The 56,375-nt window shown below is 41.1% G+C and overlaps 4 protein-coding genes across 7 annotated transcripts; all 4 read left to right on the top strand.

Moving 5' to 3' along the window:
• Positions 1–26,364: 26,364 nt before the first annotated feature.
• Positions 26,365–33,398, top strand: notum1a (notum, palmitoleoyl-protein carboxylesterase a). Its single transcript, XM_080300883.1, has 11 exons — positions 26,365–26,958; positions 29,329–29,381; positions 29,505–29,600; positions 29,923–29,983; positions 30,061–30,119; positions 30,211–30,313; positions 30,424–30,615; positions 31,043–31,140; positions 31,241–31,388; positions 31,486–31,533; positions 31,623–33,398. The coding sequence occupies exons 1-11, from the start codon at positions 26,600–26,602 to the stop codon at positions 31,924–31,926; spliced, it is 1,521 nt and encodes a 506-aa protein (XP_080157009.1). The 5' UTR covers positions 26,365–26,599; the 3' UTR covers positions 31,927–33,398.
• Positions 33,399–35,338: 1,940 nt separating this feature from the next.
• myadml2 (myeloid associated differentiation marker like 2) lies at positions 35,339–37,829 on the top strand. The gene has a single exon (XM_026164902.2). It carries the CDS (start codon positions 36,223–36,225, stop codon positions 37,132–37,134), a length of 912 nt encoding a protein of 303 aa, XP_026020687.1. The 5' UTR covers positions 35,339–36,222; the 3' UTR covers positions 37,135–37,829.
• Positions 37,830–38,911: 1,082 nt separating this feature from the next.
• pycr1a (pyrroline-5-carboxylate reductase 1a) lies at positions 38,912–42,163 on the top strand. 2 transcript variants are annotated; one of them, XM_026164898.2, is made up of 8 exons: positions 38,912–39,036; positions 39,311–39,382; positions 39,505–39,575; positions 39,667–39,846; positions 40,316–40,537; positions 40,664–40,756; positions 41,010–41,173; positions 41,483–42,163. In XM_026164898.2, the coding sequence occupies exons 2-8, from the start codon at positions 39,316–39,318 to the stop codon at positions 41,658–41,660; spliced, it is 975 nt and encodes a 324-aa protein (XP_026020683.1). In that variant the 5' UTR covers positions 38,912–39,036; positions 39,311–39,315; the 3' UTR covers positions 41,661–42,163. The 2 variants fall into 2 exon arrangements, with proteins under 2 accessions (XP_026020683.1, XP_026020684.1); XM_026164899.2 differs by lacking the exon at positions 38,912–39,036 and adding an exon at positions 39,052–39,184.
• Positions 42,164–42,348: 185 nt separating this feature from the next.
• On the top strand, positions 42,349–53,955 carry LOC113020710 (transcription factor MafG). Of its 3 annotated transcripts, none has more exons than XM_026164907.2 (3): positions 42,349–42,512; positions 53,224–53,296; positions 53,389–53,955. In XM_026164907.2, the coding sequence occupies exons 2-3, from the start codon at positions 53,261–53,263 to the stop codon at positions 53,839–53,841; spliced, it is 489 nt and encodes a 162-aa protein (XP_026020692.1). In that variant the 5' UTR covers positions 42,349–42,512; positions 53,224–53,260; the 3' UTR covers positions 53,842–53,955. The 3 variants fall into 3 exon arrangements, with proteins under 3 accessions (XP_026020692.1, XP_026020693.1, XP_026020691.1); XM_026164908.2 differs by lacking the exon at positions 42,349–42,512 and adding an exon at positions 43,043–43,318; XM_026164906.2 differs by lacking the exon at positions 42,349–42,512 and adding an exon at positions 52,635–52,708.
• Positions 53,956–56,375: the final 2,420 nt, after the last annotated feature.

Here is a 56,375-nt window from a genome sequence, read left to right on the forward strand (position 1 = left end):
ATGTAAACAAAGCTGGCAGAGCTCAGACGAGCATGCGATGGCTGATCTGTGCTGCCTGATATACAAACCACGAAGGCCGGAATCAGAGACGGGCGGTGGTGAGGGTGGGGGGGATACGTGAGCTGCTGGTTGAGGTTTGCGGTTCATCTTAGAGCTCCGACAGACAGAAAAACCCCACAACAGACCAGCAGTCTTTGCTGTTCAGGATTGCCGGTGATGTTATTTTCATCACAGGCCAACTCTGATTGAGGAGATCTTTTTAAGGATCAGTGTGTCAAATGATGACTTCACTTCACATTTTATGGGGTTAAATAATAGGAAAATGATTGCATATTAGGAGTAACGCTCATTTTCCTCTAAGTCTGGGGTGTTGGGTGGAGGTGCTTGCGGTATGTGCTGGGTAGAGGATAGACAGACCCAACCCAGTTTCCTTAATCCTGACTAATTAAAGGACCACAACTCATCCAATTTTTGATGGGTTCAAAGAAACCTGAGTGTCCTCTGCTGTAATTTCAAATTACTGATTTCTGTTATTAATTATACATCTTAAGCGCCTTTGAAGAATGCTGCAGACTATCCTTCACGAGGAAGACATAATGTCTGGTGCATGTATGAAAGACTTAGAAAAGCAACGAAGCTTCCCTCCATCGGCTCCAGGGAATCTCGGCTTCCAGGAAAATCAGCAGGCCCCGTCTTATTGTATCATTATTATTTTTCTTCCTTGGTTTTTCAAGCAAAACACCCGTGTCTGACGTTAGTGTATCATTGTCATTTCAAGAGTAGTCTGGAAGCAGAGCAGGGGTTGTGATTGAACTCTGAGATCTGCCCCGGAGCTGTACTTTGAGGAAGAAACCACGGAACCACAGATAATGCTTCACAGTCCGCTAGTCTCAACTACTGTCATCAGATTTTCACTTTGTAAGAGACTTGAAAAAGATTGTCATTCTTGGTTCCTCCAGAGCAAAGGACACTGCACTACTGTTAAAGTGAAGACATACATCCCAGAGCATGAGATTTATGCAAAGACAATGAATTATATGTATAAATGCTTGGAAACTGCGCAATATAGGAACATGTAAGACACTTTATTTAACTTGCAACATGAAAGTCGAGTTCTCCATGATATAATATGATCAAATTATATGGACATGAGAGCGAAGAGAAGATATTAAGACCTCTCGACAGTGCTGGGATCTAGGGCAATCTGGCCAGTATTACGGACAGAAAACAAAAGCATCATAGTGTCAAGAACACAATAAAAATGAAACCACCTCTGTTGACTTGTTGAAGACTAGGACGGCACGAGACACAAGTTCAAACACCACAGAGTCTCTTCCTCGTCTACTTTCCACTGGTGTAAAGAGTTTTCAGGAGACAGGGAACGGCATCTCCCTTTCATCCTTCACCACAGACAAACATAGACACATAAAAACATCCATGTTGAAAAGTGGCAATAGTCCTTTTAATTCCAGACAAACCCAGTGTGTAGAACTTAATTACAGAACGGGGGCAACCCAGCCCTTTTGAAAATTACACTTACAGTAAGACCTTTGAAGCAACTACATCCTTTATCCTATTTTCCTTTTGTTCGATGTTTTGTCTCTTGTAAAGCATGCCATTGACTACTGTGGTTTCTAGTGGGTCTCTGTCTTTTCTCGTCTGTCTCCATCTTTGTCAGGCATTCACTCATCAAAGGCACATCTTTTGGACACAAAGCAGAGGGCACGAATATAACAAATTACTATGTGGCTTTTGGGCACATTTTTATGTAATCAATTATTAACACCAGACTTGGAAAGAAGCTAAATTTTAGCAATCAATGAAAAAACAAAACAAAACGAACTGCTTTTGTGGAAAACAATCATATGAATCTGTTTTAGTTTTTTTAGTAGCCTTGGTATTGACTGAGTGAAGAAGTATAGGGAAAAAAAATCTCAAGTGAATGTAATAGATCATCTTTATCTTACAGTTGGCCTTCATGCAGCCCTTCAGTGTGTCCTGCATGTACAACAAATCATTTTAGCTCTTCAATCTCTCTTTAAGCTATATTCTGATTGGCCATTTCCATACAATTTGAAGTCCATCATTCAACAGTGTAAGACATCCAAAGTGTCAAATATTCAAAACAGCTGTCAATCCTCTCAGGAGTGGACGTCCCAGAAAATCCCCCCCCCCCCCCCAAGGTCAGAGCTGCAAGAGCTGCATCTCTACAGGGCTACAGGGCTCAGTTAGCATGTTAGCAATTATTTAATGATTCTACAACCTACTGAAACTCTTAATTTAATGATTTTAAGACCTAGTAAGAACCAGATGATTTTTTTTGTATAATGCTCTCATATGTAAAATCTCCTACTTCCTTTTAGCATGACAGTACATTACTGAAAATATCAAAAAGCATGGCGAGTCCCTTTTAGCTTTTCGCTGGCTTTCTTACAAAGCTATGGTGTTTTCAAATATTACCCTGGTGATTACCCAGGTGCTTCTTTACAAACTGCTCTAAGTTGCCGACTGCCAGTGCAAGTATTGCAATCATCCATCAACTATTTACTCTGCACAAACATGTGGGAAGTCATAAAACCGTGCTTAAATAAGACAACTTCAAAGGTGAAGTGTAATACCATGATGTAATAACCCAAAAATAAAAAACAGACTTTTCCATTTTGTTTGACAAGAAAACTGTTGTATGTGAATGTCTCGCACAAGTTAAAGATTTCCTCTTCATTAGCTCACTAGTTTCTAGCATTAAAGATAAAGCAGAAGGCCCTGTGGTTGGATAGCAACAGCAGATCTGGCATTAAAACTCCACTTAAAGCCATTGTAGTGAACTGCCAGAACGTGAAAGAGACATGCTGGGGGCTGTGTGTGTTTCACTCTCATCTTTCTCTCAGGCAGCTGTAGGTGATGCTCTGCCAGGTACAAGCTGAGGTGTTGGGTTCACCAGTAAATCAGCATGGTCTACGCTGATCAAACGCTTGTTGTATTTCCCACACTTTCATGTAATCTCATAAAAGGCCGAGAGCTCTGATGGACACAACCTGCCTGCGAAGCCAGCTGGGCCTCCCATACTCAGCACCAAAGTGGGTATAGTTCAGATGGTTTGGTGCTCATGTTAGACTCATGTTAAGGAGGAGGTGCCCTAAGTAAAATCGGATAGACCATTGTCCATGATTTTCCATTATAACACCCCCGACTTACTGTTTGGTTTAACCTCCACTAATTGAAGTCACTGTACTTCCGCACCATTTTTAATGGAATTAACTTACAAATAATATAGCCATCCTTGTGGTACAGCCCATCCATAAAGTTTGTGCTAATGTTCTACTTAGTAGAGTTGTAGCACAAAGTAGCAGGTAACTGTGCCTGGGCATGGTATCTATATAATTTGTAGATGCTATCCAGGATAAGCTACCTTAGCACCCCACCCTAATGATTAATTTAGGGCACTGCGACCATGGCAAAATGCTACATAGAGTCTTCCAAAATCCAGTGTGATCACCGTAGGTTTTACTGTTTGTTTGGCGAATGCTGATTGGATAACAGATTAGCTGAAACAGGAAATTAACCAACAGTGGTATTGGGACAGATGCAAAAAAAAAGAGAAGTACAGATAGTATTTAACGCTCGGTTTCACTTTGTAGTCTTTAACTTTGCCGTTCATGGCTAGCTGATGGAGCAACAACAACTGCTAACACACTACCTTTGTGTAACCATAATTTTTCCATAGTATGGTAAGTTATGGCTCTGAAAAACATGGCAGTGGCTAAAACGCTGACACTGAAGCTTCAAAATGTGAAGTCCAGAAACCAACGGGTGACATCACGTGCAGCAATATATGGGTAAAAGTTAGGGAAGACGGTGAGCATTCGTGCCAGTAAAACATGAAATGCGCACCTGAAAAATAGGTGGCAGAGAGAAGATGTGCAGCGTCTTTGTGAAAGACTAATAAAAAGTCTGAAACTACTGCAACTCACAACGAAAGACATGAACATCAAAGTCAAATGACTGACTGTTTGATCTCAAGTTTTTCCTCCCTTTTTAACTTCACTCTGGCCTGTTTACACTCTGGTCTTCATTATCCTCATATGCCCTTAAAAATCATTTAAAATCTATCTGGGTCTGACATATGGTGTGATGGGTAATCACAGCTTTTCAGATATAGAATAAAAGAGAACTGTACAGAGTACAAAGCATTTAGCAGCCATCTCCCACCAAACTGGATATCTTATCTAAGGTACGGTGTCACTTTTAATAGAGCAGTTAGGTAGCTTCTCTGTTCTGTTCTCCGCCTCCAGGGACGTTTATGGCTTGTTTTTTGACAAACGGTCAGGAGGGAGATAAAATGCTTACACACAGACTCCATCCTCAAATAAACTAAATCAATAACTATAAAAAGGCAGCTATTAAAGTGTTGGACAGCATCGCATTGGGAATAAAACTAAGATGTTGGCTGCTGTGCAAAGTCAGAAACGGCCACACACATCACCAATAAATGAATGTTGGGTGCTATTGTGGTCAGAATGTATCAAACATGCTGTTAGGCCAATAAAAAATAAATATACAGCACTGGCAGCTGCGAGACAACTCAATCATAGCTTTCTGAGATTTGGCCAGGTTGGCTTCCTCTCGTGAAACATTTCCCTGCATTCAGTATTACTGAAATTTTATCTGGATATCTGCCTAACTTCATAGCTAGACCGGCTTCATGTTTGTTTATCTGTGTCGTTGTGTGTTTTTAGGCTGTAGGTACTTGTCAGATGTGCGTGTATATGAAGCCTCAAAGAGACAAGGCCACTTGTGCCCATGGCGTGCGGTAGAGCTCGTGACTGTGCCTGTTTAACTCCACTAACAGAGCACCATTCCACAAAGCCCATCACGCAACCCACAGATGTCCCACAGAACAGACAGGACTGTGCCGCAACCAACAAGAAGCAGTAATAACCCCCCCCCCCCCCCCCCCACCTCCAATCGGAGCACACATACACACACAAGCATGCACACAAGCAAACAAACACATACTCCGAAACACGGGGGTCTACTGGGCTTTAAGTTTGGTAAAAAACAAAACAAAAACAAAAGCAGATAAGTAAAAGCATTTCTTTATAAAAATGTTGTGGTATTTATCTATAAGTACAGTTTGGTGTTCATAATAATAAGTCACTTTAATACAATAAAGGTGACTGAAACTTGAGTAGTATATGACACACCCCCATTACATCACGTAATCTGCAGAACAGGTTTTCACAGGGACTACCTCGTCTGCTGAAAGCAATTAAAACTGTCAAATATCAAGGGTGTGAATATCAACAGAAATGGGTAAAAGGAAATTAAGGAATTATTTATTTATTCAATAATAAATAAATATAACTAAATAAATGTTGAAGAGATCACTAAACAGTAATGTTGAAATTTGAAATAAAGGAGAATATCTCAAAGTTAAGCTAAAAACTGTCCTGAAACACCCTTCATTTCTTTACGAACCCGGAAACCTTGGAAGAAGTTTGCTTCCAAGGATGCAGACTTTCTTGTAATTGTTTTTAAAGTGAATTTGACCAACAGTCCTTCAAACCTGAAGGTCTTTCAAAGTTTTTTGCTGGACACTGACTAATTTTCCCCCACCTAACTCAAGGGATGTGTTGAAGAATAAAGGTGCTAATATGATCTATATTTTTGCCTTTTTGACTGTACATAGGATCTATTTAAATCCATTATATTTTGCTTTTCTGTATACTTTGAATAACAATCAGTTGTAACAAACCTACGAACATAAAACTGTGCTACATATAATACATAAAAACTTTAGTGACTTGCTCAGGCTAATTTATAGATTTAGTGTTCTCCCACCTTATGTTCTTTGGATTAAACACACATGTACCCATTATAAAAGCCAGATATGTGAGCTGTGAAATAAAGTCAGGCCTTTTTTTACTACGTAAGAGTAAATCACTTTAGAGATAGAGTTTTCGCATGGGTGGTTTTGGACAGAACGTTTGTCAGTGGTGTATCTCTATAAAGTTTGCCTTTTTATTTGATCCTTATGGGACATTTAGAGCAACACCTCTAAAATGAACAAATCTAGAATCTATATAACTTGATACTCTGAGGAAAGAAATACATGAATATAAAAAATTTTTGTGTTTGTGAAATCACTAAGTCCACCGAGTCAGAGGTTGAAATCAAGCTATTTTTTGTTTTCATTGCATGCATGTATAGGCTACTTTTCCGAGTTGCCCGGGGCTGACATGCAACTTGGGCCGTGACTTCAAAGCCTCCAAAGAAAATATATAAATACAAAACCATTAGCCGGCTTGTTTTCTTTAGTTAACATTTCAAACACACTGCGGAGTGGATCATGTTTTCAGTCCCCCTCCCAGTAACTTGAATGTTGATGTTGTTTTTGTGATGGTCCTAGGGCAAACTGCGGTGCCACAGCTGGAAAGTCCTCAGCATCCTTGAAAAATGGCTGCACAAACACCCGAGCTTCCCTGCCAGCTGCCCTCTAGGATACAATTTGCATTTGGCCCTCGGCACAGTAGAGCCACAAACATAGGGTTCAGTATCAGCAGCAGGTCAAACGCACATGCACGCGAACCCATCACCGAGGTACCATCACGGAGGAGAGAGAAAAGTCGATGCTGCTGAAACACATCACATCGTTTGACACACAATTCCTAAACATGGGCATAGTAGAAGCTGTTTTTATTAGAGATACAAAGGAGATTATAAACTGAGCCACTTGACACAGTGAACTTCACATTTGAGGGTGAACCTCTGTGTAGACAGATTACCACTTCATTAAACAAACGAAGACCTCAAAGAGTAACAAGCCCCTTGGACACGCATACCACAGAGAGAGAGAGAGCGAGAGAGAGCGCAACCCGGATCCTGTAGCCACATGAGACAGCAACAGGCTGTCTGTCCCAGAAGTTATTACAATTCCAAACATTTATTGGAAGGAAATCAAAAAATGTGTGTCTTTTTTGTCTTCCCTTCTTATTTCTGCCCACAAAATTACAATTGAGCAATAAAAATGTTAGGTACATAAATGCTTGGGAATAGGGCTTTTGGTGTATTTTTAAACCAGCTTGGAGCTGAAATAACATCATAAAAAAGACACATGAATCAGTAAAAATAATGCTCAGAAGGAAAATAAAAACCTTCCTCCTTTTCAAGTAGCTATTATAAAGGCGCAGACAGCTGTCAGGAGAACAGTTTGAAATGTGCGACCACAGTGCAAGTTTGACCGGAATAGGCCATAAAAACATAATGAAGCACTGGCTAGAGCAGCATGAAGGCATGCATGACAAAAATCAGTAAAAAGTGAAGAAAGATACAACGATTATGGTCTGGTCAGTGACTTTGAAGAGGGGGCAGTTTTGTTAGTGCGAGGCTTCGGACGTCTTGGGCATAATTTAGCTGTACTCTCAGTTTAAAGAAGAGAAAGGAAGGGAAAGTATATATGATGGCTCCTTCTTCAAGTCTTTGGAAATGTAAGAGCAATGAATGAATTTATTAATTCAATTCAATTCAACTTTATTTAGAGAGCGTCAAATCACAACAACAGTCGCCTCAAGGCGCTTTATATTGTAAGGTAGACCCTACAATAAAAGACACCAATCATATGACCCCCTATGAGCAAGCACTTGGGAAGCAGTGGGAAGGAAAAACTCCCTTTTAATAGGAAGAAACCTACGGCAGAACCAGGCTCAGGGAGGGGGGGTGACTGGTTAGGGTGAGAGAAGGAAGACGGGATAAAGACATGCTGTGGAAGAGAGCCAGAGATTAATAACAGGTATGATTCAATGCACAGAGGTCTATTAACACATAGTGAGTGAGAAAGGTGACTGAAGAAGAAATACTCAAAGCATCATGGGAATCCAACATCCAACAATCCAATTATAACTTGAAGTGCCCACCAAACACTATTTCATAAAGTCCTCATCAGGGAATAGCTTACTGTTTTCCATTTTGTGGAAAATCATAATACAGTTTCTGTGTTTAAGGATTACAGTTTCTATCACCATTAACTAAACACACAAAGACTTGAGAATGTGCCCCTCTTCGGGTGAACAGTAACAAGATGTATTGAGTGCATTGTGGGAAATTTGGACCTTCAGTATAAAGACAAAGGGGATCGTTTTGAATTTTTCTCCTTGGCTCTGGGCAACAGCTGCGATGTCTTTGACACAGCCCAGTTACTCATCTGTGTGAGTAACAAAATAGTTTGAAATTACGCAGGACATAGCAGTAATACACTCAGTGAAAGGGCCTGTGACAGAGAGTGATTTGTTCATGGAGGTAAGTGCATGCTTTGATAGACTGGGGCTGAAATGGAACAGACTGGAATTGTTGATTAAATAGTGATAAAAATGTTAGTGTTTCTACAATGTCTGTTTCACTGTTTTAGTTCAGTTTATTTTTGCAACCTTCCACAACAGCCAGTTTCTCATATGCCCCCCCTGGGAAAATGAATTGCCTAGCCCTGCTCTAAAACCATTTTCACCACACACAGTCATTGAATCAGGAGTAGGGTTGTCAAAAAAAGGATACTCAGATACAAATCGGTGCTAAGAATTCATGTTGGATTAGATAACCATCTTCAAAAGTGTTGTCTTCACTTTCTCCAGCTGAGATACAACTTCACACAGCACAGCTGCACACAGGCAGCGCCCCCCCCCCCCCCCCGCCCCCCCCCTCTTAGTAGCAGCTGAAGTAGCTGACTTTCACAACACTGAAAAGAAGTTGGTAATAAACGGATGGACAGATTATTTATATAGCGCTGAATATCAACAACTGTTGTCTCAACATGCTTTATATTGTACGTTAAAGACGCTATAATAATAGAGAGGAAAAACAACAATCAAGTGACCTGCTTTGAACAAGCACTTGGCAACAGTGGGAAGGAAAAACCCCCTTTTAACAGGAATAAACCTCCATCAGAACCAGGCTCAGCGAGGGGCAGATATCTGCTGCGAACAGTTGGGGCTGAGGGAAGGAAGACGGAACAAAGACGACAGTAAAACTCTGTTCATTTATCATTTATTAATTCTTTCATCAACGATGGCACGCCCATTACTGTTAGCCGTTTAACGATTAGCAAGTACCCGAATGCCACATTAGCTGTTAAATTAGTGGCTAGCAGCTGTCGGTAAAGGCCATTACACACTGAGTGTATTTCTGGGTTTCATCCAGGAGTTGGTGCTGTATTACAAATGCTTTTGTGCATGCATTTCAGCATGTTGTGTGGGGCAGTTTGAGTTCTCGTTAGCGGAGATGCGACCACATTTGAGAAGTCTGAGAAATAATTTCACAGAGCCGACTGACCCAGGGCAGCCTCTAGCTGTGTCTCTGAAGTAAAACAGTGTAAGTTTACTATTTCTATATGCTGTAAAGGTGTGCATTATGAGCTACGATGTATTTGTTACCAAATCCCCTGGTCTGATTGGTCAGATCTGTTCATTCGCATCCAAAACATCTGAAAAATTCTTACTTGGTTCCAAAAAAAGAAATGCTGCAAATTCATCCAATGAACTGGATGAATTAAGTATCTTCTGAGTTTTAAATTCTAGTCTGGAGCAGCTTAACAGTCCTTTTAGATTATGTCATTAGGCAACAGGAGGTTAGCCAGTTAAAATATCTGATGCTCATGCTAAATTAGAAAACAACTCTAACATGAATATTCTATGCCAAAAAACAGGGAAGGTTTAAAGTCGACACATTTTTCACATATACAAGACAACTAGTGTTCAAAGCATTGCAAGCATTCAGAACAGAGACACTGTTACGTGAATACGTCTGTATGCACATAGATTTATTCATTAACTCTTCCTTTAAAGTTCCTCTAAGGATAAAATATACTTTACAGTAAGTGTCAAACATATCTCTTGTAATCTTCTTCTTGTCATCTGGGATAAGTCAACAGATTTGTTCAAACACCTGTTAGACAGAACTGCATTTTCAAGTGTAATTCTCCTGCTCTGCTGTAGACAAACCTGACCAGACATTTGGACACTGAAAGGGGATTCCATTTGATCCAATAACAGACAAGAAACAGGCAGGCAGTGACACCATTGCAGAGGAAAAACAGACCCATTCTCACTTCAAAGAGCTGGGGAAGGGGTGCTTTTAAAAATCACACCGGCAATAAATTACAACAGAAGTTCATCGCTTGTCCACAACATGAAAGGAGTTTTCAAAGTTATGTCTCCTCGAGCAGTCCCCTCTCTCTGACCCGATTCTACCCCTAAACTAAGTTCATATCAGCAAAGAGCTGGTGGCGCTGATGCTGTTAGCGTGGAGATGTTACCATGGGAGCGGTCCAATTATTTACAATTATTTATTTCAAAGGCATAGGATAACATCATATACTTTTAAAGGCAGTGCTTATAAATCACTAATCTTATTTCTTTGTTTGAAGGGTGTTCACACCCTTTACCTTAGATTCAAATGGCTACTTGATTGACTACTTGCAACAGTGACATGGGAGTAAATTATAATCCCAGAGACAGCAGCTGAAACCCCTCCCTCCTCACATGACTAATTGAAGTAATTACAGAAAGGAGATGAAAGAGCTGCCCTGCCCTGCCAAATAAACAAGCGCATTACATGAACTCTTCATTTACTCTGACAGGATAAATATAATAACGAACACAATACCAGAGAGGGGTGAAATTACACGCAACGTGCACAGAACCAATATGAGGATGAAAATAAATGAAATAAAAAGAAGGTGAAAGGAAGTCACCATCCAAATCATCATCTGACTGTCAGCAGAGGAAATAGTGAACAGATGAGAAAACGGCACACTCACTGTCATGTCATCTTCAGTGAGAGCAGTAGTAGCCACACGACTCATTTACGTGTTTCTCATGTGTCATGAAGGGATAGGGTGCAGAAGCATGTAGTGGAGATGAGGTGACAAAGTCTGCACTTGGTGGTTGCGACTGAAATTAGCAGAATCATGAGCAGTTGCAGCTCCCTCCTGAGGTAGATGCTTGAAACAGCATAAGCTTCTGGGGACACCTCAAATTGCTGAGGCTCATATGTAGTGCTGAGATCATATGAAAGACTGGGAAATTAGCACAAACTTTGAAAAAAGGGGGAGGGCTTGCAGAAGTGTTTATTAAGGCATTATTTTGTGTATTTTAGGATATGGAGAATTCCCAGACTTTGTTCCACATGCCTGATTTGCATCTTCCCGACACAAATTATTTCTTGAAGCGGACAATAAAAGTCTGTTTCAGTGATTTTTAGTTTACTTTATATATATATATATATATATATATATATATATATATATATATATATATATATATATATATATATATATATATACATTGGGAAGATGGCCCCAACTGACCGAGTGCTCAGTGAATACCTCAAGCAGCAGAAACCCAAGAAAGAGGAGGGAGACGAGGAACCATCATGGAAGGACAGGCCCCTTCACCGGCAGATAGAGGAGGTGGCTGATATCCAGAAATCCTACCAGTGGCTGGACAAAGCTGGACTGAAAGACAGCACAGAGGCACTAATCATGGCAGCACAAGAACAAGCTCTGAGTACAAGATCCATAGAGGCTGGGGTCTATCACACCAGGCAAGACCCCAGGTGCAGGCTGTGTAAAGATGCCCCAGAGACAATCCAGCACATGGTGCAAGATGCTAGCAGGCAAGGCATACATGGAACGCCATAACCAAGTGGCCGGCATAGTGTACAGGAACATCTGTGCCGAGTATAACCTGGAAGTCCCGAGGTCAAAATGGGAGATGCCCCCAAGGGTGGTGGAGAATGACCGAGCTAAGATCCTGTGGGACTTCCAGATACAGACGGACAAAATGGTGGTGGCTAACCAACCGGACATAGTGGTGGAAAACAAACAGAAGAAGACGGCCGTAGTGATCGATGTAGCGGTTCCGAATGACAGCAATATCAGGAAGAAGGAACACGAGAAGCTGGAGAAATACCAAGGGCTCAGAGAAGAGCTCGAGAGGATGTGGAGGGTGAAGGTAACGGTGGTCTCCGTGGTAATCGGAGCTCCAGCAGATCCCGGGAATAACATCGGAGATCTCTGTCCATATATATATATATATATATCAATCAATCACCATATTATGGTGGTATGATTCCACCTAAGCATTATTAGGTACTTTTACTCTACATCTTTATTTTCTTTTAAAACTATTCTGATTTCCTTTTCCTACATCTTGTACTGCTCGTCTTATTTTGCCCTCTGTGAGAATGTTATTCCAAGATGTGAACTGAATATGATTTGGGTGTGAAATGACATATATAGTAACAACTGCTGTCCATCTTTTTGTTCCTTTTTATCCCGACGCATTCCACAGCTTCTTTTGATTCCCCGCGTCTCATATGTGGCATTCATTCTGCGCTAAAAAAAATAAAATAGAGGTAAAGATGACAAAAGCATTCTGCAAATTACAAGGTTTTGTCTTTACTATTTTCAGCTTGAACATGACATTTAGTCCAACAGCATGCTAGTCTTTCAGCTTTTTTCTTCTCTTCTGAACAACAACAAAAAAAAAAGAGTAGAAAAAAATACCACAGCCGACTAGAAGCACTAAGTGAAAAAAAAAGAAAGGCTATAATCATAGCTGAAGATGAAGAGCGAGTTAGTCCCCATCAGGAGCTCTCATCTGCTCATCTTCTATTGTCCCTCACATGAGAGTGCGGTTAACTCTGGTCTTGTTTAGCAGAACATGTCAACAGTCATTCCAGTAATGACTATATATGCCTTTGTATGAGTGTTGGGCTTAAAATGGCATTCTCTGAGTTAAACCCCCTCAATCAGGTTGATTTAAACAATACGTGATTATAAGAGCTTTGCAACACTATTCTGAAACGCAGCTACGACGGTGGGTTTGGCTGTTGCGGCACAGAATGTGAGAACGAATATTATCCTTGCATTTTTTTTCTTTTTTTTTGTGGTTGTAACTTTTAGTCTGCCATCTGGACACAGATGAAAATGGACTGTCATTCTGACTAAATACTCATCTCAAACATAAAAGGACATCCTAGAGAAAAGGGGGTGTCTGCAGGAGGGGGGAAAAAACTGCAGAATACCAAGAAATTCTTTGTGCTCTAACAATTACTGATGGTGAGTGATGGTGGTTAAATTCTTCATTTGTATTCTTTCATGCATCACATGCTCTGTCAAATATTTCTGTATATGTGGTTCCTGCTAGAAAAGTAGTTAATAGCAGGAGCCACCATCAGATAATAGGAGGATTTCCTGACATCAGGATCAAAAATGAATAGAAGAAGACAAAACTCATTAATTCAGTTGCAAGAAAACATTCCTGATGGCAGGTCTGAATATTGATACCTCTCGCGTGTCTATGCTACAAATAGAACCCATCGTTTTTCCATGTTTTGGTGGAGAATTTGGAAATTGGTGCAGCAATTTATTAAAATGTGCATACATAAATGAAAATACAGTATAAAAGGCAAAAACAGAGTTTATACAGTCCTATCGAGCTTGAAAGTCAATATTTGATATGATCATCTTTATTATTCAACATAGCCTAAACTCTCTTAAGCAAGCTTTCTTGAAATTTCTTTAAGTAGTCTTCAGGAATAGTTCTCTAGGCTTCTTGAAGGACATTCTAAAAGGATGATTGGATTGGATGATTCACAGGTGGGTCAACAAAAAACAACAACAAAACATTCCTGTGAAAATAGTCAGGTATGAAGATTGGACTGGAAATGTCCAAAAAAAATTTTTTTAATTAGAAGAAAGTCTGCATCCTTGGAAGCAAACTTCTGGCTTATAACTTATGCACATTATATTGCGTATTCTTAAATTATCACCTAAGATTTGTACCACAGGAAGGCTTGGGTGCTACATTTTAGTCCCAGCTCTTCACAAAGCTTCTCTGATTCAGATTCAAAGAGCTTCAAATATCGTTGTGGTACAGCTTTGATCAGGACGTCATCCCCATGTTTTCTTGGCCTCTGCCATATGGTGCCTTGTCTGTCTATCTTTGTGAGCATGTGCACACACACATGCTAAGATGCCAGAGCATCATTGTGTTTCCCTTCAGGCTCAGCCTCCTGTTCTCAAGTAGATATCAAAGGAGTGCATTTACAGTTATCTCTGCTTGGCTGCGCCACGGAAGTAATCACTGCAGGTCAGGGGTCAGTGCTCTGGCCCAAGACAGAAACGCAACTTACTGACGCTGACTTCAAAGGAAAGTGATCCTCTGACAGACTGTTGTTTTAGCCGGGGACTCAGGATATCATAATCACAAGGGTGGAAAAGGACAGTAAGGAGAGAGAGAGAGAGCAGAAGAGTGTGTGGAGGGATGAGTGAGGGGGGACTCGGGTCTCTGAAGAGAAGTCGAAGAGAGAAAGGCTCCTTTTGAATACTCAGACCTAACAACATCAAAGTGCAGGTTCAAGTTTGGCCTGCTTAACCTTTGTAAAGCAGAAATGGAGCACAACAAAAAAGCGGAATTTTATTCTGTCCTGTTGTTATTCCTCTGGTTGGCGAAACCCAAAACCATGTTAAACATAATGGAAAATATTTGAGGTCTTCTTTTATTAACCAAGAATGGCTTTGATGTTTGACGTCTTTATTTGTTTTACAAGAAGAAAGGGAAGGGGCAATATGGCATGCAAGCGATCTTCTTTTGGAGGAACACACGAAAAGGAGGAAGAATGAATAATATGGGAGCAAACCAAGCTAGTTCATTCTACATAATCAATTAAACATCATTATCGGCCCTTTCAAGAGCACTGACATCAAAGACCAGTAGGAAATGATCAAAGTGACAGCATTTTGTTTGAGCACTAACCCCTTCCTGCTGATGCTGCTTTGCTACAGTATTGATGATATGACAAAAGTCTGGTTTGCTGAAAGTGTGTGTTTAACATCTTATACCAGTGCTGCAAAGAAGATAGGCTTATATATGGCGCTGAACTTTCCTGCACATAATCAGCATTGTGTTATTTCTTCAAAAACGATCAGGTTACAGGGGGTGCATAACAAAGCTAGGTTGTTGAGCTAGGTTGTTTGTCGCTTGTGCGTCTGTGAGTTCCTCAGCTCACTGCTGAGTATAGCACATTCCAAAGTAATGCATTGCTGCAATCACATTACATTTTCACATTACTCTACTGAATTTAGTAATTACATTATAATTACAATTAGGTTATTACTTTTGTTACAAAGGTTCTTCAATAATCTGCATGACAGGAAGACAGAATGAAAAATAAAACATGAAACATGCTGTTTTCTTCCAGAGAACTTCTTGCCGTACAATCAGCTGATTACAGTTTGTGTGCAAGAGAGGAGAAAAATAGAAAAGCAGTCTACAGCTTTTGAGGAGTGTGGATATGGACGTTACCGTGTCCACTGCTAACATGACATCAGCACTTTGCAAGCATCTGCACAGACAACACGTTAGCACAAAGCTAGTAAATGGTGATGGGATCATAGAAAACCGGTTCGCAATGGTTCAGTTTCTTGCAATTGTTAGTACGCTTGCCTATCGAGGTGGTTTTTTGCACTTGTGCTGCAGTCAACTGGTTTTCAACTTTGCGTTGTGTTGTTGGCTTTGTGATTTTGCTAAAATACTAAGATAAAGATGGTATGTGTCTCCTCATTAGGATAGGGATTGCAGCAAGGGCAGCTCTCTCACACTACAGCACCGTGCACCACATATAAACACACTTCTACACATACACACACACTCATGGACTTGCTTTCAGTAACGATAGCAATAATAATTAAAAAAAATACAAAAACCAAAAGACCATGAGTACAAATTACGTATGCTCTTCATGCCCACTGCAACACAAGTCACTGCAGAACATGTCTTTTGCACACACATTGCACAAGTGGTTCCTTTCTCTCCTTCTCTACTGCAGGTACAGTATGTCTGAATGAACTCAACATAAAAGTGCCCTCTGTCTGAATGACAAAATGCCATCACTTTAACACACTAATGAATTTTTTTTTATGTGCGTCATGTGTGGAAAAAGGCTTGGGAACAGGAATTATCATGATGAAAATTGTCTCTGACAGTTCTGACAACAAATGGTTATTTGCAGTCATTTTAGAAAAATTAACAGTCAAAGGAAAAGATAAACAACCATATAAAGCAACTCTTATGTCTACTTGTCTGCAAAGCTGGAAAATAAATTGGCTTACGGTTGTTGCCTTTTCACACGTAACTGTGTAAGTATGTCCAAAACAGCATTCCAGTTATCAAAGGCGCAAACCACAGACCATCTTAAGTGTACGTTTTAAGCAAATCAACACTTGAAAGGCATAGCAGTGGCATGAAAAGCAGCCAGAAAACAGGTAGCAGGGGCAGGAGGGAGTCTTTCCTATACAGAGGGAAGGGAGAGGGTGGAGGAGCATTGGAGTGACCTTAAGAAAAGTCAGCAATTCAGGCTGGTCAGCCAAAGAGGTCAGGGAAATAGTGTTGGAACTAGTCCACAAAACCCACATCGTCCTTGTCTTATCACTGCATTCTTGGTGGCTTCAGTCTTCCTACCAGTTTTCCTAACAATTTTCATGACCAGTGTAAACCACTGTCATTTAGACTGTCATAGGTCCTCCCCCTCTCCTGCAGATTGGAGGTGAAAGAAGAACCCAACAACAACATCATTTGGCTTTTTTGTTCAACCAATAAACTACTATTGATCTAAATCACCTTCTTTGGTCTTCATCAGAAGATCTTAAGAACAAACGTTGGATAATATCCTTTTAGAGGACTATGAGGAGAAAGTGGTTTGGGCTAGCTGCCTTTTAACTGTGCTTTTGGAGAAGCTCAAGCTACACCCTTTTTCCACTGGGATGTATGTCCAAAAAGGATCGATCACAATGATAGCATGAAGGTGTTTGTAGAAATATTGTTGCCTAAAAAAATATAATCTCTGAAGTATTCTACACAGCAGAACTGAGTCATGCTTTATGGGAGCTGATAATATGGCAGCAAGTCAGATCAGATCGTCCGCTGCGTAAACCTGTCCAAATAACTTTGGTTGGACATGACTTTTCGCGGCCCCTGTGTAAAAGATCTTACACACTGCATTACCGGACCACAGAGGAGACATTTGATCTTAAACCCAAGTGGAGCAGTGTTTTGTTTGAGCAATTCGCACACATACACATTCACTGACACGCATGCACATACTGCTGAATCATGCCAAAAAGGCTATTTGATCAGCGTCGAGCCGTGAGCGGTGACGTCCACTGTGACAGTATTCACACGCTCCCCTCTCTTCAGCACAAAAGGGCAGAACAACAATATTATGGTGTCCACCGAGCGCCCACCCCCCAGTAAAAACAGTTCTATGAGAGGAGGCTTGACCTACCTCTTCTCTCGTACATAAACACAAAGCCGAGTGTATTCTGACAGCTGCTGCCCGGGTGCCCTGTGGAGAACAGAAGGAGAGCTTTGAAGATCTTGACCTTCTGAAACAATAAAACGGCATCATCAAACACTCTCCTGAGACAGGCTGCTGACCCACGGATCCAAATGTCTGCTTGAGGTAATTCATATTAAACTGTAGGGATCACTTTGTGTTTGATTCTTGCAGGGACACAGACATTGTTTATTTGAAGTGGTCCAATGCCCCTGACTGACAACATGTGGAGTTTACCACTGCTATTTGAATTATAATGCTTTCAATACTTTTATACTATGCTGATACGCTCTCAGACATGAATGGGTTACAGTGTATCCATCTGGACAAGAAGTTAGCTGGTCCTAAGTTGGAATTTCTCATTTTTGAATAATTAAAAACAAATCAGAAACAATACAAAATGTAATTTCATTTAAATAAAGGTCAGCTAAATAGCATCAGAAAACTTTAAAAAAGTCATATTAATCTACCTTATCAGCTGGTTATCCTCATCCTGTTTACAGGGAGCACCAGTGACTCTTAGGACCACTTCCAAAGGGGTGAGCACCCCACTATGGGTTAAATACTTGGACTCTCTGACATTTGTTTTAGAATTTAAGCCTCTTGGATGAGAGGCAAAGGTCTTCTCAAACAAAAAGGAATCCAGTTGTCTTCCTAGAGTGCTCAATTCCATCTCCATCATAATGTGTTTGTATGTAATCCCTTTAGCAACAGAAAAGACATTTTGAAAGACTTTAACTCAAGCCAGATACTTCTGCACACCGACAGGTGTATCTGCAGAGTATCTGGAGGATCAACAACCAATTTTCTAGCCAGTTCCATCCATCTGATCAGTTCCACCAGCACTGACTGTGACGCCAATGCTACATAACTAGATAGCTAACAGCAACTATAAACAGATATATCAAGAATCTGTAAAAAAGGCTTTATACTGGTGGTTTTAATCTCTCTGTAGGTTGAGTTCATGTGACTAATCGTGAAAAACCATCAATTACAAAACCATGTGAGCAGGAGTTGGCTGCATACGGTCCTTGTTGAGAACAAAAGAGCGACTGTGTTTGCTGAAATGTGGTCTCAAAACCAACTATCATCTGATGACACTTTACCTTTGACTGGCTTTTTTAAATTCATCTACATTTTTATTAAATGACTGGGACACAAAAATTGGAAGTCTTGAGCTGGACAACTAAATAAAGCCTTAAAAAGTATATCATTGCAACCACGGGATAAGTGAGTAAGCTAGCCAGTGAGTTCCCAGACTGCACAAGTTATTATATTATTTGGTGTTTATGCAAGTTAACCTGCAGTTTTAATGTAGAATATTTTAGTACAATGTGTGGGCAAAGTCTTGGCCAGTTATAGCCTAAATGTTTGCAAAATATGGCAGCCAGCAGTGACGATCACTGGCAATACTGTAACTCTGCTGAGCTGCACAGTTGTAAACCAACTTGCTACACTTTAAAGTGCAAAATCAATCAAGTTGATCCATGGAAGTGTTATAATGGATGTATACAATATGAAAAGTAATGACTATAAACTTAAATGTCAAATAATCCCTTTTGCACTGGAAACTAATTGGACAAATGCAATTAATAATGTGTTAATTAGTAAGGTGCTGATGAGGGGTATTTGGTTACGTGTGAAACAGACCAATCAAACTGTTCCCCTTTGGTTCCAGTTTTATTTGAGCTTGTTTAATACATTGCATTCATATGAACTGTCAATCTTCTCATTTGACTATTAGCAATAAAATGATAAGAGCTATTTCCCATAATCTAACATGTCTTTTACAGTTCATTAAATGAAGCAGAATCTTTTACAGATTAATATTTTGGTAACAGATTACTAAAAAATATGTTTTTATGATGATACTTGTGGTATCTGTACTGGTAGACAAATCAGATACCATAAAGGGAAATGTGACTTATCTTCAAGGTCAAGAGAAGACTTTTATTTCTCCATGATGGCATCAGAGGAAGTAAAGCTATTTACCACCTCAAGAGACAAGTCAGGTGGTGTTTTTGTAGCACAGCATGAGTCACAAGCTGAAATCATTGAAACACATCAGAAAAAAGATCTGTTTGTGATGAAAAACATCAAGAAATGCATTACTGATCCCAGCTCAAATGTTCCACACACTAATGTTGTAGTTTAATTCTTAAGTCTTACCAAAAAACAAGCCTTTGATCTCCTAACCCTACATTAGCATAACTGGCAAAAGGTGTTGCAGGGCAAAGATGCCAGCTGAGTCCCCTTGCTCATCGTGCGAAGGTCGGAAGGCCTTCTGTCTTTGACCACATGCTAATCTTTACAGGGCACTCAAGGAAGTGGTGTTGACAGGCTAGATTTGAGGTCAAGAGGGGGCCAAGGGTCAAGCACTTCCTGCTGACATGAAAGCACATCCAAGCACACCTTGCTCTCGGTATCTGTCGTCTGCCCCCTCACCATCTGTACCGACATAATCTGGGGCTCATCGTCCAAAACAAAAGCCATGTGTTAATTACCTTTGAAGGTGTAATGACTTCGGGGCCACAGCCGATCTTCATCTGGTTTCAAAGTGAGAGCCGGAGAACAGGTTACGCTTCAGACGCGTTGCAGTTGTCCTTTGCCTACCTGCCCTGCCGTGCTTTCATTTGCTATGGTTTCCCATATCAAATCCAGAGGTGCATAACTGCTTCACTCTCACTTTGGTGCGCTCTTAAATAAGTAAATTAAGGAGAAATTTCTGAAACACAAGAAACAGGACTACACCTGTCCTCCAGATGTGACGGCATTCGCTTTGATGGAAGTGCTCCTTGTTTTCCCGATGTTCGCACGCCGCACTTGAGGATTATTACTGTTTTTTATGTACTTCCATTATTTTCCAGGTCTGAAGACCTACAGTGAAGAAAAAGGCAACACTTTTAGAGGAATCACTGAAAGTCTTCACATTTACCGGCTTCCCAAATGTTTTTTTCAGAGAGAGTCCATCTCCTAATTCCAGGAATTTGAATTATGAAAAGATCAAAAATGGACAGAGGCAGTGAATGGTGCTGGTAGCAATCTTCTCGTTAGTCATCACGAAAACAACATGAGTTTTTGTGATGACTGCGTGAGTAGAGCTTGAGTAACACTTTCTTCTTCCCACAAATGACCAACTTGAGAGGGAAGTGGGTGTTGTCTATTCCTGAACAGATACATCACCACGTTCTGAATAAAGGAAGGTGATGTTTTTCTACTATCCAACCCCAGGTGACCTTGAGACCAGAGATGAAATCATTTTCGGGATGACACGCATGTTGCTTTTACAGGAAGTGGTTCTTGACCTCATTCAAATCGTACAATGATACTTACACCTACCAGAGTTTGTAAGAGGATACATGCTCCTGCATCTGAATACATCAAAGGGTAATGGGGACTTGGCAGCCTCATTAGTTATGTGCTGTCTGTGCCACTTCAGCCGCTTGAAGATATGCAGCCATTTTCTCCATTTTCTCTCTGCTGAGAATAAACAAACTCTCTCTCTTTCTAATCCTTTGAAATGCTTTCCCCCCCCTTTCCTTTTGAAAATCCTAAACTCTAGTTTCCAGTCTCAGGATGGTCAGAGGAGCTCACACACCTTGATCTTCATGACATCTACAGGAGAGTTCCTGTGATGTGGGGAGTAGAGCCAGTCTGCTCCACAGACCTACAGGTGAACACAGACAGTGGTCCTGTGAAGCTGACGCTGGGCAGAGAGGCAATGCTGCTGGTTTGCCGGTGGAGAAAGAGGGTATAAATATCCACCTCGTGCAGCAGTTTCCTCAGTTTCCTCCAAAAGCAAACACTTCAGATTCTACCTTGTAATTTATCACTGCTCTCTCTCACTCTCTCTGCCACTGAGGGAAAATCTCGGTCAGGAAAACGTTGACTTGAATGATCGCATTGTTTTTGTTTTTCACGTTTCATTTTGTCTCTTTGCGCTGTCTGCGTGTATAAACTGCACTGGTTTTGCGAGAATCACAAAGTAGTAGTACTACTTTACATCTTTTTTTTTCTGCCAGGTTGGGAAAAATCTTAAGGGAAGTGCCTCACAGTACAAACAGCGTACTGTTAGCTTGGATTATAAATACTCGATGTATGCCACACGCAGTAATGTGTGCCTCAGATGTGTGTTTCTTTCATTCTAAAAGTAAGGGTGTAAAGGCGGGGATGATGATTTCAGATTCCCGGGAGAACATTCCCAGGCCTGGAAGAGTCCATGGAAAGTAATCAAGTAACAGAGTGATGTCATTCTGATGAAAGGCAGCTTGTCAGACAGTTGGCGACTAGGGGTGCTCTTTGGCATCGGCCGCAACCCGCTTTACACCGAAATATGACATCAAAGCAGGTACCAGTCCAGGCCAAGAGGCTGGCACTGATCATTGTCTTCTTTGATTACAGTAGCCTCATCTTCGTGGCGAGAGGATAAAAGAAAACGGCTGCTTGGTGTTAAAAGAGTGTCGGAAATAATGAGCCACGTATCATGTGCAAATGGTGTCCCAGTGGTTCAGTGGATTGTGTAGTCAGAAGATGGGCTGATTGTCTCAGACACGAAAATCTGGTCCAAAATTACCCTTAAGACTTTTTTTTAATCAATGCCCTCCAAACTGGCATTACCGGTTTTTCACAAATCAGATTTATGTTGCATGTCAACAGCTCTTTCTCTTTGATATGTTTAATTCTTCATAAAACCAAGATTAAACAAATAATTATGGGGATTCTCAAGTCTTCCTGCCCGGCTGCTTTAAAGTCTGCATCTTAAAAAAAAACCAGCTACAAATGCAGCTCTCACATAACTGAATAACGACCATGTTTTACAACAGGGTGTGGACTTCAAAAGAATTTCCCCATAGAGAATACCAGGTTAAGGGACGGAAAGTGAATAATGTGTTGTGGCTTTACTGTCATGACCTGTAATAAGGGCTTTTCCATGTCCTTTGGCACAACTGTGGCATAAATAAACATTTCCGAGACTAAAGGGACTGATTCTCCTTCTGTCTCGCTCGAGAGGAGAATAGGCGCAGGGGCAGGAGGGCTGCCGCCTCTCTGATGATAATAATAGCAGGTCTCGAATGGTAATTGGTCTGTGTTCCCTCCTCCGTCACTACCAGGTAGAGGGCATTGAAAAGGGTGATTCAGGCACGAGGCATGAGTGGAAAACTCCAGGAGGAAGGCCGCACGCTCGCGCACCGGTGCCTCCGACACAACCTGGTCCACCTCAGTCATCCTCCAGCACACATTCCTACACACATGCAGACGCCGAGACGTGAAACACGCATGTGCACCCGCCCTGACAAACGCAAACATCCATCTTGCTTAGTACGAATGACGTGACAGAAATGTATAGAGGCAACAGCAGCTACTTTGTGACTGTCACTCAGATGAAAGATGAATAACAAGCAGCTGACCTGTCAGTTGAACTATTTGATTACCCCTCAGTGCCAGAGAGACCCCAAACGCAAGCTGTCCTATCTTGAAAGAGTTCATTTTTATCAAACAGGGCATCATCTGTAACCAATAGACCGCCTCCTCTTACAAAATGAGAGCCTGCTCGACAGATGTCTCCTGCCTCTCTTACTCTCTTACTCCCCATTTACATTCACATCTTAGATGGCACCTCTTGACTTAAGTCGAGATCAAGGTTGTTTACCGATTGTCTGGGTAATATCAGGAACATGTGGTGAGGGTACATGAAAGGAACTCCACGGTGTGTTAACACCCAAAAAACCTCTGTACATGTTTGTTTTGGGTTTTAAACAATAGCTTCAACATGAAATTAAGGGGGCCTGCTTCCGGAGGTTTGCCTCAAGGTGACACAGAACAGAAGCCGAGGCTGAAAGCGTTTTCGCAGGGGCGCAACGTCAAAGCCCTCTAGCGTTACAGTCATATCAACTTATAAGTGAAGTTGTCGTGAAATCTATATATTTGCATTAAAAAACATCCAATATTAGTCTTCTTTTTAAGTGCATGTCTCCTCAATGACAAGCACCTAAAGGAAATTTCCATATCTGGTGTTATATTACTGGCAGGATGAAAAATTAAGAGTCATTACTACAATATATACAGATCTGCTGAAGGGTCTGTCAGCTTTTCAGCTAATTCGTAACACATGAACAAATTTCTAGTTCTCCTTCTGTCATCTTTTATTAGCAGATTTCTGCACATAAACACTTTGTGGCTTAATAGCACTAAGACATAAGATTTGCTGTTGTGACCTTGGTGGAATTTAGTACTTTGGTTCAGTCCCACAATGCCCGACCTGCCATCATGTGTTTTATACTGGTGCTGTGTAGGTTGTGTGTGGGAATTTAAAGAAACTCTTCTACGAAATATAAAAGTTTTATAGATGGCGATCTCTCCTTTGTTCTCCTGATGAGGACCTCCACCTGTTTCTGATGATGTGAGCCAGAGCATGTCCCTTTCAAAAGGCTGATCCCTCCTGATCTCTTTGATGTAACCTGACCTAACAGTTCCAACTAGCGGGATTTGATGATCGCGGATGGATCCTCGACAACAGCATGTGCGAATCAAAACTACCCGGCAAGGCGAGATGGACGACGGGAATGTGTGAGCAGAACTGGCAGGCTGTGTAGACAGACGGGGCTATGATGTGTATAAACACTAGGCAGGCAATGGTCACATGATCAATGCTGCCAGCCCAGACTTAAGCAGTAAAACCTGTGGATCTGTGAGGGCACATGCAACTGATCGGAGATGAAAGACAAGCTTTGACTTTCACAGGAGGCCTGGGGTTGGGGTGGGGGCTACGGGGGCACTTCTGAGGGACTGCCATCAGAACAGCTGGGTCATTTTCAAATGACCTAATTCTAGGATTAATCCATTCAAAATTTGTGTCTATGCTACGCAAAGAGAATGGGAGGCAAGGAAAAGGGGAGAGAGAGAATTACAAGTGAAAGCCAGAAGAGCTTAATACTTGGAGTTCAAACAAGGTACTTAGCAGAGAACAAGCCACCATGCACCAACAGTAGCAGGACTGCCTGGTGTTTCAAAGTTTGTCTTGAGTTGTTTTGTTCAAATTAAATGAGAAAGCCTTTACATTCGCTCTTTGAATTTACAGATTTCTACCCTCAAAGCGAGAGCATCTGCAGCTCTCACTTCTTCAGTCAGACGATGCTTCACCACCAGGGCATCTCCTCACGTTAGAGAGTGTGTCAGGGGCCGACGTCCATCTGCGAGTGATTTAAGGGTTACATTTTTGAGAATGACGTGTGATAAAACAGGGCAGTATGGGTCAAAGTGACTGGCCTCAGTCTGTGACAGAGCCACTTCTCCTGGACCCTACCACATGTTTTAATCTATACAAGCCTCTGTTTGAAGTTCCCAATTAATACCATCCATCCTGGTGGTGACTTCATATCCATCTTACCTGGCTCAAAACAGTTTGACATTCTTTCGGCACGCTGATTAACCATGGGGCTACAGTGAGCGGGAGGCTCTCTCTGAGACGATGTCAAGCTGTTTTAGACTGATGGTGTTCTGTGTTTTACGTCTACCTGATCCATCTAACTTGTCCACTTTATTTTAACTTTATTTCAGCAGTTTAATTTAATTGTTCAGAGAGTACTTTCTTACAAGTTACACAAATGAAACTATCTATTGCAAAGTCTATAATGTGAAAAAAGAACTATTTGGCTACGTGGAGGCTAAAGTGTGACCACAATTTGACCAGCCAGTTTCCAAGCAGTTGCAGCCCTCTCTCAGCAATGCGTCGTAATAAGTCTTGGAGTTCTGTTTTCTATTTCAGAGCTCTTGCCTTCGTGGATTGTTATGAAAATTGTGATGAGTTGGTATGAGGAGATTGTATTAAAAACACAGGCTTATCCTAATCCTGCTCCCACAAAGCTGATACAGCGCTAATCAATAAGCTATCTAAGGCTAGAGTTCACATCAGAACTCTTGTGGGCATGACAAAAAGTGGTGTAGCGTCACAAAAATACTATCTGTGAAAATAAATATAAAAGTGTGTGTAAGTGTTGTTAAAAATATTCGGTTGACTTTAGAAATCCCTGTAATGTCCTGTCCAATGAGCTCAAGTCAAAACGACAAACGTCACCAAAACACCATCATGAAGTCTCACTTTGATGAACGATCCCTTTTGCCCTGTGGGCTACACTTTAACTTAAATGTGTCCTTAAAATGAGAGGTTGTTCAAGGGAAGCCTACCTCAACTGTAACGAGGCATTCCTGTGTTAAAAAGCTGGCTTCCCATCAGGATGCTCTGCTCGACTTAAAATATACAGTAGAGCAGGAAAGTTTGGAAGAGACTGAAGTGGGAGGGAGGAGGTGAAAAGAGGGGGAGAAAGAGTGATGGTTGCTTTGATCTTTTGGAGGCCCCATCTGGATAAAAAAGGAGGGGTTGGGGGGGGGGGCGGGCGGGGGGTGTCTAAGTCCCTTTTTCTAAACCTAAAGCAAAACGTGAGCAACTCAACTCGTCAGAACTGGAACTGATTTTTTATTTTTTCTTGTTTTTTTAAGAGGTCTGCACTTTTCTTTCCCAGGTGGGGCGTGGAGTAGCGATAACAGACGGTGCTCTGTGAAAAATGATCAACTTTTACTTTTAAGTTACATTTAAAAGTGTTGAAAAATAATTTTAAAAAATTATAATAGGTAAACTCTTAAAAATAACCTGGCTAAATATTGATGCAACTCTGCCAGTTTATGTTTTGTTTTTTTCAAGCAAGTGTGTAACAAGATGCATATTCTCACTTCATAAATTTGTGGTGGAATGGGAAATGGGCATTTCAAGGCCAATAAAAGCCACCACATCAAATAAAACATTGCGGATCAAAAGAACCAACGCATGGACATTTTTTTCCCTCTATAAATTAAAAGGGGGGGGGGGGGGGGGAGTTAGTCTGCCAGACTTGATCATGCCCTGAGTCCTGCCCCGCTCCTGTGATTGGCTGGACGGTCACACAAGGGGGGAAAGTTTGAATAAAAAACAAGCGCATGGCACCAGTGTTGTCGTTCAAGCTTGTGTGCTTGGTCCAGAAGGGCTTGAGTTGTACCAGACAGATGAGGAAAGAGTTGTAGGCGCACTCGTGAAAGAAAACCAAAATTAAGCCTGAAAGTATTTCCAGTTATTTCAGCGGGTGGCTACAAGTGGTCTCAGAGGACTTTTGATTTTACCTGACATTTAATTTGTCTCTTTTGGAAGCTGACAAGTTTTTTTTGTTTGTTTTTGTTTTAAATGAGAATTTGGAGAAAGGACGTCACAAAGATGACACTGATCAGAGTGGTTTCTTCAGTGCTGCTGCTGGTACTGATGCAGTCCGGAGCTCTTTGCGCACGGAGGTTTCGGGGTGGCCGCAACCCACAACCGCGACGCTCACCGCCTCCTCCCACTTACCGGGCAGACCGGGGTGATACCACCGAGAGCTTCCCTCTGGATTTCACCGCGGTGGAGGAGAACATGGATAACTTCATGACACAAGTGAAGAACCTTGCGCAGTCCCTTTACCCCTGTTCGGCGCAAAAGCTTGACTACGACATGAGGCTGAACTTTTTGGAGAACACATCAGTCACCTGCAACGACGGCAGTCCTGCGGGGTACGTAACAACTGACCATAAACATGTATGAGGTTACTGTCAAGTCAAAAAGAGGCCAGCTGGGCTAGTAGGAGCTGTTATTTTGCCTTAAGAGTGCTTCAGCAGGACTCATCCGTCCTGCTGGCCATTAAAATAACCCACATGTATCTGGCCTGAGGAGAAAGTGCATCTCCGTTGATTTTCTCAGTATTTGGAGTGCTGAATCGCGTATTTTATTTTCATTTTCGATCAAGAACCATATAAATGTTTTTTTTTAACATATTAAAAGAATATATACAAATAAAAGGAGAATAAATGATTAAAACAATGTCCTGATGCCTCAGTCAGAGTAAAAGATAGACAGCTGCTTTGCGTCAGTGAAGCGTGAAATTTGCGGAGAGCCGCATGGCCTATGCTTCATTTCCTTTGCTTCAAATTAGAATGCAGGTTTTGCGCTGCAGAGTTTCGATTTTACTTTTTAGACCCCCGCCCATCTCTGTCCGTCTTTCTCTGATGAGTACTCGGATGGTTGACCTGTTCGGCTTTCAGGGTGGATGCTGTAAAATATCCATAAAAATATAGTAGATTTTTAACTACATTTTTTATAGAAGGTTAGATTAGATTTTTTTCAGTTGTTTTTATTGTTAATAATATTGTGAAGCAAAAACATTCATTGTGAACCCCCCCCCCCCCCCCCCCCCCAACTCTACTAAAGAGGAATAAATCGTGCTGCTAAAACAGCAAACGCCAAATATAGTCCCTCCTTCTCTAAAATAGAAAAGGCATACGGACTCTTTTTTCAGTGTAGTTACAAGAAGACAAATTGTAGGTTAAAGGTCAGCGACACAGATCGGTGTATAGCTGTAGACGGTTTAATGTGTCATGTCTGTCCGCGCATTATGCTGCATCACAAGTTACACACAACTACACGCGTACTCATTATTCACTGCTGTAAAGCATGTTGTGTCGTCGTGAATACTTTGGTTGTCGTTCTGATTTTTTGATATATGTGACTGAGCAGAGTGAGCTGTGCATTACACGGCGGTTCCTGGCTGTGTAAAGCGTGGGGACGAGCGCACGCAGGGAACAGTTACAGGCACAAGGCCTTTCATTCACTGTGGCTGTTATCAGCTGGGATGCTAATCCATCAATTGTTATAGCTACACGGATATTCATAAGTATGTAATGTAAAAGGGAAAAAAGTTACTAGAGCAAGTTACTAGGAAGTGAGTGGGTTTTTCATCTGTTGGAAACTTGTTTAAATAGGTGGATTGACACAACACCTCCCCCTTTGTTTGTTCAGCTTGTCAATTCTGGCTTCAGTATGTTTGATGGAAATAAGAGTGAGCTGCCTACATCGCTGAATAATAATAGTTAAAACATTAAGCGCAGCCAAAGTGTGATTCAGTGTCTGAGTTAGCAGCTCAGAGCTTCAGCCAAGTCTGTTTGCCTTAAAGTCACTGAAATGTGTTTGCCAATCTTCTGAGTTGAGTCACTGGTAAAATAAAGCAGATATTCAGTGAAATGGGGGGGGGGAAACGCTTCAACATCACAGAAGCACATTCAGAAGCCTCTTGTTTCTGCAGCAAAAGCTACTTTACACACCCAAAATATTTAATTTTCCTTGTGTTTCTGTGTTTTTGTTGAATAAAAGATGAGGATGATTTGGTTAGGACTGCACCCTAAACCATGGGTGCATTGCCCTCTTCTGGACTGACCACAGACAGCACATATCTCCAATATTCCAAGATAGGTTTCCTACAATCTTAGAGCAGCTATAGCTCAGAGTCATGTGTCTAAGTGCATTCTAAGGGCGTTAAATTGGGCTTATGCAGGTTTGTTGGCACCTACTGCACCTGAGCAAAAGAGTTTTACTTCCTATCATGCCATTACTTTGAATGGCAGCCTTGGTTTTATCCACATTTTATGACATTGTGTTCAGAGTGAAGAGATGATGGTATGTTGCTTATTATGGAAAAATACCATCTACTGGAATCTACAGTGGAACCAGGATATGGTAGAGGATGATGTTTATCTCCTTTTCGATCACTGTATCAGTGTTTGAAGTGCAGCGTGTACACACAGCATCATTGCTTTCATCCGTGGCACCTTTTTGAGATTAGCATCAAGTTTGTGGCATCCTTGTTTGTATTACTGATGATGCGATGTGTGTATTTTACGCTTGGGTGCAAGCACTGATGTAGAAACAATGGCCACATTATCTTTCAGTGTCTATTTCTTTCTCCATAAGAAAGTCTCAAACCTGTGGGCCAAGACGTTCATGCAGGCAGCGTAAAGCAAAACTTGAGGAATTTAGAATCATATACACATATTGTTTAAACTCAACCATGCCTATTATCGTGTGCTCACTTCATTCTTTGGTTCTTGTAGGTACTACCTAAAAGAATCTCGAGGCAGCAGGCGGTGGTTGATATTTTTAGAAGGTTGGTATTTTGGACTAAACTGATTCACCTCAACACATTTCTCATTTCATGTCCAGTTATACCAAAAAAATCACATGTGACATGATTGTTCCTATTTTTTGTTATTGGTATATCTGCCTGCAGGTGGCTGGTACTGCTTCAACAAGGAAAACTGTGACAGCCGATATGAGACAATGAGAAGGTTAATGAGCTCCTCCAAGTGGCCCCAGACTAAAACAGGTGAGCCTTTCCATCAGCCCCCCTGTTGCTCCACCCGGGGCTCCTGACCACAAGGTGAAAAGCATACCTGCTTTTAATGCCTCAGCAATTAAAAGGATGGGATGCATCTGTGCTCATTTACAGTGTTATTGAAACTGACACCCGGTCATAATGTTGCTGCGGTGTAGGGCTACCTGGCGCCCACCACTAAAGGAAGAGAGACGCCTCTATCTCTTGTTGCACTGTAATAACTGTAATCCACGTGGTAATGATGATGAGTAAGAAGAGGATGTGTCTCAGGGAGCCAGAATGGCTAATGATACACGTCGGTCTGTCTCTGCAGGCACAGGGATCCTGTCTCCACTCCCTGAGGAAAACCCTCACTGGTGGAACGCCAACATGGTGTAAGTTGCCTTTTGTGCTCGTTGATGCCCAATTTTTAATCACAAGTGGCATTTTAAATGTTACGTTTGTTGTGTAGGTTTGTGCCCTACTGCTCCAGTGATGTTTGGAGCGGTGCTACAGCCAAAACAGATCAAAGTAAGAGACACCACTAAAGTCTCAAAATCTTGACATGTATTTGCCCTGAAAGAAGAGTTGTTTAGTTCGTTTGTCTCTCTGTTGTACACAGGTGGTTATGCCTTCATGGGCTCACTCATTATTCAGGAGGTTGTGAAGGACCTGCTGAAAAAAGGTCTGGAAAATGCCAAAGTCCTCCTCTTAGCAGGAAGCAGGTGTGTTCACATGTAAAAATATTGCCCAGGGTTTTATATTGAAAGCTTCTGCACGTCATTCTTACTGATGTATGTGTACTGATGAAAATATATATTGTTTTTGTATGAAGTGCGGGAGGTACTGGCGTTCTTCTGAATGTTGACCGTGTGGCAGAGATGCTGGAGGGACTGGGCCACACTGCGATACAAGTGCGAGGCCTTTCTGATTCTGGCTGGTTCCTGGACAATAAGCAGTACCACTGCACTGACTGTGTGGACACTGCCAGCTGTGCCCCCACTGAGACCATCAAGAGAGGCATCAAGTATGGGATTTCTCTCAGTTTAGTTTTATTTATTTCATACCAATATTTATCTCAAGATACAGATTCCTATGAAATTATAGATAGAAGTCCCAACAATAAGACAATAATAGCAAGCACTGCTAGATGTGGCTGGCTGCTATGGCTGGCTGGGGAGAACAAACAAAACATGCGACAAAGCACAATCTCTTGGAAAGAGATGATGACATCCATTAGTCACATATAAAGGCACTGGGAGTGAAAAAGCACATCATGCACGAGCCCAAGCAGTCTGAGCCTCAAGCAGCCGAACTAAGGAATATTTCAGTGTCACCTCATGCATTTATCTACCAGCATTATTAAAAAGAAAAGCATTAAGTCTAGTCGTTAAACTGAGATCACCAGGTTGCTACTATGCCCATCATATCCTATCTGTGTCTGTTTCTATTAGGTACTGGGGAGGGATGGTACCAGAACGGTGCAAACAAGCCCATGAAGGAGAAGAGTGGAACTGCTTTTTTGGATACAGAGTCTTCCCGTCTATAAAAAGTGGGTTTATGATCTATGTGGATACAAGTAAATGTGCATTGTGATGTGATCTACGAATACTCACATTGTCTGGCTGATATTTTTCATTTTCCCTGAGCAGGCCCTGTCTTTGTGGTCCAGTGGCTGTTTGATGAGGCTCAGTTGACAGTAGACAACATTCAGCTGACAGGTCAGCCTGTGCAGGAGGGCCAGTGGCGCTACATCCAAAACCTGGGCACTGAGCTGAGGAACACACTCAAAGATGTCCCGTAAGGCCATGCATCTGGATTTCAGGTGGAAAATTTACAAAGAATTATTGCAAAGACTTTTACTGATTACTGTTTTTTTCTGTTGTTTTTTCTTTAGGGCTATGTTTGCTCCAGCATGTTTATCGCATGAAGTTATCACCAGAAAGTGGGTATTATTCATTTTCAAAAGGCCTCTTCCCCGCTGTACGATTTTCTACCTGTGTGCTGACAGCGCCCTCTTGTGTTGTGTTCTAGCTATTGGATTGATGTGCAGGTTAAAGGCACCTCCTTGCCCAGAGCGCTGCACTGCTGGGACCGCAGCCTCAACGACAACAGGAACAACAAGGCTCCGCCTAAAGGCTGTCCTGTGCATCTGATTGACAGCTGCCCGTGGCCACACTGCAACCCCACCTGCCCCACCATCCGAGATCAGTTCACAGGGCAGGAGATGAATGTCATTCAGTTCCTCATGCACATGGGCTTTGATGTGCAGAAGATGGCCCAGCAGCAGGGAATGGACCCCAGCAAGCTACTGGGCATGCTCAGCAGTGGCAGCTAAAAGGACACAAACACACAGGCATTATCTCAACGTTAAACTAAGCAGAGTTGGCTGGCTGGTCTCTCTGGCCAGTCTCCCAAGCCTGATACCTCCAACTACCCCTCCATCTTCACAACCCATTCTACCTATAATGAATTTCCTCTGACCTCCTGTTTACTTTACTCCAAACCTCAGTCAGTGCAGGGACTTTGACCTTGTCCCACAATCCCTTTTCTCCCATCTGGTGACAAGTACTGTGGCAACATACCACAATGACAAGGCACAAATCTTTGCGACTCACCATTTAAATTATATTTTGTTTTGTAAAAGAAAATATCATGAATGTAATCCAGTTTTAAGGATGCTCACTGATGTTTTGTTTTTATGTTTGTCCTTCCATATAGTTTAAATTTAGTCATTGCCACAGTGGCATAGGGATGCTGTTTTTGTTAAGTAGCCAATATAAGACTGTTATCAGTGCAATTGGGCCCTAGCATTTTTCTGTAATTGGAACTCTCATTGCAAAAATAACTGACATCAAGGCAGATATAGGAAAATATCATAAGTGCGCTAAGTGCTGAATCAGAAAGGAGACATTTTATATTTACCTCTAAAAAAAAAAAAAAGCATAAACAATAGCCAGAGAAAGACAACTGACACTGATGCTCTAATAAACTCATAGCAAAAGACTGTCAGTTAGAATTACCCTGTTTGAACTAAACAGGCACAAACCATGTGTTATTACCGCTAATGAAAGTAATGCAATAAGACACAATGTTCCTATAGCTGTAACTCCCTTGATAGCATCTAAACCAAATTGGTATATTTTAAGATGTCAGAATGTCCCCTTTAGTTGTTTTACAATGCTAACTGTGGTGCTAAAGTGGATCTGGTTTAATGTCTATACATAGTTATACAAAAACCACAGTGCCATCACATCTAAGCTATACCTCTTACGCACAGGCCGCATCATCATGACAAGACAGTTCAAAAACTCATGTTAGGTCACCTCAGTAGATCAGCAATCCTCAAATCAATGCAATGAACATTTAAAGGGAGACGAATATTGTGTATTGTATTTTTTGAGTATATGTATAGGCTCTATCAAGTGTTCACTATTGTAACTCCCTTCTTATTATTATCTCATAGAGATCACTTTTTAATATAATGACAATGTTGTATGTAATGATGTCTTTATAAATGATGTTTTTAAAGGGCCTCTATTTCGCATCACACCAGAAAAGGAAAAGTATTACTAATTGTAATTTTATTCTGTAACATATTTTTTAACAGGAAAAAAAAACTCAAGCTACATTGGTAATTTACATATTTATTTTGTTATGTAAATCATATTTATAAGTGCTATTTTCACAGAGAAGTGATTCTTTGTAAATTGTAAATACATTGCTGTTTTTCTCTTTGTGTTGACTGCATGTCTTTGTATCAGACCAGAAGAAAAGACACATAACATAATATACTACAAGATAAATATTTTTTGCAGTCTTGTGATTATTACTTCTATAAGGTCTACTAAAATGGTATTATTAATGTGTAGAAGATGTGGCATTACTATACTAAACTATACTTAAAGTCAGTGACTGATCACCTTCAAGAAATGTGGTTATCACCTAAAATAAGAGAAATATTTCAGAGTGAGTGAAGTGATCTGGTGGATAAACAAGAAAATTTCATTATAAGTTCTGCAGACCAAAAGGTACTACAAGCTAATTGAATAAAAGGTGTGCAAATGATGCAAAACTAAGCTGCCTTGCATAATAAACTCTGCACCATGTGGCTCTTATCTTGCTGTGTATTTGAGCCTAGTGCAGTGTGTTTATGCTACCTGCACTGCACACATCACAATTTAGCTTTTGTTCACACATACACTCACAGTGTGATGGTATCTACCACGCAAGGGCCTAAACATCAGGAGTAGTCTGGAGCCTTACTTACAGTTCAGCAGTTCATGGGCAGGACAACCTGGGCATCAAACCACTAATTCACTTTTGCTCCTGAGCCACAGCTATCTTTACACATGCTTATCAGCATCTAAATGTTCTCTCCAAATTATTTAAGCATAAAAACCTTGCTCAGAATAACTCCACCTTGTCCTCCCATGGCACGTCCATCACAGACAAAAAACTTATTTTGAGAAAAATAAATTCACACCCTACTGGAAGTAATTAAAGCTAGCAAACTTAGAAAGGCGTACCGCTTTGATCTTTCAGAATGAAGACCAACAGAAAACTTTGTATAACTCACATCCTAAATGGAAGAAAAATTTGACAATTAAATAATACGTTAAATAATATATTCACAAACACAGTAACACATGTAGGTTTTAAAGTAGATAGGTAAAAATGATCATTATTGTACAGGAATTAATATACACTATTGCAAAATACCAGTATAATACTGTACTTTAGAAAGTTTATTGATAAAAAAGCATAATAATGATGCTTTTTGTTTTACTGTTTTACATTACTGCTAAAAATTTGGTAGTTTTACCGTATTAATTGCTGCCAGTAAAGAACTTTAATTTGAAATGTGTGCTGATAACCCAGAGATGGGTTTGGGTTTTTTTGTTTTGGGCTAAGAAGTATTACTGTTCCCTGTGATTGATTGGTAACCCTCTTGCCTTATGATAGCGCAAACAGGCCCGACCCCCTGTCACCCTGAATTAGATAAGCAGATAAAATGGATAGATAGTACTGTTCTCTATATTACCTGTATAACAGCTCATTCCCTAACAGTGCAAGTGCTGCAAACTGCAAAACAAAGAAGATAAAGCCTCTTTAAAATTCCACACCAAATGACATATTCATTTTTAAAATGCAGTGTTTAAGGCAATTTTGAGTAACTTCCTCCAGAGCTGAAAAAATGCTGCTTTGAACTTGAAACTGAAAATAACTTATAAGTAGTTTGCAGTTATGTATGCAGTAAGCAGTTATGAATATTTAAGTTTGCTTTTGTTTTTTGCAATATTCTAATTAAAGAAATGCATATACATGCATGTACATTTCTAAAATTGTTTTAATAGTGATTTTATGTAAGAATATCCTTGCAATGTTTCAATTTTAAAAAACGAGGATACTTAAATAAGAAGGTTAAAATATTTTAAGTAATTGCCACTTCATTTCTACCTCCCTTTCATATGCATAGGTCAAATCTGCCATCGCTTGTGTATAATCATCCCTCTGAACCTGTGTGTAATTTATGCCTCTAATGGGAGTCTTAGCCCTCCTCCCTGTCATTACACAGTGTGTAAATGCCAGTTTCTGACTGTGGGAGCTCTGACTCAGCCACTCTGGGTGCTCCCTAGAAATAAGACTCCCAAACTGCCTGCCACATGCAGCCTCCCACCCCTCTGTGGAATATAGACCCCCTATTTATAGCGCTGGCAAGGCCTGTAACTCTGGGCTCGGCACAAACTTTCATTTAAACAACCACCCCTAGCAATCCACCGAGTGCACACTGACAGAGACAGGAGGAGCAGGGTGTGCTTGCGTGAATAAGAAAGAGTGGGAGATCAAGTCTGAGAGGCAAGAGAAGACAGAAAGCAGCGAGACAAAGAGCAAGAGACATAGCCGACAGTTTGAGTGATTCTGGTGGACAGTTTAGGGAAGAAAAAGAGAAAAGAGAAGAATTTATAAGGACTGAGTCCATGAGGAGTTGAAGTTGACTGACAGGACAACAAATTTGTCCACCTGTTTGGCACTGAGGGATTTTGCTGGAAGATTGATCTTTGGATATCAATTTTCAAAGAGGGCTGATTGGAAAAGACGTTACTTCACTTTGATATTTTGCTAAACTGGAAAAAGTAGTGAGGAAAGAAGCCAGCAAGCAAGGCAAGCAAGAGAAAACCAAGATTTCACTGCAGCTTTTGAGTAAGACTCGATCATATTATTATTACATGAAACACATTTTGAAATCATTAGAAATCAACTGTTATTATTCTGCACAGAAATTAGACTCTTTTTACAAACTTGTGCAACCAAGAAGAAAGAAACCTATCAAAAAGATAGCTTATTATCAAAGTTGACTGAAAGTCTTTTCTCATTTTAAGCTATTGAACAAACTTCTACATAACAATGTACGCATGTAACCTGAGCTTAAACACACTGCTGTAATTACAAAGCAAGGTCAGGAAAGAAATTACAGACATTTGTAATTAAGGACCATCTATAACAGGAAACCAAAAAAAGGGTGAGGTCTGCGCGAAAAAGACAGAGGAGGCCGCAAGGACACCAACACGGGCAACGGGACATTAAGAATCTCACCAGCAACAACAGCTGCTTTAGAGGGACAACAGGCACCATGGATTCTCAAGGAGGACATTACCTCAACAAAGAAGCTGTGCTGTCCCCTTTAGGAATAGCCCGAATGTTCCAGCTACTGTTTGGCTGCACCATAATGGCCCTTGTGTCCCACAGCGCAGGCTACAGTGCCAATTATGGAATCTTCTGTATGTTTGTGTGGTGCTTCTGCTTTGCTGTCACACTGGTTGTTTTCACCTTGGACATTACCCGGCTCCACACTTGTATGCCGATTTCCTGGGATAACTTCACTGTGGCCTTTGCCATGCTGGCAACACTCATGTACATCACTGCCTCTGTGGTCTACCCCGTTTACTTCCTCCAGACAGAGGTTCCCGATGAGGAGTGGGAAGTCCAAATATACCGAATTGCTGTTACAGTCTGCTCTGCAGTCTGTTGCTTCCCCTACGCAACTGAGGTGTTCTTAACACGAGCCAAACCAGGGGCTGTGGTTGGATACATGGCCACTGTGTCTGGTCTGCTCAAGGTGGTCCAAGGTTTTGTGGCCTGCATCATTTTTGGGGCCCTGGCTAATGACAGTGAGTACAACCAATACATTGCCACCCAGTACTGTGTGGTGGTGTACAGCCTGTGCTTCTCTGTCACTGTGATAGTGGTCGTACTGACGGTTTCTGGTAGGACCTCTGCCCTGCGGTTCCCATTTGATCGGTTTGTGGTCATCTACACCTTCTTTGCTGTGATCCTCTATCTCAGTACTACGCTGATCTGGCCCATCTTCAGCTTCGACAGGAAGTATGGCAACACTACTCGTCCCGAGGACTGCCCACGAGGAGAATGTCCGTGGGATAGCAAGTTGGTTGTGGCCGTCTTTACTAACGTCAACTTAGTGTTGTATTTTGTAGATCTTGTTTACTCCCAGAGGATTCGCTTTATCTCTAGTTCTGCTGTCTGAAACCACCACAAACAACCAAGTTCAAGGACATATCCAGTTTGTTCTCCATATCCAGGTCTATGTGAAAGACTCAATGGCTTAAATCCACCATTTCACAGTGTTATGTAGCCAGAGTATAACACTTTTTTTTAATTAGCAGTATTATCTAGTTTTTATGTTACAGTATTCATCTAGTCCTGAACTTCTTCCTACCATAGAGAACATGCACCATGGAGACAATCTCAGCAACTCTGTCCACAGACGACTCTGGGAAATATATCCATCTCTCTAATACAGGCATCCATCTTATCTGGGACCTAAAGAAGTATCAGACCAGTGTTATGTCATTCAACCTTTCAGAGGCTTGGCAATTTATTTAATACTATTTATATAACAATAAACAGGGTGGAAATATATAGATATGTTTAGTATCTGTTAGGTCAACAGTTTGCACTGAACATAGAATATGGTTTTGGCTTTCTAGCCACTTCGCTGTATTTTTTTCCAGTTTAGATTATATTCCCCACATATGTTGAAGTTTATAAGGTTTTTTTTTATTTACTGAATGTCAATTTTTTTGAAGGCAAATGTTTGGCAGCAGTATTAGATTTCTTATTTTGTTGATACATTACATGTTGACCACAAGCACGAGTGTTAACATTCTTTTTCCCATGTTTGTACTCTGTTCTGTGTTTAATAAAATGTCTATGTTTTCATTTGGCCTTCTTTCACTTCTTTGCATAAAGTAGGACTTAAACACACAGTGTTTTTCATGTTCTAGGGTAATTTGCTGCTACCAGTGAAACTATTTGGACAATTTCATGTTTTTTTCTTTATACTTGGTAATTTAGCATAGACTGGGATTCGCCAATACGTAACTTTTTTTCTCTTTTTAAAAAATAAAGGTTTTCCAATGTGTTGATTGTTCATAAAATGCAGAAAGAAAGAAAAAAGATCAAGCAGCATATGCTAGTTTGTTTAGCCTACATGTAGTCTACAATTTTAGAGAAGCTGTTGAGTTAAATAAAAATGTTTATAAACATTAATGCCTAATAATGTAGGTTTTAAAGTATAATGTAGTTTAGAATGTTTAACTTTTTAAAAAAAAAGCATTATAATGTTGCTTTTTGTTTTACTGATTTACTTTACTGCTAAAAATCTGCTAGTTTAACCACGTTAATACAGAAAATACATGCTGATAACCCATATATACACACACACACACACATATATATATATATATAAGGTAAAAGTGAACATTATTTTATTGTATGTTAATATACCATGTTGCAAAATAACTCAAATATGCTGTACCCTGTTATACTATATGCTTAAAATGAGGTAGTTTTACTGTTATTTCACCATGTTAATACAGAAAACACTTGCTAATGGCTGCCAGTAAGTCACTTTAATTCGACAAAAAGCTATGACCTGTCTGTATGGCACAACTTTAATCATTACAACCACAATAAGCACAGTAACTACCTGCTACTGTTGAATAGCTAACAAATATAAACAGGTTTACCGACAGGATAATGAAGAAACTTAAGAGAAAAAACGCCTAACTCGGAGTTACTTACATCAGTCTGTTAACTATGTTGCACTTTATCTGCTCAGAATATGTATGTTATGTCTGAGCGCCTCCATCTCGACATGTCTTTCCAAGCTTTTCGCCGGTAGATGCCAGTAAAGCGACTGCGTCTCCTAACCAGCTTTTCCTCTCAGCAGCACAGCCTGGTGCAATTTAAACCCCGCCTCAAAGTTTACGCTGCTGCCACTGCGATTGGTTGAAATTGTCACGCGTAAGCTAAGGGTGAAAGCTCACTGGCTCGCAAGCCTCGTCAATCAAATTCGTTTCTGGTCGCTGTTCCAGAAGCTACAGCGTTAATCACCTGGGACACGTTGACAGAGTTGTAATTTCAGGTATTTATGAAGAGCTGGTATTGGTCTGTCTGTCTGTCAGCTTAAAGATTCTTCCGTTTGTTCATAAATGTAATGAATGTTAGCGTTATGGCTGCTGCCATTATGTGTCCAGGATTCGCCTTGCCCTCCCTCAGTGAATAATACGGAAGTAAGATTATGTTTGCGCTACGTGTCGGAGCTGTAAAAAGGGCACACGGCTCATCCTTTCTTGGTTCATCTGTCACTTGTAAGACAAAACGTTAAATTTAATGTTTTAAATTGTGTGTACCTACAGGCAGAATGAGCGTGGGTTTCATAGGAGCGGGCCAGCTGGCCCACGCTCTGGTGAGAGGCTTCACGGCAGCAGGTGAATTTCGAAACATACCTTTAACCATATGTGCATTAATTTCATTTCATTTGTATTCTTGATGTATGTAGATTGCAATCAGGTACCGAAATGATTTCTGGATATTTTTTCCCCTCTTCAAGGCGTGATTGCCACGCACAAAATCACAGCCAGTTCTCCAGACACAGATCTCCCCACAGTGCAGCAACTACGGGTGCATAGTCTGTTATATTAGTGACTCTGTGTAATTATGAATATGTATTTTACCTGTCTGAAGAACTACTAAAAGAAGTCAATTTGTACAGAAATTGGGTGTAAATTTCACTACCAGCAACAAGGAGACAGTGAGCAGGACTGATGTTCTCTTCCTGGCTGTGAAGCCCCACATCATTCCTTTTGTCCTCGATGAGATTGGACCAGATATCGAAGACCGTCACCTTATTGTGTCCTGTGCTGCAGGGGTCCGAATCAGTTCCATAGAGAAGGCAAGTCATAGCCCGTCGTGTTTACATGTTGTGTGTTTTATGGTGGGAAACTTACAAACTAAACACATTTAAGCCCCCCCTTCCTATTCAAGCTGCTTGTTACACTAGTTTTTATAAGTCAATTGGTGTAAATATAGTAATTATCTACTAGTATTTGTAGTGACATGGTATGGTGCATCGTAGGAGTTGGTGTGTACCCTGCTTGTATGAACACTAGATCACTTAATTATAGTACTACTTTTAAAACATTACGGTAATGCAAATCATAAGCCAGATGAATCCAGACGCATAACTTAAAGTCTTATAAACGCTATTGATTCATATTTTTCAGTGCTCACATCGCCTATACATACATCTAATCTGTTTTTGCTTGCTGTATCCATCCATTATAAGAAACTTTAAACTGGTACTTTCATTCATCATCCCTTCAAATGAAGTCACTAAATTAGAGCATTGCTCCTTTTTGTAGAAGCTGCAGCAGTATCGCACTTCTCCAAAGGTCATACGTTGCATGACCAACACTCCAGTGGTAGTCCGTGAAGGGGCCACTGTCTATGCTACAGGAAGCTATGCAGATGTGGAGGATGGAAAGCTCCTGGAGCAGCTGATGGCCAGTGTCGGCTACTGCACCGAGGTGGAAGAGGACCTGATTGATGCAGTCACTGGCCTAAGCGGCAGCGGCCCTGCTTATGTGAGTCCGTTCTACCTATCAGTGTGTTTTGCAAATCTGCCATAGCTGCAGCATTTGTGAAAAACGTGCCCTCCGGCTTGTTGCCCTCTTTCCATCATAGTAACGTTGATGATTGTGACCTTGCAGGCTTTCACTGCTGTAGATGCGCTTGCTGATGGTGGTGTGAAAATGGGCCTGAACAGGAGATTGGCTGTACGCCTCGGAGCCCAAGCACTGCTGGTATGTCCGTTATAGATGCAGTATATACTTTTTTTTTTTTTTTTTTTTTTAGGTTTTGATCCTGGTTTGATGTTGCTGTGTTTCTGAATACCCCTAGTGCCTATGAGTTGAGTTTAAAAGAATACTGTTCAATTATGTGTGACCTGCAGCTTGTCCTGTCCCATTGTGCACATTGACACAGTCTGAATGTTCATTATCACGTGGCGTATTTTATGCAATCAATCAGTGGCGCTTCCTTTGTGTTTCTTCAAAGGGGGCTGCTCGGATGCTGTTAGACTCGGAGCAGCACCCTGGGCAGCTCAAGGACAATGTGTGTTCACCAGGGGGCGCCACGATCCACGCCCTACATGTTATGGAGAGTGGTGGCTTCCGCAGCCTGCTCATCAATGCTGTGGAGGCTTCTTGCGTTAGGACGAGGTAGGTTGGCGAGAGAGGTGTTCAACAAACAGAGAAACATTTTTGTCGTTCCTGTCATAAGACACAGAAGAAAAGCAATTCACTCAATTGCTCAAAGGGTGACAATTTTTTTTAAAAGTTTATTATTCAGACAGCAGATGGAGCTATGTATGTACAAATCATTTTAAATTGTGGCTTCTCTGGTTACATATCACCTAGTGTTGAAGTTATTACTACACTGATTTATTATGCTGTGATTAATATGTATTATCCATTCTAACTTGTATGTTTATCTTCTTTTGTTTCTGCTTTTTTTATATTTCAAAAAAGGGAACTTCAGTATTTGGCTGACCAGGAGAAGATTTCCCCTGCTGCCATAAAGAAGACAACTCTGGACCAAGTGCTGCAGCAACCGGGAGTCACTCCAGACGCTGTTGGAGTCAGATCTCGTGGGATCAGTATGTTCAACAGCAGCAGCAGCAGCAGCTCCAGGACCAAAAAGAAATAAAATAACCTGCCAGGTGGAGAAACTGCAAACTTGTCATATCACTGATGATCTGGCTATATGCTACAACCACTACTGCCGGGTAGTTGTTGACCTAAGTAAGTAAATCACCTAAAATATGAGGTGAGACTTAACAAGAGAAAGATTTCAAGCGATAATAGCTTCCTTTTGTAAGAAAATCTCCATTTCCGTTACCATGAAATGCTTTTTTTCTTTCTTTTATATCCCTGTTCCTGGTATTTTAGTTGACTCATGGAATAAAAATGCTCCTATCAGTTTCTTCTCTGGCTTTCTAAACCTTGTTTCTGATGATCATGTTTCATGCCAAAGAGGTTCACTTCACAACTGTTTTTTTTTTCCTCGAGGTGATATCCCATTGCTGCTTGTATTGTACTGTGTACCAAAATCATGTTTTGCAATACTACAGATATTGATAAAATGCTATATTTTGTACTCCAAATGAGTGTATTTTCAAAATAGTTTATTAAATTTAGACATTTAACTAATTCTGTGGTTGTGATTTATTTGTGCCAGTGCTCACAGTGCCAGCAGTGCTGATTCTAAGTCACAACAGGAAGTATAAGAAACAATGTAACAAAGGATGCTGTATTCTTAGTTATCATTTTTCCCCCTTGCGAGCAAAGAAAATCTTTCATGAATGGAGGCACGTGACCAAACACGATGACGTCTGGCTTCGGTACAAGAGAAAGGAATCAACAAGGAGAGCACGGGCAGGCGTTTGGAAGCGCCGTCGCTTCTGTCAGTGGAGCCGAAATTCAGCTGTGCCTCGGATGTTAGGTTTCAGACGAGCACTTTAACAGCTACAACTTCGGAGGGGCGTCGTTTTGAAGTCAGGTGGGCCCGTAAAGCAAACAGAGCTGCTGCTGCTGCTGTTGTTATGCTGAGTGTGCATGCCTTCGCCTCGCCGCTGTCAAGCTGGCCGAGGCTAGCTTAGTGGGTTAGCATAGCTAGCCTCCTGGTAAAGTTAGCCTTTCTCACATCAGAAACATTTCAAACTAAAGTGCCCTGATTATCCAAGTGGTCAGCACACGTTTTGACACAGCTCGGGGGTTTATTTTGAAAGTTTACACATGAAATGCTCGGTTGTAACCGGGAACATTAGTGCTCCTACTACGGTGAGATGGCAGCTAATCTTTTACACACGCGCGCGCGAGCTGTGAATTAAACGTGTCAATCTGATTTTCATGTAGTAGAGAGCGGAGGGGGGGCTGCCAGCCAGCCATTTCGCGCTTGAGGGGTAACTCCCCCTCCCTGAGCTGTGGATTCGCTCTCGTTGCTGTATTGCTACAAATAGTAGAAAGACTGAGCACACGGGGATTTCCTCGCTTGCTTGTTTTGTAGGCGGGGAGTTGTTTGCCACTTTTTTTTTCACGAGCAGGCGCTGAGAGGCTGGAGACGAGAAGAGTCGTGGAATGTCAAAAACCGTGCGACCCTGTGTTAGGTCGCTTCTTTTTCCTTTCCTTTGCGTTTAAATAAATAGTTTGCGAGGGACGCGTTGGTGTCCGCTGTGCCGCTACGCTTTCTTTTGGTGGTTTGTCAACTCATGCGCTTCTTGCTGCTCAAACCTGCTGCTTCATCACCTCGTTGTGGAGGAAAAAAAGGAGCAAGCGCGAGCCGAGCCAGCGGTTTAGCGAGACCAGGTTGGTTGTGTTATTCTCTCGTAACATTTCTGTCATAGACGCGGTTGTGATTGTCAGATCTGTGTTGTTTCTTTGTTTTTTCTTTTTCTTTTTAATAAATGCATTGATTTTTAATCTTCCAGGAAATGCTCTCAGACCAATCGTTTCGAACTGAATTGCTTCACCTGAAGTGACAATTCATTTAACCACTAGTTAAATTGTAACAATGGCAGAGCCAAATCAAACCAGCCGCCCTTGGCTTTAATGCCACAGCCAAGCAGTTAACAACACAGCATTGTTTTATTGTCAGAGCCTGCAAACAAGTAGCGGTATTTTATATCATGCTGAATCATCACAATGATGTATTTAGACGTTCTCAGAATCCACCCCGAAATATGGCACCACCGGACAAAGGTCTGCTCGCTTGATAAGGGTCGATGTTTATCACCAAGCCACCGTTATTAGGGAGATGGATCGAAATGGTGCTGAGCTTTCCTGCAAGTCAGTCAAGCCATGAGCATCAAGTGATGACCATCATGCATTTATCAATAGCCTCATCTACATTCAGCTGAGAATGTGCATTTTTATGGCAGCACTGTCATGATGTACATCAACAAACAGGCTGCGAGTATATTTAGACTAAGTGCTTAGGTGTCAACTGCGATGTCAGATCCATTTTAAAAAAATGCACGATAAGCAGATATTATGCGTGTGTTGCTATTATATAGCCCTGCAATGAGTGGATGCTTAAACTAGGTCAGTTGTAATTATATGATGTATAGGAAGTTAAAAAAAATACACCACCCAAATCAGGGTAGTGTTTGAAACATCTCTATAAATGTAAATGTAAATGGTAAATGTGGCATTCTGTAAATGCCCTCGTCTTTGTTGCTGAGCAGTGATTAAATGCTATAGAGAACCAGCTTTTTTCTGTTATCATTTAATGCAGCGTAACACGTCATTTCTCTAATTTTGGGTTGGCAGATGCCTTTGTTACCCTATGTGTGACATGATGAAATTTGCTGCCTATTAGAGTGCACATTTATGGAGGGCGCAGGTAATGAATTATCCATGGAGAGTGTGTGCAATTTGAAAAGTCACCTTGGAAACTGTTGAGCCCATATAGGCAGGGCTAAACAGATAGAAGTTGCCCATTCTTGCTCAGATACCCAACTTATTTCATCATCTCTGTTCATGCGAGCAGGGCATTGAAGTGTGTTTAGCGGACAGGCCAGCCCCACATCAGAAGCCCGGCTTTGCAATAAAGCGTAATGCTCATCTCTGCCTTTCTCTGCAGGTAACAAGAACAGATGATGGTCCATATAAGAGCCCGGTGGGGCTGGCAGTGGCGTGTGGATGGAGGCAGGGAGTGGTGTAGATCGGTGCTTAGATTTATCTTTTCTTTCACTGAGGTAGCAAAGATAAAGCAAGGCTGGATACCATAGAGGTGAACTGAGTGCACAACTTATACCCAGTGGTGTTGCTCAGAATGGGCAGGCAGTGGAGGGTGGAAGAGGATATGTGAGGTTGACGAAACATGAGGCAAGACTTTACACTGCATAGAGTACAGTCTGGCCACCAACACCTCTGTATAGCCAACACAGCTGTGCCTTGGGAGTAGTTACGCCTATTCAGGACAATTTATAGCCTCCAGAAAGGAACACAAATGTGGGATTTGTCCACAAAAGTGCTGTTTAAGCTGCACAGGGCAATGGGAATGCCCGGAAGGAAGGGAGAAAAAGATCAATATATTCTCCCCCCCTTTTTGCAATAGGGAGGGAATGTTGGTGATGAAACCTCTTGCAAGTGTAGTGCGGATTATGATTGCTTAGCATTGCGATATGCCCGCTCCACTTCTCAAAGTAGTACTTTCATCCAGTCAGAGTGTGTTTGATGAATTTCTGTTTGGAACTTACACTTGGCATGTTCATTACTGCTCTCTGTTTGTTCATAATTTAGAATAGTCAATATTAGACAGAACATGGTGAGCATGCACACAGAGCTGTGCGCTGGCCGCTGGTTTTTCATGTAACCTACTTTTATCTTGGCTAATTCGTGTGTGGGACACATCAGCTGTAAACTGACATTAACAACAAGCGAATTTTAGTCGTACCCTTGTAAGAAGCTAAGTCAAATTAAATTGGTGAGTCACTCTGCATCACTTTTATTGGATTTTCAAGAGTTTTAGGATATATATATATATATATATATATATATGACCTTTTGTTTGAAGGTAAATGCTTTGTAGGCAGATAATTAAACTTTCATTAGTGCTCCCTACATTTGTATTTGAGGAACTTAACATTCTTTGCAAATGACTAATAGGTTCCTAAAAACATGTACCTCATTAAACTATGCTCTACATACAGCAGAATTTAAAATTAACAGTCTGACAGTCTTTACCTGTGTTAAGCTGACAAAATGTTACTAATCTTACTTACAAATTAAGGTCTTTATTTCTCCAATCACTCCGTGATTGTGAACACAGTTACAAATGAAAAGTGACAAAAAGAAAATCAATGCAAGCTGTCCTTGGGCAGCCTCTTTTGCGAAATACAGCAGTCATTTATATACTTCATGTCTTTTCAGATATTTATTCAGTTTTATTTAGCTCAAGCTCCTGTCCTACGCAGAGAAAACATATTTCACCATTTGTGGACAAATACGCTGGGTGCTTAGAGGATCAATTTAGCGACCTTTGCGGTATATAATAATCTTTTCAGCCATAAGATAATTTAGAAATCTTCTTCCTCCCCTTTCTCTATTGTTAAAATTGATCATTTCTTTAAGTATCACAAGCTTTAGCTTATGTGAGAATATGTGAGGAATGTCTAAGGAGGATTATAGTAAGGAACACTGCTAGCTGTATGCGTGTTTACACTTTTAAGTTTTCATGTCTCGAAATATGTTAATTTTTTTAATGGTGAAATTGTGTTTTGTTTTTGTTTTCTTTGTGGGACAATCATTAGCTGTGAGACGCCATCAAATATCCTGTAGACAGGGCTCATCAATCACTTACCAAAATTTGAAAAGAGCGGAGGCAGTCTTATTAATAGAAATTAGAATCTTTGATATTTCCAGGTAATAACTCTGCTCTCTCACTGCATTTGAATCAAAGCTCTCCACAGGAGAAAATGCATCCGTGTTTGTTTTCTTTCCTTCTTTTTTTTGATGATGCTGCTGAGATCTGTTTATTTTGATGTTTGTTTGTTTTTTGTTTTTTTTTAATAGGAGAAGACTGTTTTAAATCATATCAGTGCATCAGTAGTAAGTAAAATAGCTCACATATTTGATATTCTTTTACTTGAAATGCATTGAAACGTATTGACCTGCTCTATCAATTCTGTGAGCAGCACAAAACTGTTGTGGTTGTGTTAGGTCAATGCAATATGCATTTAATATAAATTCAACCAGTGTAGTGAACCTCCTAGATATTTTGCCAGTGTGTGGGTTGCCTGCAACCCTTACTTCCTCTGCCAGTGTAAGGCTGAAGTATCAAGAGCTATTCTCTTCCTGTTTAATCAAGTCCTCCAGGCAGATACTGTGAAAGGCCAGTGAAGTCTCCACTTCTGTCCTACTGGTTATACCAACAGAGCGGCTTCAGTAGATAGCAGCTGCTGAACATGGAAATAGATTTTTTTTTTTAATGTATCAAAACATTGGTTAGTACAAACAAGTCCCTTTAAATAAACCTCCCATTATCAGTGACTTAAGAAAATATACAATCCCTTAAGGGCAGTGATTCATGTTTTCACTTTAAAAGACATGAACTGGATGCAAAAATCTGACATAAATGTGCCACATGCTATTCTTCATAGTATAGCCTACTAGCTTCTACATGCGACTTTTTTTCTCGCTCTTTTCTTTTTTTTTTCCAAGGAAACTAGGTTACATAAAATCAGTTTATTTGTATTCATCAAACTCTCCTTTCTTTGCCTAGAGTTTGCCTGGTTATCAGAAATGAGAAACAATAAGTGCCTGTGACTTTAATATCAGACAGGAAAAAATTTATTGGCAAATGTCTTTACTTTGTTGGCACAAATTTTACAAACATAGAAGGAAATTCCACATATTTGACTATGGAAATGCAGTATTACCTTGAAGCCATTGTGCTGTATTAACATGATTTTTTTTCTTTTTTTCCACATAAAATTTGGTCCTACTAAGAATCTAATTGGAGGGAACATAACAGATTTTTCCCTTCTTTAGATATACAGCAGGTACCAATTCTTTCTTACGTCTTTTTTCTCTCTCACATCTTTAATAACAGTATGTGTGAAAACTAAACCTCCAAAGCAGAGTCACTTAATCCTTATCCAATAATTTAGTGACTTAATGATTTAGTCATTTATATCATTGCGGATTTATTTAATTTTTTGTGTGGTTTGATGTTTTTTGGTTATCAGTGCTTCCTTTTTTTTAATAAAGGTCAAATTCAGGATGCTTCTGTTTATCTAATAAGACAGTATTTGCCAACCAGAGCAGTGTGAGGATGATGTACAGACATGGTCACGAATTAACATCCCCCCATGCACCAAATGTAGGTGGATTTTCTATTTTGGTGAGTAAATCTTAGTGGACAGTCCCCCACGGTGGCATTTTTCATTCTTTTTTTTTTTTCTTTTTTCTCCAAACCAAAATTAAAGCGACGCTTAGGGTCTCTCCTGTGTTTTGGGATCACTCATATGCTTCTGTCTTCCTCCCTCTCTGTCAAAGTTTGACACTTACACACACACACCCACACACAGCTTTTTTTCCCCCACCAGTATTCCACAAAGACCTGACCCTGACATTTTTGTATAACCCTAACTATCTAACCAATCGTCTCATCATAACTCAGACTAAGGCTGGGCTTTGCAGTCTTTTTTGAACAGGAGCCTAAATTCTTAGATTCATGCAAAAGACGAAGCATTAGAAAGCGATTACATTGTTGAGGAGATTGATGTGAAAAGTTTAGAATTTTTTTTTACTATTCATGCTTGACTTGATTAGCCCCTGATAAATATATTAAATGTTTGTCACTTGACGCTGCGTCTCAACAAAATATTTAGAAACGCGTATAGAATATATGAACGAAGGTCGATTTATTATTTTAGCAGATTAAAAGCACACTTGGTCAGTGAGTTAAAGTAAATTTCAGACACTGTTAACAGATTTTTGCAGGAGCAGTTTAACCCTACGCTCTAGGGGTCAGTTAATACGGGAAGCTGGCAATTTTGGTTAGTTGCTATTTCAGCATTGCCCAGAACGTCTGCTGGTCAAAAGCACTGGCTTAGTATTTCCCCTCTACTACAAGCATATCACATTTCCCTCTGAAAGCTGCTGAATGATTTCCCCTCTCCCTCTTTTTGTCACTCTTATTTCACGCTCTGAATACTTAGTAGTTAATAGCTTCCCTCCCCTCTTCCCGTCGTACCTTTCTCAGATGCACTCGCACACTGTTTTCTGCACACACAAGTTCATACCACTCTTCCAGTATCTCTTCCAGAGCTATCAGAGGAGTCTGATTTTTAATTTGCAGTTAAATGGCGCCCGACACATGCAGCTTGCTTGATAATTGACTTAGCTCAGCTGACGGGAGGAATGATTAGATCTGAATATCTAGGCGATCTTTTCAACTCTCTTAGAAGTGAGGGAGTAAGAGCAGAGGCTCTGATTAGGCATAAAGTCTTGAGATTGGCTGTACAGCGTGAAAATGTTGGCTCACTGCATTAAATATGTCAACCTGGAAAGAGTAAGTGGAAAATAATAAAGCCCAATCATAGAAAAGGACTGACATTTCTTTTATTTTCAGGCACTTACCATGTGCTTTTCAGTTTCTTTGTCATTGCCATCATTCTGTTTCCTGGAAGGTCTGTGACAATGGACTGAGAGGCTATAGGTCTTATACATTATTGATCAGGGAAACTGAATAGCTGATTGTACTGACTTTACAGCAAGCACTCTCCTTTTGTTGTTTAGCTAATCATCAAAGATATCCAGAATTTGCAAAGACAATGAATTGAAAATGGTGCTAAACATTCTATCACCCTTCTGTCGGGCCTAATTTACATCTGGGCCACAGCTCTAGTTATTCAGTCTTGTACAAACTGTGCAAATTTTCTTTACAAGTCCACACTGGTTTTAGAAAGGAAAAGAAATTAAATTGGGCATACGATCAAAATGAGCCACATCGTGGTCTCTTGGAGTGAAAATTGTTGAAATGTATTGTTTGGTGTGAGATGAAATTCAGCTGTTAGTTTCACAGAGCTCTGTTGCCATTGTTGGATGCTGCTTGTGTTTTGTTTTTTTCCCCCCCTGAACACAGTCTTTCATCAGCATGCACCTCCACCGTCTACTTTTATTCACTTCATTAGCAAGCTGCCAGTGCCCAGTGCTCGGACGCTTCTTTTCAAGAATTGATCATGACAAGTTAAATTTGTATGTGCTTGTGTGGTTTTGGTGATCTGTCACTGTGCGATGCATGTGCATGTGATTAGTTGCGTGATGTGCCATCCACTGTCCTGTCTCAGCAAACCCTGTACCCTGTTAGTCCTTCCCCAGCCGTGTTTAGTATTCAGAGAGCAGGCGCTGTCGTAATCTGGATTCCGAGGCAGGTTGCTGGGGTTTTTTGTTTGCTCTTATGGCCCTGATAATCTTGTTACACTGCTGTCAAGTGGAGCTGGCCCTCCCTGCAGCCCTGAACCACCATGTGTGCCACCTCCGGTACCAGAAATACACCCCCACCCCCTCCCCATCCCCAACAGCCCACCGCCATTTTGAGACAGCCGTTGATGGAAGAGCCTTGGATGTATCCTTGAAGAATCACCTCCTGAGCATCTTTATTCAGCCTCCCCCCGTCTCCCACCCCCACCTTAGGCGGCGAACGACAGTAATAAATATTCATCTGGGGGATGCAGTGTGTCGAAGCTGTAGCCTCGACTCCCCCTCAACAAAGAGTCCCCTGGCTAATGGTGTCCATCCTTGGCATCTCCCCTGGAGAGATCCTGCAGAGGGGACGAGATCATTAAAGGATGCCACAGGCTGAGGGCCGGACCTATCATGTCACATCAGCATTTATCGCACTAGAGTTGTTGGGGGGTTTTTTTTTGTTTGTTTTTGTTTTTCTTGTAAACCCCCTTTCCCTTCTTCAGAGTCAACCTAAGCCGACCCTACCTCTGCAAGCTGCACTGCATTGCTTCAGATGAACAAAGACCGCATTTGAAGGTTGGATGGGTTGCTCTCGTTGTGTTAGTTCAACTTCACAACTTCCTAATTGGCACCTTGGTTTTGGTCCTTGCTGAGATCAGGATTTATTTTTTCTCTCAACCTGTTCTTCTCAAGCTCCTCTAAATTTGTCGACCCTGCATTTTACATAAGGCTTCTCTCTGTTTTTCTGTCTCTCTTTTTCTTTCTCTCTCTTTGTGTCTCTCTCTCGCTCTCTGTCTTTCTCTCTGTCTCTTTCTTTTTCTCTCTAACACATTCTCTTTCTCTCTGTGACCACACTCAGCGTTTTCTATTTCCTGTGGGTGTGATGTCTCTCCTCCACAAGCAATCAGCTCTGATTTGTCAGCGTTCTTCCAGGCGATTCATAAAAATTCAGCAAGCATCTACAAAAGACGTCTATGTCCCTGCACTTGCTCCCTACCTCCGATGCCCCCGCACTCTAAGCTGCAGCTTTCGCCTCCCGCTCCTTTGGCTAGAAACACAAAAGACGTGAAATCATTAATAGGAGCTAATATATTAGTGCAAGGAAGACATCAGTGTCTTTTGTTTTTAAATTGTGACTATGTCTTTGTCAAATGCAAGGGCATTCTCCAACAGATCAGTGCACCAAGTCTGAAATTTCCCTGTCATTCTTTATGGGAAATTATAGGTGTGTTTTCCTTTCCTTTCTTTGCCTGTGTTTCTGTGTTTGTGTGAGCATGCCTCTTTGTCTCTGTGAGGTATGACAAGCCTGGTAGTGGAAGGGAGCAGCTGTGCATTGGACCTTGTCTGTGTTGTTCTGCCATGCCCTGTCATTGGTAGCCGTCTGTTGGCAGCAGCCTGTGCTGGAGGCTTGCAGCCTGGGTGAAGTCTTTCCACAGTGTCATATGGTGAGCTTTCAATGTGCCAAACCATGCCTACTATGTTACCCTACACAGATGTGTGACAGAATACGCCCCCTCAACTTGGACAGTGTGCCATCTTTCTGCATTTTCAAGATTCCAACTGGTTTTTGAACAATGTTGGGTCTAGGCTACTGAGGGGAAAATGATAGGCTTAATATGAAATTTGGAAGATGCAACCTTTTTTTTCCTAGTCTCATCCCAGTAGCTATTAGTGTAGTACTTTCCTGTCTATTTGTCCATTATCTGTGCATCATCAGGCAGACCATTATCCCATTATGTTTTGCATCTGTGGTCCAAATGCTTACTGGAAATGAGTCACCACAAAGGCCAGTGAAAGGTACGTGTTACTATCAGACAGCTATTCATAGCCAGCCCATCAGGGATGAAAGTATCACATTTGAAAAGTCCTGTGCAGAGCGTGAAAAGCTTTTTATATGGGCATCTGCAGCGCAGAGAAACATTTCTGTTTTTATAAGAAGCCAGAGTACTTTTTTTTTTTTTTTTTTACTTTTTTTTTTTTAAGTGAAAGCATCAAGAATTCAAGTCACAGTCTGACCTCATGTTATGTCCCCAGCCTGTGTGATAGTGTCGTATTCAGGTCATTTTTAACAAGCGGCTGTCTCTCCCTGTTTGGCTCAGGTGACCGGTCCACCTGTAGCACCCTTTTGTTGCCATGGAAATATCCTGGCCATCTTAGTGCACTTTGGAGCTCCGACTCATCTGTTTTTCTTTTCTTCCCTCACTGAGCTTCTGTGCAGACGACATGAATTTCCCTGATGACTAGCTTAATGTGCACGCATGCTGCAAACTTCTGCACACGCTGACAGTAATTCTTTTTTACATTCTTTTGTTCAGATGCTTTCTTTCCTGTTTTGATGTGTTAAAAAAAAGTTCTAAGAGCTAGCATTTGTTTATGTGCTCAGTATAAACACACACTGCTGGGTTGTGTAAATCAGCTTACCGAGGCAATGTGCTGGCTGGGCTGGGCTGACTGTGGTGGGTGTCTGTGTTGCTGACACAGCATTTACTGTGTGTGGTGTAAAGCACTCAGGGCCACAGCTCTGTGTGTGTGTGTGTGTGTGTGTGTGTGTGTGTGTGTGTGTGTGTGTGTGTGTGTGTGTGTGTGTGTGAGTGAGAGAGGACATACTTATCCTGTGACAGAGCTCGCACGATGGAATTCACCTGACCTTCTGTCTGTCTTAATACCAGTAGGCTGGACTTCTCACCGACGCAGCTTCTCTTGGTGGTTCCCTCAGTGCAGACATGACAGAAGAAACTGCAGTGCAGCCCTGTTGTTCTGGAGGGCTCTGCAGTAGTTACAGTGGGTTGCTTTTTCATTGATTTATAGGATTATAGTTGGACACAGGCCAAATCTAGACAGGTGTGACTGTCTAGACTGGATAGCTTAAAATCTGCCCCATGTACTTTTGTGAATGTGTGGTGTTTGAGGATGGATGCGCTGTAGAAAGGCCCAGATCTGTTCTGTTTTGAAATGTGCCTATGGTACTTGTACTTGTGTTGTTTTGGGGTTTGCTTTCCAAGAAATAATTTTGGAATTGCTGCCAACCAATTAAATGTCATCTGGAAATGCATACCGCAAAGTTATTTGTTCTTGTCATAAGTGCACGAACAGTCCAGGTACCAGTTTTTCCAATTACTTAGAAGGAAGTCTGAAGTCCTTGACCCACTTTGTATTTTGTGTATTTAGTCATGTGGTTTCTATTTTTGTTTTTGCTGTTGTTGTTATCAGAAAATACTTCAATGTGTATTTTGCAGAAAAAAATTAAGTTTCTTTTCTAGTACTCTTGTTTCATATATTGTCTTTTCTTTTCACAGATCAACCGGTAGTACAGGTGGACGCTGCTCTCGTGGCATGACTACCACAAACAAGGGAAACAAGGCCTTAAAGGTAACCTGTGTGGCCAAATGTCTGTGTGTGTGTATATATAAGATTTTATTTTTTTAATAAAAGGATCAGCACTAACTAATTTCCACGCACAGGTGAAGCGGGAGCCGGGGGAAAATGGCACCAGCCTAACAGATGACGAGCTGGTGACCATGTCGGTGCGGGAGCTGAACCAGCATTTACGGGGGATGTCAAAGGAAGAAATCCTGCAGCTGAAACAGCGGCGACGTACCCTGAAGAACCGGGGCTATGCCGCAAGCTGCCGAGTAAAGCGTGTCACCCAGAAGGAGGAGCTCGAAAAACAAAAGGCTCAGCTGCAGCAGGAAGTGGACAAGCTGGCTACAGAGAATGCCAGCATGAAGGTGGAGCTGGATGCTCTGCGTTCAAAGTACGAGGCCCTCCAGAGCTTTGCCAGGACTGTGGCCCGCAACCCTGTCACCTCAGCAAGGGGACCTATGGCTTCTGTCATAGGTCCCCTCATCCCCGGTAAAGTAGCTGCCACCAGCGTCATCACCATCGTCAAATCCAAAACGGAGGCTAGGTCGTAGTAGCAGAAAGGGCAGAAGAAAGATGTTTAAGGCTAAACTAGTCAGTGCATTGTAACATGGCACAGGAATGCCTGTGTGAGTTCTCAGTTTTAACCGTGGAGCTAACACTAAAAATATGCTTTCCAAATTCACTCTTACAGAACAACACACCAGTCTGTTTTTTTTTAACAGGCCTGTCACCAGGGTAATAAAAATCAAACTTTAGAATTTAGGACGATACAGTTGTCCCATAAACAAAGGAGAAATATTGCAATATTGAAACATTTAGAAAGTGGAAAATTGAAGAAGACTGCATCAAGTTTGCTTGTTTTGATTGAGATTTTTATGTCAGTTTTCCTAAAATCTGGCTCTTAAGTCTCTTCCGTCCTAAGAACTAGCATTGGTACAGTTTCACAGGTGGTCAAAACCAGTAAGAAAATAAATTGGATCCATTATTCCTCACAAGATCCACAGTACAGAGTGGGAGGAGGAAAAGCCAGCACATATCTCACTAAGAAGCCCTTTGCTTGTTATTATGCACTGACTTAAATTGGGATAACTGACAACTGGTCACAGACTCTTGGTCTTAATGCTACAGATGTCTTTGAAACAACCTGACAAACCCCAAACTCATAAATTAGTCCAATTTGTGATTCTGTTGGTCGTCTGTTGAGAATATAAGCATGCAATGATGCTCCCAAACATAGCATTCATTTCTGTTTATGGATCTGCGACAGGCTTCCGTGAACTTGTCATTTTCAAAATGACTGGTAGATGCAATAATAATATATATGTATGCACTGAAAATACAAAGAGGTCTTGCATATTTAGGTGGAAACGTTAAAAAAGATCAGCAGCACTTAATGATGTTGTTCCAGAGCTGAGTGCCATTCCAATATGACAAGATTCTTCTACAATATCTGAAAACCTGAATGTTATTACAGTAATATCCTCATGTTTTGTGGGGACGGTGAAATCCACAAACATTTTGAAACTTAATTTTTGCTCATAGAAGTAATATGTTGATTTTGTTTAAAAGATATATATTGCGTTTTTTTGTAATTACTTGTTGACAGGGCCGTCAGATATTTCCAAAAGAAAATCTTTACACGAGCTTTACTGTTTGAATTGTTAAGGTGTAGAAAACTTTGTCTAAAGTTGACGTCTTGGTTTTTATTACTAGGTAGATTACCTTCCATTGTTTATAGAAATACAGAAAAAGAAAACGTAAAAAAAAAAATCCTGTGACATCTTTTTTGCAATTGTACCGAAAGTGGCTTACTATTAAAGTCTGATAGCTTTTTCTAGTGACTAGGCGCGTACTGTGGGGTAGCGCGTGATGTGATGTGTAAGTGACAAGTTGGCAGTGTCGTTCACTGTATAGATGTCAATGCTGTGCTATTTAAAACAAATCTGTAGAGCTAAACTAGATGGTGTAAACAAGGTCAATTGTCTTTGTGCGTATTGGCATCTGTGATATCCTCCGCTTCCTTGGTGTTAGTTACAAATCATATTGTCATTACGAGTTTACCACATTGAGCCACGAATGACAGAATTTGATGAAACGGCATTAGTGAACATGAAGTCAAAAGACTTTTTGAAGCATAAAGTAATAACTGAATAATGGTTGCATCTAGTGCTGGATGCCCTCTAAAAACATCCTCTGTAACCGGGAAGTAAAGGATTTTATTATTATTATTATTATTCCAGCAACATCATTGGTGTAAATTACATTGCAGGGATAGAGTGCCCTTAAAAGCTATCTTTTAGAATTTACCTGTGGGCGTGCGGTTATCCTGCAAATGTTGTTGACAAACCTTGCACCTTGTCACGCTAGTAAAAATAAGATGCTGCAAGGTTAACCTCAAAGAGGTATAGCATCACTCTTCTAAATCTACCCACTGGTCTTCAGATTGTCTGATTAAAAGCAGAAGGGTTTGGCTGAAGGTTTGTATGCACTAAGCTCCTGCTTGTTTTGCTCAGGACAAAACAGGTCACTTAAAATGAACAAACAATTCTAGATGAGAGGCAAGAAGGCGGGGATGGCAGCTCTGTTCTTTTTCTGTTTGTTTTTTTCCTCCTTTTTTTCTAATAAGCATGTCATAAAGGGCTTCAATCCACACTCAGAAAGAGGCACAGTGCGACTATGTAGAATTACAATCAACAGCTGCCAGCGAGAGCTCCTTCTGTGCCAAGTGTTGCATCACTCTGCTGGTCCTCTAAAAGGAATTTAACACTGAAGCAGGTCTACACCTCAAGGTGAAAGTAGGTGTTTAATGACATTAACAGAATGCACTTCATCCAGATCTCCCTCTCCTGCTGGTCAGAACGTCTTAAAGTGTCGGCTGAGGTGTTAATCTGCAGCCGCTCGCAGACGATACGCCTCAGTGAAACTGCCCGAGATCTGAGTGCTGGTAATACTGTCCGTATCCTAGCCTCACTTTGTCAACATGCTTAGCTATCTGCATTGACTGGTTAACTGTGGGATAAAATATATATTACCTGACTCTCGACATAGCCCAGTATCAATGTTGGCGTCCTTATTGCTGTGGCAG

The sequence above is a fragment of the Astatotilapia calliptera genome, chromosome 4 (genome assembly GCF_964374335.1).
Source record: "Astatotilapia calliptera chromosome 4, fAstCal68.1, whole genome shotgun sequence".
In the NCBI taxonomy this organism is placed as follows: domain Eukaryota; kingdom Metazoa; phylum Chordata; class Actinopteri; order Cichliformes; family Cichlidae; genus Astatotilapia; species Astatotilapia calliptera.

Bases quoted from the DNA above. Each gene is read 5' to 3' on its own strand.
- notum1a (XM_080300883.1), top strand. From the start codon at position 26,600: ATGAGAATTTGGAGAAAGGACGTCACAAAGATGACACTGATCAGAGTG. The intron at 29,984-30,060 runs GTAAGTTGCCTT...TTTGTTGTGTAG, and splicing joins TGGTGGAACGCCAACATGGT to GTTTGTGCCCTACTGCTCCA. The intron at 31,534-31,622 runs GTGGGTATTATT...GTTGTGTTCTAG, and splicing joins CATGAAGTTATCACCAGAAA to CTATTGGATTGATGTGCAGG.
- myadml2 (XM_026164902.2), top strand. From the start codon at position 36,223: ATGGATTCTCAAGGAGGACATTACCTCAACAAAGAAGCTGTGCTGTCC.
- pycr1a (XM_026164898.2), top strand. From the start codon at position 39,316: ATGAGCGTGGGTTTCATAGGAGCGGGCCAGCTGGCCCACGCTCTGGTG. The intron at 40,757-41,009 runs GTATGTCCGTTA...GTTTCTTCAAAG, and splicing joins TCGGAGCCCAAGCACTGCTG to GGGGCTGCTCGGATGCTGTT. The intron at 41,174-41,482 runs GTAGGTTGGCGA...ATTTCAAAAAAG, and splicing joins GCTTCTTGCGTTAGGACGAG to GGAACTTCAGTATTTGGCTG.
- LOC113020710 (XM_026164907.2), top strand. From the start codon at position 53,261: ATGACTACCACAAACAAGGGAAACAAGGCCTTAAAG. The intron at 53,297-53,388 runs GTAACCTGTGTG...TTCCACGCACAG, and splicing joins AGGGAAACAAGGCCTTAAAG to GTGAAGCGGGAGCCGGGGGA.